Below are 72,089 nucleotides of genomic sequence, written 5' to 3'. Positions count from 1 at the left end.
CAAAATGAGCCTTCTCCACCTTGAAAACTTTGATTTTCAGGAAGAATTCCTTTCAAAAACTACATCAATTGTTACAGAGAAATAATGTGCTAGATGCTGCAGCTTCTAACAGAGATGGCTTTCTTTGGAGAGATGGATGTGTTTAATCATAAGAATTGAATGGTCCTTTAAAAAACGAATTCAATTCTCACAGGGAAACAATGTGCTAGATTCTGCAGCTACGGACATACGTCTTTTCTTTGGAAAGATACATGCGTTTCGTCAACTCAGGTGGGTAGGCATATGTGGGGAAAAAATCGACCATCTCTACCTTGGAACACCTAAGAGGCAGATAATATTCCTTTCCAAAACTAACTCAGTTCTCAAAGAGGAACAATTTGCCAGATTTCCTGCTTCTAATAAAGATCATTTTCTTTTGAGAGAAACATGTGTTCATTCAACTCAGCTGCTTAGGCCTAATTGAAACAAAATGTGCCTGTCTCCTCCTGGAAAACTACGATTTGTAGGATGTGTTCATTTCATAAAGCAACTCCATTCTGACAAGGAAACAATGGGCTAGAGGCTGCAGCTTCTTGCAAGGACGGTTTTCGTTGGAGAGATACATGTGTTTCCTCAACTCAGCTGAAAAAGGCCTATTTGGATCTAAGGGAACCTTTCTCCACCATGAAAATTCAGATTTTCAGGATACATTTCGTTCCAAACGAACTCCACTCTCACAGGGAATCAATGCGCTAGATGCTCCCATCTCTAACCACCGATGGTTTTCTTTGGAGAGATAGATGTGTTTCACAAACCTCGCTGAATGGTCCTATTTGGAGAAACCAGAGCTTACCTCCAGTTGAAAACACCTCAGCTGCAGGGAGTATTCCTTTCAAACATTAACTCAATTCTGACCGGGAATCAATGCACTAGATGCTTCAGGTCCTGAAACAAATGGTTTTCTTTTGAGAGATACATGTTTTTGCTCAACTCAACTGAATAGGCCTATATGGAAAAAGAGGAGGCTGTTTACACCTTGAATACTATGATTTGCAGGAAGTACAATTCTTAAAATTATCCGGATTCTCAACGGGAATCCATTTGATGGGCGCTCCAGCTATTACACTGATGGTTTTCTTTCGAAATCCATCATGTATTTTCAAATGAATCTTCAACGTAGCAGAGTAGGCCAAGATAGAAACAAAATGAGCACTTATCCACCTTGAAAAATGTGATTTGCAGCCAGTATTCCTTTCAAAAACGATGTCAGTTCTCAAGGGAAACAATGTGCTAGATGCTCTTGCTCCTAACGTAGTTTATTTCCAGAGTTCCTTGTGTTTCCTCAACTTGGATGAATACACCAAATTGAACAACATGAGCCTTTCTCCACCTTCAGAACTGTGGTTTGCAGGCATTATTCCTTTCCAAGTCTAACCTCTTTCTCACAGGGAAACATTGACATGGATGCTGTAGCTCAAACTTAGTCAATTTTCTTTGGAGAGAGAAATGTGCTGATTGACCACAGCTGAGTAGGCCTATTTGGAAAAAACAAACCCCATATCCATCTTGAAAAACCCAATTTGCAGAAACGATTCCTTTCAAATACTAACTCAGTTGTTACCTGGAAACGATGTGCTATAGACTTCACCTTCTAAGACACATGGTTTCCTTTTGAGAAATAGACGTGGTTTTTCAACTTAGATTCATAGGCCTATTTGGAACAATAAGAGCCTATCACCACGGTGAAAACTCTGACTTGAAGGAAGTCTTCCCTTCACAAATTAACTCAATGCTCACAGGGAAACAGTGTGCTAGATGCTTCCGCTTCTACCACAAACGGTTTTTTTTCGAGAGATCCATGTGTTTCCTCAATGAAAATGAATAGGCATACATGGAAGAAGATGATCCTTTTTACAACTGAAAACCAGGATTTGCACAAAGTATTATTTTCCAAAGCTAAGTCAATTCTAAGAGGGGAACAATATTCTTGATACTGCAGCTCGTAACACATATGGTTTTCTTTTGAGTAAAACATGTGTATCTTCAACTTAACTGAATAGGCCCATATGAAAACAAAATGAGCATTTATCCACCTTGAAAACTATGATTTGTAGGATATGTGCATTTCAGAAACTAACTCAATTCTCATAGGGAAACAATGGGCTAGATGCTGTAGCTTCTAACAAAGATGGTTTTCTTTTTGAAAGCGAAACGTGTTTCTGCATCTCAGTTTAATTGGCTCATTGGGAACAAATTGAGCATTTCTATATCTGAAAACTAAGACTTGCAGAAAGTATTCCTTACAAAAAACTCACTGAATTCGCACAGAAAAACAAGGTGCTGGATGCTGAATGCTCTATCTTAGATGGTTTTCGTTGGAGATGTACATGTGTTTCTTCATCTCAGCTGAATAGCCCTATTTGGAGCTAACAGAACCAATATACAACTTGAAACACCTAAGTGGCAGGAAATATTCTTTTGACAAAATAACTCAATCTTCAGAGGGAAATAATGTGCTACCTGATCCTGTTTCAAACCAAGATGGTTTTCTCTCAAGAGATACATGCTTTCCTTCAACTGAGGTTGATAGGCCTGTTTGGCGCCAAAGAGCCTAAGTCTACCGGGAAACACCTACGTTCCAGGAAGTTCTTCTTCCAGAAACTAACTCAATTTGCACAGGGACGCACAATTTTACATTGGTGCTGCTTGTAACACAGGTGGACTTGATTCTACATATAAACGTGTTTCTTCCTTTTAGCAGAATAGGCGGATTTGGACCAAAATGTGCCTTTCTGCACCTCGAAAATTCTGATTTGCAGAAAGTAATAATTACAAACACCAACTCAATTTTCACAAAGAAACATTGTACTATCAGTGGAAGCTTCTAACATAGACCGTTCACTTTGGAGAGATTCATGTTTTCTTCAACCCAGGTGAATAGGTGTATTTGTAGAAAATAGAGATTATTTCCACCTTGAAATAACTGACTGGCATGAATTGCTCCTTTCTAAACTAACTCTCTTCTCAAAGGGAAACCATGTTCTAGACTCTCCTGCTTCTAAAACAGTTGGTCTTCTTCCAAGAGATACATGTGTTTCTTCCCCTTAGCTCAATAGGCCTATGTGGACCAAAATGAGCCTTTCTGCACCTTGAGAAGTATGATTTGCAGGAAGTACTCATTTCAAAAACGAAGTCCATTGTCACAGGAAAACAATGCACTAGATACTGCAGCTTCTAACGCACTCATTTTTCTATTGGAGATACATGTGATCCTTCAACTTAGCTAAATAAGCCTATTTGGAACAAAATGAGCCTTCTCCACCTTGAAAACTTTGATTTTCAGGAAGAATTCCTTTCAAAAACTACATCAATTGTCACAGAGAAATAATGTGCTAGATGCTGCAGCTTCTAACAGAGATGGCTTTCTTTGGAGAGATGGATGTGTTTAATCATAAGAATTGAATGGTCCTTTAAAAAACGAATTCAATTCTCACAGGGAAACAATGTGCTAGATTCTGCAGCTACGGACATACGTCTTTTCTTTGGAAAGATACATGCGTTTCTTCAACTCAGGTGGGTAGGCATATGTGGGGAAAAAATCGACCATCTCTACCTTGGAACACCTAAGAGGCAGATAATATTCCTTTCCAAAACTAACTCAGTTCTCAAAGAGGAACAATTTGCCAGATTTCCTGCTTCTAATAAAGATCATTTTCTTTTGAGAGAAACATGTGTTCATTCAACTCAGCTGCTTAGGCCTAATTGAAACAAAATGTGCCTGTCTCCTCCTGGAAAACTACGATTTGTAGGATGTGTTCATTTCATAAAGCAACTCCATTCTGACAAGGAAACAATGGGCTAGAGGCTGCAGCTTCTTGCAAGGACGGTTTTCGTTGGAGAGATACATGTGTTTCCTCAACTCAGCTGAAAAAGGCCTATTTGGATCTAAGGGAACCTTTCTCCACCATGAAAATTCAGATTTTCAGGATACATTTCGTTCCAAACGAACTCCACTCTCACAGGGAATCAATGCGCTAGATGCTCCCATCTCTAACCACCGATGGTTTTCTTTGGAGAGATAGATGTGTTTCACAAACCTCGCTGAATGGTCCTATTTGGAGAAACCAGAGCTTACCTCCAGTTGAAAACACCTCAGCTGCAGGGAGTATTCCTTTCAAACATTAACTCAATTCTGACCGGGAATCAATGCACTAGATGCTTCAGGTCCTGAAACAAATGGTTTTCTTTTGAGAGATACATGTTTTTGCTCAACTCAACTGAATAGGCCTATATGGAAAAAGAGGAGGCTGTTTACACCTTGAATACTATGATTTGCAGGAAGTACAATTCTTAAAATTATCCGGATTCTCAACGGGAATCCATTTGATGGGCGCTCCAGCTATTACACTGATGGTTTTCTTTCGAAATCCATCATGTATTTTCAAATGAATCTTCAACGTAGCAGAGTAGGCCAAGATAGAAACAAAATGAGCACTTATCCACCTTGAAAAATGTGATTTGCAGCCAGTATTCCTTTCAAAAACGATGTCAGTTCTCAAGGGAAACAATGTGCTAGATGCTCTTGCTCCTAACGTAGTTTATTTCCAGAGTTCCTTGTGTTTCCTCAACTTGGATGAATACACCAAATTGAACAACATGAGCCTTTCTCCACCTTCAGAACTGTGGTTTGCAGGCATTATTCCTTTCCAAGTCTAACCTCTTTCTCACAGGGAAACATTGACATGGATGCTGTAGCTCAAACTTAGTCAATTTTCTTTGGAGAGAGAAATGTGCTGATTGACCACAGCTGAGTAGGCCTATTTGGAAAAAACAAACCCCATATCCATCTTGAAAAACCCAATTTGCAGAAACGATTCCTTTCAAATACTAACTCAGTTGTTACCTGGAAACGATGTGCTATAGACTTCACCTTCTAAGACACATGGTTTCCTTTTGAGAAATAGACGTGGTTTTTCAACTTAGATTCATAGGCCTATTTGGAACAATAAGAGCCTATCACCACGGTGAAAACTCTGACTTGAAGGAAGTCTTCCCTTCACAAATTAACTCAATGCTCACAGGGAAACAGTGTGCTAGATGCTTCCGCTTCTACCACAAACGGTTTTTTTTCGAGAGATCCATGTGTTTCCTCAATGAAAATGAATAGGCATACATGGAAGAAGATGATCCTTTTTACAACTGAAAACCAGGATTTGCACAAAGTATTATTTTCCAAAGCTAAGTCAATTCTAAGAGGGGAACAATATTCTTGATACTGCAGCTCGTAACACATATGGTTTTCTTTTGAGTAAAACATGTGTATCTTCAACTTAACTGAATAGGCCCATATGAAAACAAAATGAGCATTTATCCACCTTGAAAACTATGATTTGTAGGATATGTGCATTTCAGAAACTAACTCAATTCTCATAGGGAAACAATGGGCTAGATGCTGTAGCTTCTAACAAAGATGGTTTTCTTTTTGAAAGCGAAACGTGTTTCTGCATCTCAGTTTAATTGGCTCATTGGGAACAAATTGAGCATTTCTATATCTGAAAACTAAGACTTGCAGAAAGTATTCCTTACAAAAAACTCACTGAATTCGCACAGAAAAACAAGGTGCTGGATGCTGAATGCTCTATCTTAGATGGTTTTCGTTGGAGATGTACATGTGTTTCTTCATCTCAGCTGAATAGCCCTATTTGGAGCTAACAGAACCAATATACAACTTGAAACACCTAAGTGGCAGGAAATATTCTTTTGACAAAATAACTCAATCTTCAGAGGGAAATAATGTGCTACCTGATCCTGTTTCAAACCAAGATGGTTTTCTCTCAAGAGATACATGCTTTCCTTCAACTGAGGTTGATAGGCCTGTTTGGCGCCAAAGAGCCTAAGTCTACCGGGAAACACCTACGTTCCAGGAAGTTCTTCTTCCAGAAACTAACTCAATTTGCACAGGGACGCACAATTTTACATTGGTGCTGCTTGTAACACAGGTGGACTTGATTCTACATATAAACGTGTTTCTTCCTTTTAGCAGAATAGGCGGATTTGGACCAAAATGTGCCTTTCTGCACCTCGAAAATTCTGATTTGCAGAAAGTAATAATTACAAACACCAACTCAATTTTCACAAAGAAACATTGTACTATCAGTGGAAGCTTCTAACATAGACCGTTCACTTTGGAGAGATTCATGTTTTCTTCAACCCAGGTGAATAGGTGTATTTGTAGAAAATAGAGATTATTTCCACCTTGAAATAACTGACTGGCATGAATTGCTCCTTTCTAAACTAACTCTCTTCTCAAAGGGAAACCATGTTCTAGACTCTCCTGCTTCTAAAACAGTTGGTCTTCTTCCAAGAGATACATGTGTTTCTTCCCCTTAGCTCAATAGGCCTATGTGGACCAAAATGAGCCTTTCTGCACCTTGAGAAGTATGATTTGCAGGAAGTACTCATTTCAAAAACGAAGTCCATTGTCACAGGAAAACAATGCACTAGATACTGCAGCTTCTAACGCACTCATTTTTCTATTGGAGATACATGTGATCCTTCAACTTAGCTAAATAAGCCTATTTGGAACAAAATGAGCCTTCTCCACCTTGAAAACTTTGATTTTCAGGAAGAATTCCTTTCAAAAACTACATCAATTGTCACAGAGAAATAATGTGCTAGATGCTGCAGCTTCTAACAGAGATGGCTTTCTTTGGAGAGATGGATGTGTTTAATCATAAGAATTGAATGGTCCTTTAAAAAACGAATTCAATTCTCACAGGGAAACAATGTGCTAGATTCTGCAGCTACGGACATACGTCTTTTCTTTGGAAAGATACATGCGTTTCTTCAACTCAGGTGGGTAGGCATATGTGGGGAAAAAATCGACCATCTCTACCTTGGAACACCTAAGAGGCAGATAATATTCCTTTCCAAAACTAACTCAGTTCTCAAAGAGGAACAATTTGCCAGATTTCCTGCTTCTAATAAAGATCATTTTCTTTTGAGAGAAACATGTGTTCATTCAACTCAGCTGCTTAGGCCTAATTGAAACAAAATGTGCCTGTCTCCTCCTGGAAAACTACGATTTGTAGGATGTGTTCATTTCATAAAGCAACTCCATTCTGACAAGGAAACAATGGGCTAGAGGCTGCAGCTTCTTGCAAGGACGGTTTTCGTTGGAGAGATACATGTGTTTCCTCAACTCAGCTGAAAAAGGCCTATTTGGATCTAAGGGAACCTTTCTCCACCATGAAAATTCAGATTTTCAGGATACATTTCGTTCCAAACGAACTCAACTCTCACAGGGAATCAATGCGCTAGATGCTCCCATCTCTAACCACCGATGGTTTTCTTTGGAGAGATAGATGTGTTTCACAAACCTCGCTGAATGGTCCTATTTGGAGAAACCAGAGCTTACCTCCAGTTGAAAACACCTCAGCTGCAGGGAGTATTCCTTTCAAACATTAACTCAATTCTGACCGGGAATCAATGCACTAGATGCTTCAGGTCCTGAAACAAATGGTTTTCTTTTGAGAGATACATGTTTTTGCTCAACTCAACTGAATAGGCCTATATGGAAAAAGAGGAGGCTGTTTACACCTTGAATACTATGATTTGCAGGAAGTACAATTCTTAAAATTATCCGGATTCTCAACGGGAATCCATTTGATGGGCGCTCCAGCTATTACACTGATGGTTTTCTTTCGAAATCCATCATGTATTTTCAAATGAATCTTCAACGTAGCAGAGTAGGCCAAGATAGAAACAAAATGAGCACTTATCCACCTTGAAAAATGTGATTTGCAGCCAGTATTCCTTTCAAAAACGATGTCAGTTCTCAAGGGAAACAATGTGCTAGATGCTCTTGCTCCTAACGTAGATAGTTTATTTCCAGAGTTCCTTGTGTTTCCTCAACTTGGATGAATACACCAAATTGAACAACATGAGCCTTTCTCCACCTTCAGAACTGTGGTTTGCAGGCATTATTCCTTTCCAAGTCTAACCTCTTTCTCACAGGGAAACATTGACATGGATGCTGTAGCTCAAACTTAGTCAATTTTCTTTGGAGAGAGAAATGTGCTGATTGACCACAGCTGAGTAGGCCTATTTGGAAAAAACAAACCCCATATCCATCTTGAAAAACCCAATTTGCAGAAACGATTCCTTTCAAATACTAACTCAGTTGTTACCTGGAAACGATGTGCTATAGACTTCACCTTCTAAGACACATGGTTTCCTTTTGAGAAATAGACGTGGTTTTTCAACTTAGATTCATAGGCCTATTTGGAACAATAAGAGCCTATCACCACGGTGAAAACTCTGACTTGAAGGAAGTCTTCCCTTCACAAATTAACTCAATGCTCAAAGGGAAACAGTGTGCTAGATGCTTCCGCTTCTACCACAAACGGTTTTGTTTCGAGAGATCCATGTGTTTCCTCAATGAAAATGAATAGGCATACATGGAAGAAGATGATCCTTTTTACAACTGAAAACCAGGATTTGCACAAAGTATTATTTTCCAAAGCTAAGTCAATTCTAAGAGGGGAACAATATTCTTGATACTGCAGCTCGTAACACATATGGTTTTCTTTTGAGTAAAACATGTGTATCTTCAACTTAACTGAATAGGCCCATATGAAAACAAAATGAGCATTTATCCACCTTGAAAACTATGATTTGTAGGATATGTGCATTTCAGAAACTAACTCAATTCTCATAGGGAAACAATGGGCTAGATGCTGTAGCTTCTAACAAAGATGGTTTTCTTTTTGAAAGCGAAACGTGTTTCTGCATCTCAGTTTAATTGGCTCATTGGGAACAAATTGAGCATTTCTATATCTGAAAACTAAGACTTGCAGAAAGTATTCCTTACAAAAAACTCACTGAATTCGCACAGAAAAACAAGGTGCTGGATGCTGAATGCTCTATCTTAGATGGTTTTCGTTGGAGATGTACATGTGTTTCTTCATCTCAGCTGAATAGCCCTATTTGGAGCTAACAGAACCAATATACAACTTGAAACACCTAAGTGGCAGGAAATATTCTTTTGACAAAATAACTCAATCTTCAGAGGGAAATAATGTGCTACCTGATCCTGTTTCAAACCAAGATGGTTTTCTCTCAAGAGATACATGCTTTCCTTCAACTGAGGTTGATAGGCCTGTTTGGCGCCAAAGAGCCTAAGTCTACCGGGAAACACCTACGTTCCAGGAAGTTCTTCTTCCAGAAACTAACTCAATTTGCACAGGGACGCACAATTTTACATTGGTGCTGCTTGTAACACAGGTGGACTCGATTCTACATATAAACGTGTTTCTTCCTTTTAGCAGAATAGGCGGATTTGGACCAAAATGTGCCTTTCTGCACCTCGAAAATTCTGATTTGCAGGAAGTAATAATTACAAACACCAACTCAATTTTCACAAAGAAACATTGTACTATCAGTGGAAGCTTCTAACATAGACCGTTCACTTTGGAGAGATTCATGTTTTCTTCAACCCAGGTGAATAGGTGTATTTGTAGAAAATAGAGATTATTTCCACCTTGAAATAACTGACTGGCATGAATTGCTCCTTTCTAAACTAACTCTCTTCTCAAAGGGAAACCATGTTCTAGACTCTCCTGCTTCTAAAACAGTTGGTCTTCTTCCAAGAGATACATGTGTTTCTTCCCCTTAGCTCAATAGGCCTATGTGGACCAAAATGAGCCTTTCTGCACCTTGAGAAGTATGATTTGCAGGAAGTACTCATTTCAAAAACGAAGTCCATTGTCACAGGAAAACAATGCACTAGATACTGCAGCTTCCAACGCACTCATTTTTCTATTGGAGATACATGTGATCCTTCAACTTAGCTAAATAAGCCTATTTGGAACAAAATGAGCCTTCTCCACCTTGAAAACTTTGATTTTCAGGAAGAATTCCTTTCAAAAACTACATCAATTGTCACAGAGAAATAATGTGCTAGATGCTGCAGCTGCTAACAGAGATGGCTTTCTTTGGAGAGATGGATGTGTTTAATCATAAGAATTGAATGGTCCTTTAAAAAACGAATTCAATTCTCACAGGGAAACAATGTGCTAGATTCTGCAGCTACGGACATACGTCTTTTCTTTGGAAAGATACATGCGTTTCTTCAACTCAGGTGGGTAGGCATATGTGGGGAAAAAATCGACCATCTCTACCTTGGAACACCTAAGAGGCAGATAATATTCCTTTCCAAAACTAACTCAGTTCTCAAAGAGGAACAATTTGCCAGATTTCCTGCTTCTAATAAAGATCATTTTCTTTTGAGAGAAACATGTGTTCATTCAACTCAGCTGCTTAGGCCTAATTGAAACAAAATGTGCCTGTCTCCTCCTGGAAAACTACGATTTGTAGGATGTGTTCATTTCATAAAGCAACTCCATTCTGACAAGGAAACAATGGGCTAGAGGCTGCAGCTTCTTGCAAGGACGGTTTTCGTTGGAGAGATACATGTGTTTCCTCAACTCAGCTGAAAAAGGCCTATTTGGATCTAAGGGAACCTTTCTCCACCATGAAAATTCAGATTTTCAGGATACATTTCGTTCCAAACGAACTCAACTCTCACAGGGAATCAATGCGCTAGATGCTCCCATCTCTAACCACCGATGGTTTTCTTTGGAGAGATAGATGTGTTTCACAAACCTCGCTGAATGGTCCTATTTGGAGAAACCAGAGCTTACCTCCAGTTGAAAACACCTCAGCTGCAGGGAGTATTCCTTTCAAACATTAACTCAATTCTGACCGGGAATCAATGCACTAGATGCTTCAGGTCCTGAAACAAATGGTTTTCTTTTGAGAGATACATGTTTTTGCTCAACTCAACTGAATAGGCCTATATGGAAAAAGAGGAGGCTGTTTACACCTTGAATACTATGATTTGCAGGAAGTACAATTCTTAAAATTATCCGGATTCTCAACGGGAATCCATTTGATGGGCGCTCCAGCTATTACACTGATGGTTTTCTTTCGAAATCCATCATGTATTTTCAAATGAATCTTCAACGTAGCAGAGTAGGCCAAGATAGAAACAAAATGAGCACTTATCCACCTTGAAAAATGTGATTTGCAGCCAGTATTCCTTTCAAAAACGATGTCAGTTCTCAAGGGAAACAATGTGCTAGATGCTCTTGCTCCTAACGTAGATAGTTTATTTCCAGAGTTCCTTGTGTTTCCTCAACTTGGATGAATACACCAAATTGAACAACATGAGCCTTTCTCCACCTTCAGAACTGTGGTTTGCAGGCATTATTCCTTTCCAAGTCTAACCTCTTTCTCACAGGGAAACATTGACATGGATGCTGTAGCTCAAACTTAGTCAATTTTCTTTGGAGAGAGAAATGTGCTGATTGACCACAGCTGAGTAGGCCTATTTGGAAAAAACAAACCCCATATCCATCTTGAAAAACCCAATTTGCAGAAACGATTCCTTTCAAATACTAACTCAGTTGTTACCTGGAAACGATGTGCTATAGACTTCACCTTCTAAGACACATGGTTTCCTTTTGAGAAATAGACGTGGTTTTTCAACTTAGATTCATAGGCCTATTTGGAACAATAAGAGCCTATCACCACGGTGAAAACTCTGACTTGAAGGAAGTCTTCCCTTCACAAATTAACTCAATGCTCACAGGGAAACAGTGTGCTAGATGCTTCCGCTTCTACCACAAACGGTTTTGTTTCGAGAGATCCATGTGTTTCCTCAATGAAAATGAATAGGCATACATGGAAGAAGATGATCCTTTTTACAACTGAAAACCAGGATTTGCACAAAGTATTATTTTCCAAAGCTAAGTCAATTCTAAGAGGGGAACAATATTCTTGATACTGCAGCTCGTAACACATATGGTTTTCTTTTGAGTAAAACATGTGTATCTTCAACTTAACTGAATAGGCCCATATGAAAACAAAATGAGCATTTATCCACCTTGAAAACTATGATTTGTAGGATATGTGCATTTCAGAAACTAACTCAATTCTCCTAGGGAAACAATGGGCTAGATGCTGTAGCTTCTAACAAAGATGGTTTTCTTTTTGAAAGCGAAACGTGTTTCTGCATCTCAGTTTAATTGGCTCATTGGGAACAAATTGAGCATTTCTATATCTGAAAACTAAGACTTGCAGAAAGTATTCCTTACAAAAAACTCACTGAATTCGCACAGAAAAACAAGGTGCTGGATGCTGAATGCTCTATCTTAGATGGTTTTCGTTGGAGATGTACATGTGTTTCTTCATCTCAGCTGAATAGCCCTATTTGGAGCTAACAGAACCAATATACAACTTGAAACACCTAAGTGGCAGGAAATATTCTTTTGACAAAATAACTCAATCTTCAGAGGGAAATAATGTGCTACCTGATCCTGTTTCAAACCAAGATGGTTTTCTCTCAAGAGATACATGCTTTCCTTCAACTGAGGTTGATAGGCCTGTTTGGCGCCAAAGAGCCTAAGTCTACCGGGAAACACCTACGTTCCAGGAAGTTCTTCTTCCAGAAACTAACTCAATTTGCACAGGGACGCACAATTTTACATTGGTGCTGCTTGTAACACAGGTGGACTTGATTCTACATATAAACGTGTTTCTTCCTTTTAGCAGAATAGGCGGATTTGGACCAAAATGTGCCTTTCTGCACCTCGAAAATTCTGATTTGCAGGAAGTAATAATTACAAACACCAACTCAATTTTCACAAAGAAACATTGTACTATCAGTGGAAGCTTCTAACATAGACCGTTCACTTTGGAGAGATTCATGTTTTCTTCAACCCAGGTGAATAGGTGTATTTGTAGAAAATAGAGATTATTTCCACCTTGAAATAACTGACTGGCATGAATTGCTCCTTTCTAAACTAACTCTCTTCTCAAAGGGAAACCATGTTCTAGACTCTCCTGCTTCTAAAACAGTTGGTCTTCTTCCAAGAGATACATGTGTTTCTTCCCCTTAGCTCAATAGGCCTATGTGGACCAAAATGAGCCTTTCTGCACCTTGAGAAGTATGATTTGCAGGAAGTACTCATTTCAAAAACGAAGTCCATTGTCACAGGAAAACAATGCACTAGATACTGCAGCTTCCAACGCACTCATTTTTCTATTGGAGATACATGTGATCCTTCAACTTAGCTAAATAAGCCTATTTGGAACAAAATGAGCCTTCTCCACCTTGAAAACTTTGATTTTCAGGAAGAATTCCTTTCAAAAACTACATCAATTGTCACAGAGAAATAATGTGCTAGATGCTGCAGCTGCTAACAGAGATGGCTTTCTTTGGAGAGATGGATGTGTTTAATCATAAGAATTGAATGGTCCTTTAAAAAACGAATTCAATTCTCACAGGGAAACAATGTGCTAGATTCTGCAGCTACGGACATACGTCTTTTCTTTGGAAAGATACATGCGTTTCTTCAACTCAGGTGGGTAGGCATATGTGGGGAAAAAATCGACCATCTCTACCTTGGAACACCTAAGAGGCAGATAATATTCCTTTCCAAAACTAACTCAGTTCTCAAAGAGGAACAATTTGCCAGATTTCCTGCTTCTAATAAAGATCATTTTCTTTTGAGAGAAACATGTGTTCATTCAACTCAGCTGCTTAGGCCTAATTGAAACAAAATGTGCCTGTCTCCTCCTGGAAAACTACGATTTGTAGGATGTGTTCATTTCATAAAGCAACTCCATTCTGACAAGGAAACAATGGGCTAGAGGCTGCAGCTTCTTGCAAGGACGGTTTTCGTTGGAGAGATACATGTGTTTCCTCAACTCAGCTGAAAAAGGCCTATTTGGATCTAAGGGAACCTTTCTCCACCATGAAAATTCAGATTTTCAGGATACATTTCGTTCCAAACGAACTCCACTCTCACAGGGAATCAATGCGCTAGATGCTCCCATCTCTAACCACCGATGGTTTTCTTTGGAGAGATAGATGTGTTTCACAAACCTCGCTGAATGGTCCTATTTGGAGAAACCAGAGCTTACCTCCAGTTGAAAACACCTCAGCTGCAGGGAGTATTCCTTTCAAACATTAACTCAATTCTGACCGGGAATCAATGCACTAGATGCTTCAGGTCCTGAAACAAATGGTTTTCTTTTGAGAGATACATGTTTTTGCTCAACTCAACTGAATAGGCCTATATGGAAAAAGAGGAGGCTGTTTACACCTTGAATACTATGATTTGCAGGAAGTACAATTCTTAAAGTTATCCGGATTCTCAACGGGAATCCATTTGATGGGCGCTCCAGCTATTACACTGATGGTTTTCTTTCGAAATCCATCATGTATTTTCAAATGAATCTTCAACGTAGCAGAGTAGGCCAAGATAGAAACAAAATGAGCACTTATCCACCTTGAAAAATGTGATTTGCAGCCAGTATTCCTTTCAAAAACGATGTCAGTTCTCAAGGGAAACAATGTGCTAGATGCTCTTGCTCCTAACGTAGATAGTTTATTTCCAGAGTTCCTTGTGTTTCCTCAACTTGGATGAATACACCAAATTGAACAACATGAGCCTTTCTCCACCTTCAGAACTGTGGTTTGCAGGCATTATTCCTTTCCAAGTCTAACCTCTTTCTCACAGGGAAACATTGACATGGATGCTGTAGCTCAAACTTAGTCAATTTTCTTTGGAGAGAGAAATGTGCTGATTGACCACAGCTGAGTAGGCCTATTTGGAAAAAACAAACCCCATATCCATCTTGAAAAACCCAATTTGCAGAAACGATTCCTTTCAAATACTAACTCAGTTTTTACCTGGAAACGATGTGCTATAGACTTCACCTTCTAAGACACATGGTTTCCTTTTGAGAAATAGACGTGGTTTTTCAACTTAGATTCATAGGCCTATTTGGAACAATAAGAGCCTATCACCACGGTGAAAACTCTGACTTGAAGGAAGTCTTCCCTTCACAAATTAACTCAATGCTCACAGGGAAACAGTGGGCTAGATGCTTCCGCTTCTACCACAAACGGTTTTCTTTCGAGAGATCCATGTGTTTCCTCAGTGAAAATGAATAGGCGTACATGGAAGAAGATGATCCTTTTTACAACTGAAAACCAGGATTTGCACAAAGTATTATTTTCCAAAGCTAAGTCAATTCTAAGAGGGGAACAATATTCTTGATACTGCAGCTCGTAACACATATGGTTTTCTTTTGAGTAAAACATGTGTATCTTCAACTTAACTGAATAGGCCCATATGAAAACAAAATGAGCATTTATCCACCTTGAAAACTATGATTTGTAGGATATGTGCTTTTCAGAAACTAACTCAATTCTCATAGGGAAACAATGGGCTAGATGCTGTAGCTTCTAACAAAGATGGTTTTCTTTTTGAAAGCGAAACGTGTTTCTGCATCTCAGTTTAATTGGCTCATTGGGAACAAATTGAGCATTTCTATATCTGAAAACTAAGATTTGCAGAAAGTATTCCTTACAAAAAACTCACTGAATTCGCACAGAAAAACAAGGTGCTGGATGCTGGATGCTCTATCTCAGATGGTTTTCGTTGGAGATGTACATGTGTTTCTTCATCTCAGCTGAATAGCCCTATTTGGAGCTAACAGAACCAATATACAACTTGAAACACCTAAGTGGCAGGAAATATTCTTTTGACAAAATAACTCAATCTTCAGAGGGAAATAATGTGCTACCTGATCCTGTTTCAAACCAAGATGGTTTTCTCTCAAGAGATACATGCTTTCCTTCAACTGAGGTTGATAGGCCTGTTTGGCGCCAAAGAGCCTAAGTCTACCTGGAAACACCTACGTTCCAGGAAGTACTTCTTCCAGAAACTAACTCAATTTGCACAGGGCCGCACAATTTTACATTGGTGCTGCTTGTAACACAGGTGGACTTGATTCTACATATAAACGTGTTTCTTCCTTTTAGCAGAATAGGCGGATTTGGACCAAAATGTGCCTTTCTCCACCTCGAAAATTCTGATTTGCAGGAAGTAATAATTACAAACACCAACTCAATTTTCACAAAGAAACATTGTACTATCAGTGGAAGCTTCTAACATAGACCGTTTACTTTGGAGAGATTCATGTTTTCTTCAACCCAGGTGAATAGGTGTATTTGTAGAAAATAGAGATTATTTCCACCTTGAAATAACTGACTGGCATGAATTGCTCCTTTCTAAACTAACTCTCTTCTCAAAGGGAAACCATGTTCTAGACTCTCCTGCTTCTAAAACAGTTGGTCTTCTTCCAAGAGATACATGTGTTTCTTCCCCTTAGCTCAATAGGCCTATGTGGACCAAAATGAGCCTTTCTGCACCTTGAGAAGTATGATTTGCAGGAAGTACTCATTTCAAAAACGAAGTCCATTGTCACAGGAAAACAATGCACTAGATACTGCAGCTTCTAACGCACTCATTTTTCTATTGGAGATACATGTGATCCTTCAACTTAGCTAAGTAAGCCTACTTGGAGCAAAATGAGCCTTCTCCACCTTGAAAACTTTGATTTTCAGGAAGAATTCCTTTCAAAAACTACATCAATTGTCACAGAGAAATAATGTGCTAGATGCTGCAGCTTCTAACAGAGATGGCTTTCTTTGGAGAGATGGATGTGTTTAATCATAAGAATTGAATGGTCCTTTAAAAAACGAATTCAATTCTCACAGGGAAACAATGTGCTAGATTCTGCAGCTACGGACATACGTCTTTTCTTTGGAAAGATACATGCGTTTCTTCAACTCAGGTGGGTAGGCATATGTGGGGAAAACATGGACAATCTCTACCTTGGAACTCCTAAGAGGCAGATAATATTCCTTTCCAAAACTAACTCAGTTCTCAAAGAGGAACAATTTGCCAGATTTCCTGCTTCTAATAAAGATCATTTTCTTTTGAGAGAAACATGTGTTCATTCAACTCAGCTGCATAGGCCTAATTGAAACAAAATGTGCCTGTCTCCTCCTGGAAAACTACGATTTGTAGGATGTGTTCATTTCATAAAGCAACTCCATTCTGACAAGGAAACAATGGGCTAGAGGCTGCAGCTTCTTGCAAGGACGGTTTTCGTTGGAGAGATACATGTGTTTCCTCAACTCAGCTGAAAAAGGCCTATTTGGATCTAAGGGAACCTTTCTCCACCATGAAAATTCAGATTTTCAGGATACATTTCGTTCCAAACGAACTCAACTCTCACAGGGAATCAATGCGCTAGATGCTCCCATCTCTAACCACCGTTGGTTTTCTTTGGAGAGATAGATGTGTTTCACAAACCTCGCTGAATGGTCCTATTTGGAGAAACCAGAGCTTACCTCCAGTTGAAAACACCTCAGCTGCAGGGAGTATTCCTTTCAAACATTAACTCAATTCTGACCGGGAATCAATGCACTAGATGCTTCAGGTCCTGAAACAAATGGTTTTCTTTTGAGAGATACATGTTTTTGCTCAATTCAACTGAATAGGCCTATATGGAAAAAGAGGAGGCTGTTTACACCTTGAATACTATTATTTGCAGGAAGTACAATTCTGAAAATTATCTCGATTCTCAACGGGAATCCATTTGCTGGGCGCTATAGCTATTACACTGATGGTTTTCTTTGGAAAACCATCATGCATTTTCAAATGAATCTTCACCGTTGCAGAGTAGGCCAAGATAGAAACAAAATGAGCACTTATCCACCTTGACAAATGTGATTTGCAGCCAGTATTCCTTTCAAAAACGATGTCAGTTCTCAAGGGAAACAATGTGCTAGATGCTCTTGCTCCTAACGTAGATAGTTTATTTCCAGAGTTCCTTGTGTTTCCTCAACTTGGATGAATACACCAAATTGAACAAAATGAGCCTTTCTCCACCTTCAGAACTGTGGTTTGCAGGCATTATTCCTTTCCAAGTCTAACCTCTTTCTCACAGGGAAAGATTGAGATGGATGCTGTAGCTCAAACTTAGACAATTTTCTTTGGAGAGAGAAATGTGCTGATTCACCACAACTGAGTAGGCCTATTTGGAAAAAACAAATCCCATATCCATCTTGAAAAACCCAATTTGCAGAAACGATTCCTTTCAAATACTAACTCAGTTGTTACCTGGAAACGATGTGCTATAGACTTAACCTTCTAAGACACATGGTTTCCTTTTGAGAAATAGACGTGGTTTTTCAACTTAGATTCATAGGCCTATTTGGAACAATAAGAGCCTATCACCACGGTGAAAACTCTGACTTGAAGGAAGTCTTCCCTTCACAAATTAACTCAATGCTCACAGGGAAACAGTGTGCTAGATGCTTCCGCTTCTACCACAAACGGTTTTCTTTCGAGAGATACATGTGTTTCCTCAATGAAAATGAATAGGCATACATGGAAGAAGATGATCCTTTTTACAACTGAAAACCAGGATTTGCACAAAGTATTATTTTCCAAAGCTAAGTCAATTCTAAGAGGGGAACAATATTCTTGATACTGCAGCTCGTAACACATATGGTTTTCTTTTGAGTAAAACATGTGTATCTTCAACTTAACTGAATAGGCCCATATGAAAACAAAATGAGCATTTATCCACCTTGAAAACTATGATTTGTAGGATATGTGCATTTCAGAAACTAACTCAATTCTCATAGGGAAACAATGGGCTAGATGCTGTAGCTTCTAACAAAGATGGTTTTCTTTTTGAAAGCGAAACGTGTTTCTGCATCTCAGTTTAATTGGCTCATTGGGAACAAATTGAGCATTTCTATATCTGAAAACTAAGATTTGCGGAAAGTATTCCTTTCAAAAAACTCACTCAATTCGCATAGAAAAACAAGGTGCTGGATGCTGAATGCTCTATCTTAGATGGTTTTCGTTGGAGATGTATATGTGTTTCTTCATCTCAGCTGAATAGCCCTATTTGGAGCTAAGAGAACCAATATACAACTTGAAACACCTAAGTGGCAGGAAATATTCTTTTGACAAAATAACTCAATCTTCAGAGGGAAATAATGTGCTACCTGATCCTGTTTCAAACCAAGATGGTTTTCTCTCAAGAGATACATGCTTTCCTTCAACTGAGGTTGATAGGCCTGTTTGGCGCCAAAGAGCCTAAGTCTACCTGGAAACACCTACGTTCCAGGAAGTACTTCTTCCAGAAACTAACTCAATTTGCACAGGGCCGCACAATTTTACATTGGTGCTGCTTGTAACACAGGTGGACTTGATTCTACATATAAACGTGTTTCTTCCTTTTAGCAGAATAGGCGGATTTGGACCAAAATGTGCCTTTCTCCACCTAGAAAATTCTGATTTGCAGGAAGTAATAATTACAAACACCAACTCAATTTTCACAAAGAAACATTGTACTATCAGTGGAAGCTTCTAACATAGACCGTTTACTTTGGAGAGATTCATGTTTTCTTCAACCCAGGTGAATAGGTGTATTTGTAGAAAATAGAGATTATTTCCACCTTGAAATAACTGACTGGCATGAATTGCTCCTTTCTAAACTAACTCTCTTCTCAAAGGGAAACCATGTTCTAGACTCTCCTGCTTCTAAAACAGTTGGTCTTCTTCCAGGAGATACAGGTGTTTCTTCCCCTTAGCTCAATAGGCCTATGTGGACCAAAATGAGCCTTTCTGCACCTTGAGAAGTATGATTTGCAGGAAGTACTCATTTCAAAAACGAAGTCCATTGTCACAGGAAAACAATGCACTAGATACTGCAGCTTCTAACGCACTCATTTTTCTATTGGAGATACATGTGATCCTTCAACTTAGCTAAGTAAGCCTATTTGGAACAAAATGAGCCTTCTCCACCGTGAAAACTTTGATTTTCAGGAAGAATTCCTTTCAAAAACTACATCAATTGTCACAGAGAAATAATGTGCTAGATGCTGCAGCTTCTAACAGAGGTGGCTTTCTTTGGAGAGATGGATGTGTTTAATCATAAGAATTGAATGGTCCTTTAAAAAACTAATTCAATTCTCACAGGGAAACAATGTGCTAGATTCTGCAGCTACGGACATACGTCTTTTCTTTGGAAAGATACATGCGTTTCTTCAACTCAGGTGGGTAGGCATATGTGGGGAAAACATGGACCATCTCTACCTTGGAACACCTAAGAGGGCAGATAATATTCCTTTCCAAAACTAACTCAGTTCTCAAAGAGGAACAATTTGCCAGATTTCCTGCTTCTAATAAAGATCATTTTCTTTTGAGAGAAACATGTGTTCATTCAACTCAGCTGCATAGGCCTAATTGAAACAAAATGTGCTTGTCTCCTCCTGGAAAACTACGATTTGTAGGATGTGTTCATTTCATAAAGCAACTCCATTGTGACAAGGAAACAATGGGCTAGAGGCTGCAGCTTCTTGCAAGCACGGTTTTCGTTGGAGAGATACATGTGTTTCCTCAACTCAGCTGAAAAAGGCCTATTTGGATCTAAGGGAACCTTTCTCCACCATGAAAATTCAGATTTTCAGGATACATTTCGTTCCAAACGAACTCAACTCTCACAGGGAATCAATGCGCTAGATGCTCCCATCTCTAACCACCGATGGTTTTCTTTGGAGAGATAGATGTGTTTCACAAACCTCGCTGAATGGTCCTATTTGGAGAAACCAGAGCTTACCTCCAGTTGAAAACACCTCAGCTGCAGGGAGTATTCCTTTCAAACATTAACTCAATTCTGACCGGGAATCAATGCACTAGATGCTTCAGGTCCTGAAACAAATGGTTTTCTTTTGAGAGATACATGTTTTTGCTCAATTCAACTGAATAGGCCTATATGGAAAAAGAGGAGGCTGTTTACACCTTGAATACTATGATTTGCAGGAAGTACAATTCTGAAAATTATCTCGATTCTCAACGGGAATCCATTTGCTGGGCGCTCCAGCTATTACACTGATGGTTTTCTTTGGAAAACCATCATGCATTTTCAAATGAATCTTCAACGTAGCAGAGTAGGCCAAGATAGAAACAAAATGAGCACTTATCCACCTTGAAAAATGTGATTTGCAGCCAGTATTCCTTTCAAAAACGATGTCAGTTCTCAAGGGAAACAATGTGCTAGATGCTCTTGCTCCTAACGTAGATAGTTTATTTCCAGAGTTCCTTGTGTTTCCTCAACTTGGATGAATACACCAAATTGAACAAAATGAGCCTTTCTCCACCTTCAGAACTGTGGTTTGCAGGCATTATTCCTTTCCAAGTCTAACCTCTTTCTCACAGGGAAAGATTGAGATGGATGCTGTAGCTCAAACTTAGACAATTTTCTTTGGAGAGAGAAATGTGCTGATTCACCACAGCTGAGTAGGCCTATTTGGAAAAAACAAATCCCATATCCATCTTGAAAAACCCAATTTGCAGAAACGATTCCTTTCAAATACTAACTCAGTTGTTACCTGGAAACGATGTGCTATAGACTTCACCTTCTAAGACACATGGTTTCCTTTTGAGAAATAGACGTGGTTTTTCAACTTAGATTCATAGGCCTATTTGGAACAATAAGAGCCTATCACCACGGTGAAAACTCTGACTTGCAGGAAGTCTTCCCTTCACAAATTAACTCAATGCTCACAGGGAAACAGTGTGCTAGATGCTTCCGCTTCTACCAAAAACGGTTTTCTTTCGAGAGATACATGTGTTTCCTCAATGAAAATGAATAGGCATACATGGAAGAAGTTGATCCTTTTTACAACTGAAAACCAGGATTTGCACAAAGTATTATTTTCCAAAGCTAAGTCAATTCTAAGAGGGGAACAATATTCTTGATACTGCAGCTCGTAACACATATGGTTTTCTTTTGAGTAAAACATGTGTATCTTCAACTTAACTGAATAGGCCCATATGAAAACAAAATGAGCATTTATCCACCTTGAAAACTATGATTTGTAGGATATGTGCATTTCAGAAACTAACTCAATTCTCATAGGGAAACAATGGGCTAGATGCTGTAGCTTCTAACAAAGATGGTTTTCTTTTTGAAAGCGAAACGTGTTTCTGCATCTCAGTTTAATTGGCTCATTGGGAACAAATTGAGCATTTCTATATCTGAAAACTAAGATTTGCGGAAAGTATTCCTTTCAAAAAACTCACTCAATTCGCATAGAAAAACAAGGTGCTGGATGCTGAATGCTCTATCTTAGATGGTTTTCGTTGGAGATGTATATGTGTTTCTTCATCTCAGCTGAATAGCCCTATTTGGAGCTAACAGAACCAATATACAACTTGAAACACCTAAGTGGCAGGAAATATTCTTTTGACAAAATAACTCAATCTTCAGAGGGAAATAATGTGCTACCTGATCCTGTTTCAAACCAAGATGGTTTTCTCTCAAGAGATACATGCTTTCCTTCAACTGAGGTTGATAGGCCTGTTTGGCGCCAAAGAGCCTAAGTCTACCTGGAAACACCTACGTTCCAGGAAGTACTTCTTCCAGAAACTAACTCAATTTGCACAGGGACGCACAATTTTACATTGGTGCTGCTTGTAACACAGGTGGACTTGATTCTACATATAAACGTGTTTCTTCCTTTTAGCAGAATAGGCGGATTTGGACCAAAATGTGCCTTTCTCCACCTCGAAAATTCTGATTTGCAGGAAGTAATAATTACAAACACCAACTCAATTTTCACAAAGAAACATTGTACTATCAGTGGAAGCTTCTAACATAGACCGTTTACTTTGGAGAGATTCATGTTTTCTTCAACCCAGGTGAATAGGTGTATTTGTAGAAAATAGAGATTATTTCCACCTTGAAATAACTGACTGGCATGAATTGCTCCTTTCTAAACTAACTCTCTTCTCAAAGGGAAACCATGTTCTAGACTCTCCTGCTTCTAAAACAGTTGGTCTTCTTCCAAGAGATACAGGTGTTTCTTCCACTTAGCTCAATAGGCCTATGTGGACCAAAATGAGCCTTTCTGCACCTTGAGAAGTATGATTTGCAGGAAGTACTCATTTCAAAAACGAAGTCCATTGTCACAGGAAAACAATGCACTAGATACTGCAGCTTCTAACGCACTCATTTTTCTATTGGAGATACATGTGATCCTTCAACTTAGCTAAGTAAGCCTATTTGGAACAAAATGAGCCTTCTCCACCGTGAAAACTTTGATTTTCAGGAAGAATTCCTTTCAAAAACTACATCAATTGTCACAGAGAAATAATGTGCTAGATGCTGCAGCTTCTAACAGAGGTGGCTTTCTTTGGAGAGATGGATGTGTTTAATCATAAGAATTGAATGGTCCTTTAAAAAACGAATTCAATTCTCACAGGGAAACAATGTGCTAGATTCTGCAGCTACGGACATACGTCTTTTCTTTGGAAAGATACATGCGTTTCTTCAACTCAGGTGGGTAGGCATATGTGGGGAAAAAATCGACCATCTCTACCTTGGAACACCTAAGAGGCAGATAATATTCCTTTCCAAAACTAACTCAGTTCTCAAAGAGGAACAATTTGCCAGATTTCCTGCTTCTAATAAAGATCATTTTCTTTTGAGAGAAACATGTGTTCATTCAACTCAGCTGCTTAGGCCTAATTGAAACAAAATGTGCCTGTCTCCTCCTGGAAAACTACGATTTGTAGGATGTGTTCATTTCATAAAGCAACTCCATTCTGACAAGGAAACAATGGGCTAGAGGCTGCAGCTTCTTGCAAGGACGGTTTTCGTTGGAGAGATACATGTGTTTCCTCAACTCAGCTGAAAAAGGCCTATTTGGATCTAAGGGAACCTTTCTCCACCATGAAAATTCAGATTTTCAGGATACATTTCGTTCCAAACGAACTCAACTCTCACAGGGAATCAATGCGCTAGATGCTCCCATCTCTAACCACCGATGGTTTTCTTTGGAGAGATAGATGTGTTTCACAAACCTCGCTGAATGGTCCTATTTGGAGAAACCAGAGCTTACCTCCAGTTGAAAACACCTCAGCTGCAGGGAGTATTCCTTTCAAACATTAACTCAATTCTGACCGGGAATCAATGCACTAGATGCTTCAGGTCCTGAAACAAATGGTTTTCTTTTGAGAGATACATGTTTTTGCTCAACTCAACTGAATAGGCCTATATGGAAAAAGAGGAGGCTGTTTACACCTTGAATACTATGATTTGCAGGAAGTACAATTCTTAAAATTATCCGGATTCTCAACGGGAATCCATTTGATGGGCGCTCCAGCTATTACACTGATGGTTTTCTTTCGAAATCCATCATGTATTTTCAAATGAATCTTCAACGTAGCAGAGTAGGCCAAGATAGAAACAAAATGAGCACTTATCCACCTTGAAAAATGTGATTTGCAGCCAGTATTCCTTTCAAAAACGATGTCAGTTCTCAAGGGAAACAATGTGCTAGATGCTCTTGCTCCTAACGTAGATAGTTTATTTCCAGAGTTCCTTGTGTTTCCTCAACTTGGATGAATACACCAAATTGAACAACATGAGCCTTTCTCCACCTTCAGAACTGTGGTTTGCAGGCATTATTCCTTTCCAAGTCTAACCTCTTTCTCACAGGGAAACATTGACATGGATGCTGTAGCTCAAACTTAGTCAATTTTCTTTGGAGAGAGAAATGTGCTGATTGACCACAGCTGAGTAGGCCTATTTGGAAAAAACAAACCCCATATCCATCTTGAAAAACCCAATTTGCAGAAACGATTCCTTTCAAATACTAACTCAGTTGTTACCTGGAAACGATGTGCTATAGACTTCACCTTCTAAGACACATGGTTTCCTTTTGAGAAATAGACGTGGTTTTTCAACTTAGATTCATAGGCCTATTTGGAACAATAAGAGCCTATCACCACGGTGAAAACTCTGACTTGAAGGAAGTCTTCCCTTCACAAATTAACTCAATGCTCACAGGGAAACAGTGTGCTAGATGCTTCCGCTTCTACCACAAACGGTTTTGTTTCGAGAGATCCATGTGTTTCCTCAATGAAAATGAATAGGCATACATGGAAGAAGATGATCCTTTTTACAACTGAAAACCAGGATTTGCACAAAGTATTATTTTCCAAAGCTAAGTCAATTCTAAGAGGGGAACAATATTCTTGATACTGCAGCTCGTAACACATATGGTTTTCTTTTGAGTAAAACATGTGTATCTTCAACTTAACTGAATAGGCCCATATGAAAACAAAATGAGCATTTATCCACCTTGAAAACTATGATTTGTAGGATATGTGCATTTCAGAAACTAACTCAATTCTCCTAGGGAAACAATGGGCTAGATGCTGTAGCTTCTAACAAAGATGGTTTTCTTTTTGAAAGCGAAACGTGTTTCTGCATCTCAGTTTAATTGGCTCATTGGGAACAAATTGAGCATTTCTATATCTGAAAACTAAGACTTGCAGAAAGTATTCCTTACAAAAAACTCACTGAATTCGCACAGAAAAACAAGGTGCTGGATGCTGAATGCTCTATCTTAGATGGTTTTCGTTGGAGATGTACATGTGTTTCTTCATCTCAGCTGAATAGCCCTATTTGGAGCTAACAGAACCAATATACAACTTGAAACACCTAAGTGGCAGGAAATATTCTTTTGACAAAATAACTCAATCTTCAGAGGGAAATAATGTGCTACCTGATCCTGTTTCAAACCAAGATGGTTTTCTCTCAAGAGATACATGCTTTCCTTCAACTGAGGTTGATAGGCCTGTTTGGCGCCAAAGAGCCTAAGTCTACCGGGAAACACCTACGTTCCAGGAAGTTCTTCTTCCAGAAACTAACTCAATTTGCACAGGGACGCACAATTTTACATTGGTGCTGCTTGTAACACAGGTGGACTTGATTCTACATATAAACGTGTTTCTTCCTTTTAGCAGAATAGGCGGATTTGGACCAAAATGTGCCTTTCTGCACCTCGAAAATTCTGATTTGCAGGAAGTAATAATTACAAACACCAACTCAATTTTCACAAAGAAACATTGTACTATCAGTGGAAGCTTCTAACATAGACCGTTCACTTTGGAGAGATTCATGTTTTCTTCAACCCAGGTGAATAGGTGTATTTGTAGAAAATAGAGATTATTTCCACCTTGAAATAACTGACTGGCATGAATTGCTCCTTTCTAAACTAACTCTCTTCTCAAAGGGAAACCATGTTCTAGACTCTCCTGCTTCTAAAACAGTTGGTCTTCTTCCAAGAGATACATGTGTTTCTTCCCCTTAGCTCAATAGGCCTATGTGGACCAAAATGAGCCTTTCTGCACCTTGAGAAGTATGATTTGCAGGAAGTACTCATTTCAAAAACGAAGTCCATTGTCACAGGAAAACAATGCACTAGATACTGCAGCTTCTAACGCACTCATTTTTCTATTGGAGATACATGTGATCCTTCAACTTAGCTAAATAAGCCTATTTGGAACAAAATGAGCCTTCTCCACCTTGAAAACTTTGATTTTCAGGAAGAATTCCTTTCAAAAACTACATCAATTGTCACAGAGAAATAATGTGCTAGATGCTGCAGCTGCTAACAGAGATGGCTTTCTTTGGAGAGATGGATGTGTTTAATCATAAGAATTGAATGGTCCTTTAAAAAACGAATTCAATTCTCACAGGGAAACAATGTGCTAGATTCTGCAGCTACGGACATACGTCTTTTCTTTGGAAAGATACATGCGTTTCTTCAACTCAGGTGGGTAGGCATATGTGGGGAAAAAATCGACCATCTCTACCTTGGAACACCTAAGAGGCAGATAATATTCCTTTCCAAAACTAACTCAGTTCTCAAAGAGGAACAATTTGCCAGATTTCCTGCTTCTAATAAAGATCATTTTCTTTTGAGAGAAACATGTGTTCATTCAACTCAGCTGCTTAGGCCTAATTGAAACAAAATGTGCCTGTCTCCTCCTGGAAAACTACGATTTGTAGGATGTGTTCATTTCATAAAGCAACTCCATTCTGACAAGGAAACAATGGGCTAGAGGCTGCAGCTTCTTGCAAGGACGGTTTTCGTTGGAGAGATACATGTGTTTCCTCAACTCAGCTGAAAAAGGCCTATTTGGATCTAAGGGAACCTTTCTCCACCATGAAAATTCAGATTTTCAGGATACATTTCGTTCCAAACGAACTCAACTCTCACAGGGAATCAATGCGCTAGATGCTCCCATCTCTAACCACCGATGGTTTTCTTTGGAGAGATAGATGTGTTTCACAAACCTCGCTGAATGGTCCTATTTGGAGAAACCAGAGCTTACCTCCAGTTGAAAACACCTCAGCTGCAGGGAGTATTCCTTTCAAACATTAACTCAATTCTGACCGGGAATCAATGCACTAGATGCTTCAGGTCCTGAAACAAATGGTTTTCTTTTGAGAGATACATGTTTTTGCTCAACTCAACTGAATAGGCCTATATGGAAAAAGAGGAGGCTGTTTACACCTTGAATACTATGATTTGCAGGAAGTACAATTCTTAAAATTATCCGGATTCTCAACGGGAATCCATTTGATGGGCGCTCCAGCTATTACACTGATGGTTTTCTTTCGAAATCCATCATGTATTTTCAAATGAATCTTCAACGTAGCAGAGTAGGCCAAGATAGAAACAAAATGAGCACTTATCCACCTTGAAAAATGTGATTTGCAGCCAGTATTCCTTTCAAAAACGATGTCAGTTCTCAAGGGAAACAATGTGCTAGATGCTCTTGCTCCTAACGTAGATAGTTTATTTCCAGAGTTCCTTGTGTTTCCTCAACTTGGATGAATACACCAAATTGAACAACATGAGCCTTTCTCCACCTTCAGAACTGTGGTTTGCAGGCATTATTCCTTTCCAAGTCTAACCTCTTTCTCACAGGGAAACATTGACATGGATGCTGTAGCTCAAACTTAGTCAATTTTCTTTGGAGAGAGAAATGTGCTGATTGACCACAGCTGAGTAGGCCTATTTGGAAAAAACAAACCCCATATCCATCTTGAAAAACCCAATTTGCAGAAACGATTCCTTTCAAATACTAACTCAGTTGTTACCTGGAAACGATGTGCTATAGACTTCACCTTCTAAGACACATGGTTTCCTTTTGAGAAATAGACGTGGTTTTTCAACTTAGATTCATAGGCCTATTTGGAACAATAAGAGCCTATCACCACGGTGAAAACTCTGACTTGAAGGAAGTCTTCCCTTCACAAATTAACTCAATGCTCACAGGGAAACAGTGTGCTAGATGCTTCCGCTTCTACCACAAACGGTTTTGTTTCGAGAGATCCATGTGTTTCCTCAATGAAAATGAATAGGCATACATGGAAGAAGATGATCCTTTTTACAACTGAAAACCAGGATTTGCACAAAGTATTATTTTCCAAAGCTAAGTCAATTCTAAGAGGGGAACAATATTCTTGATACTGCAGCTCGTAACACATATGGTTTTCTTTTGAGTAAAACATGTGTATCTTCAACTTAACTGAATAGGCCCATATGAAAACAAAATGAGCATTTATCCACCTTGAAAACTATGATTTGTAGGATATGTGCATTTCAGAAACTAACTCAATTCTCCTAGGGAAACAATGGGCTAGATGCTGTAGCTTCTAACAAAGATGGTTTTCTTTTTGAAAGCGAAACGTGTTTCTGCATCTCAGTTTAATTGGCTCATTGGGAACAAATTGAGCATTTCTATATCTGAAAACTAAGACTTGCAGAAAGTATTCCTTACAAAAAACTCACTGAATTCGCACAGAAAAACAAGGTGCTGGATGCTGAATGCTCTATCTTAGATGGTTTTCGTTGGAGATGTACATGTGTTTCTTCATCTCAGCTGAATAGCCCTATTTGGAGCTAACAGAACCAATATACAACTTGAAACACCTAAGTGGCAGGAAATATTCTTTTGACAAAATAACTCAATCTTCAGAGGGAAATAATGTGCTACCTGATCCTGTTTCAAACCAAGATGGTTTTCTCTCAAGAGATACATGCTTTCCTTCAACTGAGGTTGATAGGCCTGTTTGGCGCCAAAGAGCCTAAGTCTACCGGGAAACACCTACGTTCCAGGAAGTTCTTCTTCCAGAAACTAACTCAATTTGCACAGGGACGCACAATTTTACATTGGTGCTGCTTGTAACACAGGTGGACTTGATTCTACATATAAACGTGTTTCTTCCTTTTAGCAGAATAGGCGGATTTGGACCAAAATGTGCCTTTCTGCACCTCGAAAATTCTGATTTGCAGGAAGTAATAATTACAAACACCAACTCAATTTTCACAAAGAAACATTGTACTATCAGTGGAAGCTTCTAACATAGACCGTTCACTTTGGAGAGATTCATGTTTTCTTCAACCCAGGTGAATAGGTGTATTTGTAGAAAATAGAGATTATTTCCACCTTGAAATAACTGACTGGCATGAATTGCTCCTTTCTAAACTAACTCTCTTCTCAAAGGGAAACCATGTTCTAGACTCTCCTGCTTCTAAAACAGTTGGTCTTCTTCCAAGAGATACATGTGTTTCTTCCCCTTAGCTCAATAGGCCTATGTGGACCAAAATGAGCCTTTCTGCACCTTGAGAAGTATGATTTGCAGGAAGTACTCATTTCAAAAACGAAGTCCATTGTCACAGGAAAACAATGCACTAGATACTGCAGCTTCTAACGCACTCATTTTTCTATTGGAGATACATGTGATCCTTCAACTTAGCTAAATAAGCCTATTTGGAACAAAATGAGCCTTCTCCACCTTGAAAACTTTGATTTTCAGGAAGAATTCCTTTCAAAAACTACATCAATTGTCACAGAGAAATAATGTGCTAGATGCTGCAGCTGCTAACAGAGATGGCTTTCTTTGGAGAGATGGATGTGTTTAATCATAAGAATTGAATGGTCCTTTAAAAAACGAATTCAATTCTCACAGGGAAACAATGTGCTAGATTCTGCAGCTACGGACATACGTCTTTTCTTTGGAAAGATACATGCGTTTCTTCAACTCAGGTGGGTAGGCATATGTGGGGAAAAAATCGACCATCTCTACCTTGGAACACCTAAGAGGCAGATAATATTCCTTTCCAAAACTAACTCAGTTCTCAAAGAGGAACAATTTGCCAGATTTCCTGCTTCTAATAAAGATCATTTTCTTTTGAGAGAAACATGTGTTCATTCAACTCAGCTGCTTAGGCCTAATTGAAACAAAATGTGCCTGTCTCCTCCTGGAAAACTACGATTTGTAGGATGTGTTCATTTCATAAAGCAACTCCATTCTGACAAGGAAACAATGGGCTAGAGGCTGCAGCTTCTTGCAAGGACGGTTTTCGTTGGAGAGATACATGTGTTTCCTCAACTCAGCTGAAAAAGGCCTATTTGGATCTAAGGGAACCTTTCTCCACCATGAAAATTCAGATTTTCAGGATACATTTCGTTCCAAACGAACTCAACTCTCACAGGGAATCAATGCGCTAGATGCTCCCATCTCTAACCACCGTTGGTTTTCTTTGGAGAGATAGATGTGTTTCACAAACCTCGCTGAATGGTCCTATTTGGAGAAACCAGAGCTTACCTCCAGTTGAAAACACCTCAGCTGCAGGGAGTATTCCTTTCAAACATTAACTCAATTCTGACCGGGAATCAATGCACTAGATGCTTCAGGTCCTGAAACAAATGGTTTTCTTTTGAGAGATACATGTTTTTGCTCAATTCAACTGAATAGGCCTATATGGAAAAAGAGGAGGCTGTTTACACCTTGAATACTATTATTTGCAGGAAGTACAATTCTGAAAATTATCTCGATTCTCAACGGGAATCCATTTGCTGGGCGCTATAGCTATTACACTGATGGTTTTCTTTGGAAAACCATCATGCATTTTCAAATGAATCTTCACCGTTGCAGAGTAGGCCAAGATAGAAACAAAATGAGCACTTATCCACCTTGACAAATGTGATTTGCAGCCAGTATTCCTTTCAAAAACGATGTCAGTTCTCAAGGGAAACAATGTGCTAGATGCTCTTGCTCCTAACGTAGATAGTTTATTTCCAGAGTTCCTTGTGTTTCCTCAACTTGGATGAATACACCAAATTGAACAAAATGAGCCTTTCTCCACCTTCAGAACTGTGGTTTGCAGGCATTATTCCTTTCCAAGTCTAACCTCTTTCTCACAGGGAAAGATTGAGATGGATGCTGTAGCTCAAACTTAGACAATTTTCTTTGGAGAGAGAAATGTGCTGATTCACCACAACTGAGTAGGCCTATTTGGAAAAAACAAATCCCATATCCATCTTGAAAAACCCAATTTGCAGAAACGATTCCTTTCAAATACTAACTCAGTTGTTACCTGGAAACGATGTGCTATAGACTTAACCTTCTAAGACACATGGTTTCCTTTTGAGAAATAGACGTGGTTTTTCAACTTAGATTCATAGGCCTATTTGGAACAATAAGAGCCTATCACCACGGTGAAAACTCTGACTTGAAGGAAGTCTTCCCTTCACAAATTAACTCAATGCTCACAGGGAAACAGTGTGCTAGATGCTTCCGCTTCTACCACAAACGGTTTTCTTTCGAGAGATACATGTGTTTCCTCAATGAAAATGAATAGGCATACATGGAAGAAGATGATCCTTTTTACAACTGAAAACCAGGATTTGCACAAAGTATTATTTTCCAAAGCTAAGTCAATTCTAAGAGGGGAACAATATTCTTGATACTGCAGCTCGTAACACATATGGTTTTCTTTTGAGTAAAACATGTGTATCTTCAACTTAACTGAATAGGCCCATATGAAAACAAAATGAGCATTTATCCACCTTGAAAACTATGATTTGTAGGATATGTGCATTTCAGAAACTAACTCAATTCTCATAGGGAAACAATGGGCTAGATGCTGTAGCTTCTAACAAAGATGGTTTTCTTTTTGAAAGCGAAACGTGTTTCTGCATCTCAGTTTAATTGGCTCATTGGGAACAAATTGAGCATTTCTATATCTGAAAACTAAGATTTGCGGAAAGTATTCCTTTCAAAAAACTCACTCAATTCGCATAGAAAAACAAGGTGCTGGATGCTGAATGCTCTATCTTAGATGGTTTTCGTTGGAGATGTATATGTGTTTCTTCATCTCAGCTGAATAGCCCTATTTGGAGCTAAGAGAACCAATATACAACTTGAAACACCTAAGTGGCAGGAAATATTCTTTTGACAAAATAACTCAATCTTCAGAGGGAAATAATGTGCTACCTGATCCTGTTTCAAACCAAGATGGTTTTCTCTCAAGAGATACATGCTTTCCTTCAACTGAGGTTGATAGGCCTGTTTGGCGCCAAAGAGCCTAAGTCTACCTGGAAACACCTACGTTCCAGGAAGTACTTCTTCCAGAAACTAACTCAATTTGCACAGGGCCGCACAATTTTACATTGGTGCTGCTTGTAACACAGGTGGACTTGATTCTACATATAAACGTGTTTCTTCCTTTTAGCAGAATAGGCGGATTTGGACCAAAATGTGCCTTTCTCCACCTAGAAAATTCTGATTTGCAGGAAGTAATAATTACAAACACCAACTCAATTTTCACAAAGAAACATTGTACTATCAGTGGAAGCTTCTAACATAGACCGTTTACTTTGGAGAGATTCATGTTTTCTTCAACCCAGGTGAATAGGTGTATTTGTAGAAAATAGAGATTATTTCCACCTTGAAATAACTGACTGGCATGAATTGCTCCTTTCTAAACTAACTCTCTTCTCAAAGGGAAACCATGTTCTAGACTCTCCTGCTTCTAAAACAGTTGGTCTTCTTCCAGGAGATACAGGTGTTTCTTCCCCTTAGCTCAATAGGCCTATGTGGACCAAAATGAGCCTTTCTGCACCTTGAGAAGTATGATTTGCAGGAAGTACTCATTTCAAAAACGAAGTCCATTGTCACAGGAAAACAATGCACTAGATACTGCAGCTTCTAACGCACTCATTTTTCTATTGGAGATACATGTGATCCTTCAACTTAGCTAAGTAAGCCTATTTGGAACAAAATGAGCCTTCTCCACCGTGAAAACTTTGATTTTCAGGAAGAATTCCTTTCAAAAACTACATCAATTGTCACAGAGAAATAATGTGCTAGATGCTGCAGCTTCTAACAGAGGTGGCTTTCTTTGGAGAGATGGATGTGTTTAATCATAAGAATTGAATGGTCCTTTAAAAAACTAATTCAATTCTCACAGGGAAACAATGTGCTAGATTCTGCAGCTACGGACATACGTCTTTTCTTTGGAAAGATACATGCGTTTCTTCAACTCAGGTGGGTAGGCATATGTGGGGAAAACATGGACCATCTCTACCTTGGAACACCTAAGAGGGCAGATAATATTCCTTTCCAAAACTAACTCAGTTCTCAAAGAGGAACAATTTGCCAGATTTCCTGCTTCTAATAAAGATCATTTTCTTTTGAGAGAAACATGTGTTCATTCAACTCAGCTGCATAGGCCTAATTGAAACAAAATGTGCTTGTCTCCTCCTGGAAAACTACGATTTGTAGGATGTGTTCATTTCATAAAGCAACTCCATTGTGACAAGGAAACAATGGGCTAGAGGCTGCAGCTTCTTGCAAGCACGGTTTTCGTTGGAGAGATACATGTGTTTCCTCAACTCAGCTGAAAAAGGCCTATTTGGATCTAAGGGAACCTTTCTCCACCATGAAAATTCAGATTTTCAGGATACATTTCGTTCCAAACGAACTCAACTCTCACAGGGAATCAATGCGCTAGATGCTCCCATCTCTAACCACCGATGGTTTTCTTTGGAGAGATAGATGTGTTTCACAAACCTCGCTGAATGGTCCTATTTGGAGAAACCAGAGCTTACCTCCAGTTGAAAACACCTCAGCTGCAGGGAGTATTCCTTTCAAACATTAACTCAATTCTGACCGGGAATCAATGCACTAGATGCTTCAGGTCCTGAAACAAATGGTTTTCTTTTGAGAGATACATGTTTTTGCTCAATTCAACTGAATAGGCCTATATGGAAAAAGAGGAGGCTGTTTACACCTTGAATACTATGATTTGCAGGAAGTACAATTCTGAAAATTATCTCGATTCTCAACGGGAATCCATTTGCTGGGCGCTCCAGCTATTACACTGATGGTTTTCTTTGGAAAACCATCATGCATTTTCAAATGAATCTTCAACGTAGCAGAGTAGGCCAAGATAGAAACAAAATGAGCACTTATCCACCTTGAAAAATGTGATTTGCAGCCAGTATTCCTTTCAAAAACGATGTCAGTTCTCAAGGGAAACAATGTGCTAGATGCTCTTGCTCCTAACGTAGATAGTTTATTTCCAGAGTTCCTTGTGTTTCCTCAACTTGGATGAATACACCAAATTGAACAAAATGAGCCTTTCTCCACCTTCAGAACTGTGGTTTGCAGGCATTATTCCTTTCCAAGTCTAACCTCTTTCTCACAGGGAAAGATTGAGATGGATGCTGTAGCTCAAACTTAGACAATTTTCTTTGGAGAGAGAAATGTGCTGATTCACCACAGCTGAGTAGGCCTATTTGGAAAAAACAAATCCCATATCCATCTTGAAAAACCCAATTTGCAGAAACGATTCCTTTCAAATACTAACTCAGTTGTTACCTGGAAACGATGTGCTATAGACTTCACCTTCTAAGACACATGGTTTCCTTTTGAGAAATAGACGTGGTTTTTCAACTTAGATTCATAGGCCTATTTGGAACAATAAGAGCCTATCACCACGGTGAAAACTCTGACTTGCAGGAAGTCTTCCCTTCACAAATTAACTCAATGCTCACAGGGAAACAGTGTGCTAGATGCTTCCGCTTCTACCAAAAACGGTTTTCTTTCGAGAGATACATGTGTTTCCTCAATGAAAATGAATAGGCATACATGGAAGAAGTTGATCCTTTTTACAACTGAAAACCAGGATTTGCACAAAGTATTATTTTCCAAAGCTAAGTCAATTCTAAGAGGGGAACAATATTCTTGATACTGCAGCTCGTAACACATATGGTTTTCTTTTGAGTAAAACATGTGTATCTTCAACTTAACTGAATAGGCCCATATGAAAACAAAATGAGCATTTATCCACCTTGAAAACTATGATTTGTAGGATATGTGCATTTCAGAAACTAACTCAATTCTCATAGGGAAACAATGGGCTAGATGCTGTAGCTTCTAACAAAGATGGTTTTCTTTTTGAAAGCGAAACGTGTTTCTGCATCTCAGTTTAATTGGCTCATTGGGAACAAATTGAGCATTTCTATATCTGAAAACTAAGATTTGCGGAAAGTATTCCTTTCAAAAAACTCACTCAATTCGCATAGAAAAACAAGGTGCTGGATGCTGAATGCTCTATCTTAGATGGTTTTCGTTGGAGATGTATATGTGTTTCTTCATCTCAGCTGAATAGCCCTATTTGGAGCTAACAGAACCAATATACAACTTGAAACACCTAAGTGGCAGGAAATATTCTTTTGACAAAATAACTCAATCTTCAGAGGGAAATAATGTGCTACCTGATCCTGTTTCAAACCAAGATGGTTTTCTCTCAAGAGATACATGCTTTCCTTCAACTGAGGTTGATAGGCCTGTTTGGCGCCAAAGAGCCTAAGTCTACCTGGAAACACCTACGTTCCAGGAAGTACTTCTTCCAGAAACTAACTCAATTTGCACAGGGACGCACAATTTTACATTGGTGCTGCTTGTAACACAGGTGGACTTGATTCTACATATAAACGTGTTTCTTCCTTTTAGCAGAATAGGCGGATTTGGACCAAAATGTGCCTTTCTCCACCTCGAAAATTCTGATTTGCAGGAAGTAATAATTACAAACACCAACTCAATTTTCACAAAGAAACATTGTACTATCAGTGGAAGCTTCTAACATAGACCGTTTACTTTGGAGAGATTCATGTTTTCTTCAACCCAGGTGAATAGGTGTATTTGTAGAAAATAGAGATTATTTCCACCTTGAAATAACTGACTGGCATGAATTGCTCCTTTCTAAACTAACTCTCTTCTCAAAGGGAAACCATGTTCTAGACTCTCCTGCTTCTAAAACAGTTGGTCTTCTTCCAAGAGATACAGGTGTTTCTTCCACTTAGCTCAATAGGCCTATGTGGACCAAAATGAGCCTTTCTGCACCTTGAGAAGTATGATTTGCAGGAAGTACTCATTTCAAAAACGAAGTCCATTGTCACAGGAAAACAATGCACTAGATACTGCAGCTTCTAACGCACTCATTTTTCTATTGGAGATACATGTGATCCTTCAACTTAGCTAAGTAAGCCTATTTGGAACAAAATGAGCCTTCTCCACCGTGAAAACTTTGATTTTCAGGAAGAATTCCTTTCAAAAACTACATCAATTGTCACAGAGAAATAATGTGCTAGATGCTGCAGCTTCTAACAGAGGTGGCTTTCTTTGGAGAGATGGATGTGTTTAATCATAAGAATTGAATGGTCCTTTAAAAAACGAATTCAATTCTCACAGGGAAACAATGTGCTAGATTCTGCAGCTACGGACATACGTCTTTTCTTTGGAAAGATACATGCGTTTCTTCAACTCAGGTGGGTAGGCATATGTGGGGAAAAAATCGACCATCTCTACCTTGGAACACCTAAGAGGCAGATAATATTCCTTTCCAAAACTAACTCAGTTCTCAAAGAGGAACAATTTGCCAGATTTCCTGCTTCTAATAAAGATCATTTTCTTTTGAGAGAAACATGTGTTCATTCAACTCAGCTGCTTAGGCCTAATTGAAACAAAATGTGCCTGTCTCCTCCTGGAAAACTACGATTTGTAGGATGTGTTCATTTCATAAAGCAACTCCATTCTGACAAGGAAACAATGGGCTAGAGGCTGCAGCTTCTTGCAAGGACGGTTTTCGTTGGAGAGATACATGTGTTTCCTCAACTCAGCTGAAAAAGGCCTATTTGGATCTAAGGGAACCTTTCTCCACCATGAAAATTCAGATTTTCAGGATACATTTCGTTCCAAACGAACTCAACTCTCACAGGGAATCAATGCGCTAGATGCTCCCATCTCTAACCACCGATGGTTTTCTTTGGAGAGATAGATGTGTTTCACAAACCTCGCTGAATGGTCCTATTTGGAGAAACCAGAGCTTACCTCCAGTTGAAAACACCTCAGCTGCAGGGAGTATTCCTTTCAAACATTAACTCAATTCTGACCGGGAATCAATGCACTAGATGCTTCAGGTCCTGAAACAAATGGTTTTCTTTTGAGAGATACATGTTTTTGCTCAACTCAACTGAATAGGCCTATATGGAAAAAGAGGAGGCTGTTTACACCTTGAATACTATGATTTGCAGGAAGTACAATTCTTAAAATTATCCGGATTCTCAACGGGAATCCATTTGATGGGCGCTCCAGCTATTACACTGATGGTTTTCTTTCGAAATCCATCATGTATTTTCAAATGAATCTTCAACGTAGCAGAGTAGGCCAAGATAGAAACAAAATGAGCACTTATCCACCTTGAAAAATGTGATTTGCAGCCAGTATTCCTTTCAAAAACGATGTCAGTTCTCAAGGGAAACAATGTGCTAGATGCTCTTGCTCCTAACGTAGATAGTTTATTTCCAGAGTTCCTTGTGTTTCCTCAACTTGGATGAATACACCAAATTGAACAACATGAGCCTTTCTCCACCTTCAGAACTGTGGTTTGCAGGCATTATTCCTTTCCAAGTCTAACCTCTTTCTCACAGGGAAACATTGACATGGATGCTGTAGCTCAAACTTAGTCAATTTTCTTTGGAGAGAGAAATGTGCTGATTGACCACAGCTGAGTAGGCCTATTTGGAAAAAACAAACCCCATATCCATCTTGAAAAACCCAATTTGCAGAAACGATTCCTTTCAAATACTAACTCAGTTGTTACCTGGAAACGATGTGCTATAGACTTCACCTTCTAAGACACATGGTTTCCTTTTGAGAAATAGACGTGGTTTTTCAACTTAGATTCATAGGCCTATTTGGAACAATAAGAGCCTATCACCACGGTGAAAACTCTGACTTGAAGGAAGTCTTCCCTTCACAAATTAACTCAATGCTCACAGGGAAACAGTGTGCTAGATGCTTCCGCTTCTACCACAAACGGTTTTGTTTCGAGAGATCCATGTGTTTCCTCAATGAAAATGAATAGGCATACATGGAAGAAGATGATCCTTTTTACAACTGAAAACCAGGATTTGCACAAAGTATTATTTTCCAAAGCTAAGTCAATTCTAAGAGGGGAACAATATTCTTGATACTGCAGCTCGTAACACATATGGTTTTCTTTTGAGTAAAACATGTGTATCTTCAACTTAACTGAATAGGCCCATATGAAAACAAAATGAGCATTTATCCACCTTGAAAACTATGATTTGTAGGATATGTGCATTTCAGAAACTAACTCAATTCTCCTAGGGAAACAATGGGCTAGATGCTGTAGCTTCTAACAAAGATGGTTTTCTTTTTGAAAGCGAAACGTGTTTCTGCATCTCAGTTTAATTGGCTCATTGGGAACAAATTGAGCATTTCTATATCTGAAAACTAAGACTTGCAGAAAGTATTCCTTACAAAAAACTCACTGAATTCGCACAGAAAAACAAGGTGCTGGATGCTGAATGCTCTATCTTAGATGGTTTTCGTTGGAGATGTACATGTGTTTCTTCATCTCAGCTGAATAGCCCTATTTGGAGCTAACAGAACCAATATACAACTTGAAACACCTAAGTGGCAGGAAATATTCTTTTGACAAAATAACTCAATCTTCAGAGGGAAATAATGTGCTACCTGATCCTGTTTCAAACCAAGATGGTTTTCTCTCAAGAGATACATGCTTTCCTTCAACTGAGGTTGATAGGCCTGTTTGGCGCCAAAGAGCCTAAGTCTACCGGGAAACACCTACGTTCCAGGAAGTTCTTCTTCCAGAAACTAACTCAATTTGCACAGGGACGCACAATTTTACATTGGTGCTGCTTGTAACACAGGTGGACTTGATTCTACATATAAACGTGTTTCTTCCTTTTAGCAGAATAGGCGGATTTGGACCAAAATGTGCCTTTCTGCACCTCGAAAATTCTGATTTGCAGGAAGTAATAATTACAAACACCAACTCAATTTTCACAAAGAAACATTGTACTATCAGTGGAAGCTTCTAACATAGACCGTTCACTTTGGAGAGATTCATGTTTTCTTCAACCCAGGTGAATAGGTGTATTTGTAGAAAATAGAGATTATTTCCACCTTGAAATAACTGACTGGCATGAATTGCTCCTTTCTAAACTAACTCTCTTCTCAAAGGGAAACCATGTTCTAGACTCTCCTGCTTCTAAAACAGTTGGTCTTCTTCCAAGAGATACATGTGTTTCTTCCCCTTAGCTCAATAGGCCTATGTGGACCAAAATGAGCCTTTCTGCACCTTGAGAAGTATGATTTGCAGGAAGTACTCATTTCAAAAACGAAGTCCATTGTCACAGGAAAACAATGCACTAGATACTGCAGCTTCTAACGCACTCATTTTTCTATTGGAGATACATGTGATCCTTCAACTTAGCTAAATAAGCCTATTTGGAACAAAATGAGCCTTCTCCACCTTGAAAACTTTGATTTTCAGGAAGAATTCCTTTCAAAAACTACATCAATTGTCACAGAGAAATAATGTGCTAGATGCTGCAGCTGCTAACAGAGATGGCTTTCTTTGGAGAGATGGATGTGTTTAATCATAAGAATTGAATGGTCCTTTAAAAAACGAATTCAATTCTCACAGGGAAACAATGTGCTAGATTCTGCAGCTACGGACATACGTCTTTTCTTTGGAAAGATACATGCGTTTCTTCAACTCAGGTGGGTAGGCATATGTGGGGAAAAAATCGACCATCTCTACCTTGGAACACCTAAGAGGCAGATAATATTCCTTTCCAAAACTAACTCAGTTCTCAAAGAGGAACAATTTGCCAGATTTCCTGCTTCTAATAAAGATCATTTTCTTTTGAGAGAAACATGTGTTCATTCAACTCAGCTGCTTAGGCCTAATTGAAACAAAATGTGCCTGTCTCCTCCTGGAAAACTACGATTTGTAGGATGTGTTCATTTCATAAAGCAACTCCATTCTGACAAGGAAACAATGGGCTAGAGGCTGCAGCTTCTTGCAAGGACGGTTTTCGTTGGAGAGATACATGTGTTTCCTCAACTCAGCTGAAAAAGGCCTATTTGGATCTAAGGGAACCTTTCTCCACCATGAAAATTCAGATTTTCAGGATACATTTCGTTCCAAACGAACTCAACTCTCACAGGGAATCAATGCGCTAGATGCTCCCATCTCTAACCACCGATGGTTTTCTTTGGAGAGATAGATGTGTTTCACAAACCTCGCTGAATGGTCCTATTTGGAGAAACCAGAGCTTACCTCCAGTTGAAAACACCTCAGCTGCAGGGAGTATTCCTTTCAAACATTAACTCAATTCTGACCGGGAATCAATGCACTAGATGCTTCAGGTCCTGAAACAAATGGTTTTCTTTTGAGAGATACATGTTTTTGCTCAACTCAACTGAATAGGCCTATATGGAAAAAGAGGAGGCTGTTTACACCTTGAATACTATGATTTGCAGGAAGTACAATTCTTAAAATTATCCGGATTCTCAACGGGAATCCATTTGATGGGCGCTCCAGCTATTACACTGATGGTTTTCTTTCGAAATCCATCATGTATTTTCAAATGAATCTTCAACGTAGCAGAGTAGGCCAAGATAGAAACAAAATGAGCACTTATCCACCTTGAAAAATGTGATTTGCAGCCAGTATTCCTTTCAAAAACGATGTCAGTTCTCAAGGGAAACAATGTGCTAGATGCTCTTGCTCCTAACGTAGATAGTTTATTTCCAGAGTTCCTTGTGTTTCCTCAACTTGGATGAATACACCAAATTGAACAACATGAGCCTTTCTCCACCTTCAGAACTGTGGTTTGCAGGCATTATTCCTTTCCAAGTCTAACCTCTTTCTCACAGGGAAACATTGACATGGATGCTGTAGCTCAAACTTAGTCAATTTTCTTTGGAGAGAGAAATGTGCTGATTGACCACAGCTGAGTAGGCCTATTTGGAAAAAACAAACCCCATATCCATCTTGAAAAACCCAATTTGCAGAAACGATTCCTTTCAAATACTAACTCAGTTGTTACCTGGAAACGATGTGCTATAGACTTCACCTTCTAAGACACATGGTTTCCTTTTGAGAAATAGACGTGGTTTTTCAACTTAGATTCATAGGCCTATTTGGAACAATAAGAGCCTATCACCACGGTGAAAACTCTGACTTGAAGGAAGTCTTCCCTTCACAAATTAACTCAATGCTCACAGGGAAACAGTGTGCTAGATGCTTCCGCTTCTACCACAAACGGTTTTGTTTCGAGAGATCCATGTGTTTCCTCAATGAAAATGAATAGGCATACATGGAAGAAGATGATCCTTTTTACAACTGAAAACCAGGATTTGCACAAAGTATTATTTTCCAAAGCTAAGTCAATTCTAAGAGGGGAACAATATTCTTGATACTGCAGCTCGTAACACATATGGTTTTCTTTTGAGTAAAACATGTGTATCTTCAACTTAACTGAATAGGCCCATATGAAAACAAAATGAGCATTTATCCACCTTGAAAACTATGATTTGTAGGATATGTGCATTTCAGAAACTAACTCAATTCTCCTAGGGAAACAATGGGCTAGATGCTGTAGCTTCTAACAAAGATGGTTTTCTTTTTGAAAGCGAAACGTGTTTCTGCATCTCAGTTTAATTGGCTCATTGGGAACAAATTGAGCATTTCTATATCTGAAAACTAAGACTTGCAGAAAGTATTCCTTACAAAAAACTCACTGAATTCGCACAGAAAAACAAGGTGCTGGATGCTGAATGCTCTATCTTAGATGGTTTTCGTTGGAGATGTACATGTGTTTCTTCATCTCAGCTGAATAGCCCTATTTGGAGCTAACAGAACCAATATACAACTTGAAACACCTAAGTGGCAGGAAATATTCTTTTGACAAAATAACTCAATCTTCAGAGGGAAATAATGTGCTACCTGATCCTGTTTCAAACCAAGATGGTTTTCTCTCAAGAGATACATGCTTTCCTTCAACTGAGGTTGATAGGCCTGTTTGGCGCCAAAGAGCCTAAGTCTACCGGGAAACACCTACGTTCCAGGAAGTTCTTCTTCCAGAAACTAACTCAATTTGCACAGGGACGCACAATTTTACATTGGTGCTGCTTGTAACACAGGTGGACTTGATTCTACATATAAACGTGTTTCTTCCTTTTAGCAGAATAGGCGGATTTGGACCAAAATGTGCCTTTCTGCACCTCGAAAATTCTGATTTGCAGGAAGTAATAATTACAAACACCAACTCAATTTTCACAAAGAAACATTGTACTATCAGTGGAAGCTTCTAACATAGACCGTTCACTTTGGAGAGATTCATGTTTTCTTCAACCCAGGTGAATAGGTGTATTTGTAGAAAATAGAGATTATTTCCACCTTGAAATAACTGACTGGCATGAATTGCTCCTTTCTAAACTAACTCTCTTCTCAAAGGGAAACCATGTTCTAGACTCTCCTGCTTCTAAAACAGTTGGTCTTCTTCCAAGAGATACATGTGTTTCTTCCCCTTAGCTCAATAGGCCTATGTGGACCAAAATGAGCCTTTCTGCACCTTGAGAAGTATGATTTGCAGGAAGTACTCATTTCAAAAACGAAGTCCATTGTCACAGGAAAACAATGCACTAGATACTGCAGCTTCTAACGCACTCATTTTTCTATTGGAGATACATGTGATCCTTCAACTTAGCTAAATAAGCCTATTTGGAACAAAATGAGCCTTCTCCACCTTGAAAACTTTGATTTTCAGGAAGAATTCCTTTCAAAAACTACATCAATTGTCACAGAGAAATAATGTGCTAGATGCTGCAGCTGCTAACAGAGATGGCTTTCTTTGGAGAGATGGATGTGTTTAATCATAAGAATTGAATGGTCCTTTAAAAAACGAATTCAATTCTCACAGGGAAACAATGTGCTAGATTCTGCAGCTACGGACATACGTCTTTTCTTTGGAAAGATACATGCGTTTCTTCAACTCAGGTGGGTAGGCATATGTGGGGAAAAAATCGACCATCTCTACCTTGGAACACCTAAGAGGCAGATAATATTCCTTTCCAAAACTAACTCAGTTCTCAAAGAGGAACAATTTGCCAGATTTCCTGCTTCTAATAAAGATCATTTTCTTTTGAGAGAAACATGTGTTCATTCAACTCAGCTGCTTAGGCCTAATTGAAACAAAATGTGCCTGTCTCCTCCTGGAAAACTACGATTTGTAGGATGTGTTCATTTCATAAAGCAACTCCATTCTGACAAGGAAACAATGGGCTAGAGGCTGCAGCTTCTTGCAAGGACGGTTTTCGTTGGAGAGATACATGTGTTTCCTCAACTCAGCTGAAAAAGGCCTATTTGGATCTAAGGGAACCTTTCTCCACCATGAAAATTCAGATTTTCAGGATACATTTCGTTCCAAACGAACTCAACTCTCACAGGGAATCAATGCGCTAGATGCTCCCATCTCTAACCACCGATGGTTTTCTTTGGAGAGATAGATGTGTTTCACAAACCTCGCTGAATGGTCCTATTTGGAGAAACCAGAGCTTACCTCCAGTTGAAAACACCTCAGCTGCAGGGAGTATTCCTTTCAAACATTAACTCAATTCTGACCGGGAATCAATGCACTAGATGCTTCAGGTCCTGAAACAAATGGTTTTCTTTTGAGAGATACATGTTTTTGCTCAACTCAACTGAATAGGCCTATATGGAAAAAGAGGAGGCTGTTTACACCTTGAATACTATGATTTGCAGGAAGTACAATTCTTAAAATTATCCGGATTCTCAACGGGAATCCATTTGATGGGCGCTCCAGCTATTACACTGATGGTTTTCTTTCGAAATCCATCATGTATTTTCAAATGAATCTTCAACGTAGCAGAGTAGGCCAAGATAGAAACAAAATGAGCACTTATCCACCTTGAAAAATGTGATTTGCAGCCAGTATTCCTTTCAAAAACGATGTCAGTTCTCAAGGGAAACAATGTGCTAGATGCTCTTGCTCCTAACGTAGATAGTTTATTTCCAGAGTTCCTTGTGTTTCCTCAACTTGGATGAATACACCAAATTGAACAACATGAGCCTTTCTCCACCTTCAGAACTGTGGTTTGCAGGCATTATTCCTTTCCAAGTCTAACCTCTTTCTCACAGGGAAACATTGACATGGATGCTGTAGCTCAAACTTAGTCAATTTTCTTTGGAGAGAGAAATGTGCTGATTGACCACAGCTGAGTAGGCCTATTTGGAAAAAACAAACCCCATATCCATCTTGAAAAACCCAATTTGCAGAAACGATTCCTTTCAAATACTAACTCAGTTGTTACCTGGAAACGATGTGCTATAGACTTCACCTTCTAAGACACATGGTTTCCTTTTGAGAAATAGACGTGGTTTTTCAACTTAGATTCATAGGCCTATTTGGAACAATAAGAGCCTATCACCACGGTGAAAACTCTGACTTGAAGGAAGTCTTCCCTTCACAAATTAACTCAATGCTCACAGGGAAACAGTGTGCTAGATGCTTCCGCTTCTACCACAAACGGTTTTGTTTCGAGAGATCCATGTGTTTCCTCAATGAAAATGAATAGGCATACATGGAAGAAGATGATCCTTTTTACAACTGAAAACCAGGATTTGCACAAAGTATTATTTTCCAAAGCTAAGTCAATTCTAAGAGGGGAACAATATTCTTGATACTGCAGCTCGTAACACATATGGTTTTCTTTTGAGTAAAACATGTGTATCTTCAACTTAACTGAATAGGCCCATATGAAAACAAAATGAGCATTTATCCACCTTGAAAACTATGATTTGTAGGATATGTGCATTTCAGAAACTAACTCAATTCTCCTAGGGAAACAATGGGCTAGATGCTGTAGCTTCTAACAAAGATGGTTTTCTTTTTGAAAGCGAAACGTGTTTCTGCATCTCAGTTTAATTGGCTCATTGGGAACAAATTGAGCATTTCTATATCTGAAAACTAAGACTTGCAGAAAGTATTCCTTACAAAAAACTCACTGAATTCGCACAGAAAAACAAGGTGCTGGATGCTGAATGCTCTATCTTAGATGGTTTTCGTTGGAGATGTACATGTGTTTCTTCATCTCAGCTGAATAGCCCTATTTGGAGCTAACAGAACCAATATACAACTTGAAACACCTAAGTGGCAGGAAATATTCTTTTGACAAAATAACTCAATCTTCAGAGGGAAATAATGTGCTACCTGATCCTGTTTCAAACCAAGATGGTTTTCTCTCAAGAGATACATGCTTTCCTTCAACTGAGGTTGATAGGCCTGTTTGGCGCCAAAGAGCCTAAGTCTACCGGGAAACACCTACGTTCCAGGAAGTTCTTCTTCCAGAAACTAACTCAATTTGCACAGGGACGCACAATTTTACATTGGTGCTGCTTGTAACACAGGTGGACTTGATTCTACATATAAACGTGTTTCTTCCTTTTAGCAGAATAGGCGGATTTGGACCAAAATGTGCCTTTCTGCACCTCGAAAATTCTGATTTGCAGGAAGTAATAATTACAAACACCAACTCAATTTTCACAAAGAAACATTGTACTATCAGTGGAAGCTTCTAACATAGACCGTTCACTTTGGAGAGATTCATGTTTTCTTCAACCCAGGTGAATAGGTGTATTTGTAGAAAATAGAGATTATTTCCACCTTGAAATAACTGACTGGCATGAATTGCTCCTTTCTAAACTAACTCTCTTCTCAAAGGGAAACCATGTTCTAGACTCTCCTGCTTCTAAAACAGTTGGTCTTCTTCCAAGAGATACATGTGTTTCTTCCCCTTAGCTCAATAGGCCTATGTGGACCAAAATGAGCCTTTCTGCACCTTGAGAAGTATGATTTGCAGGAAGTACTCATTTCAAAAACGAAGTCCATTGTCACAGGAAAACAATGCACTAGATACTGCAGCTTCTAACGCACTCATTTTTCTATTGGAGATACATGTGATCCTTCAACTTAGCTAAATAAGCCTATTTGGAACAAAATGAGCCTTCTCCACCTTGAAAACTTTGATTTTCAGGAAGAATTCCTTTCAAAAACTACATCAATTGTCACAGAGAAATAATGTGCTAGATGCTGCAGCTGCTAACAGAGATGGCTTTCTTTGGAGAGATGGATGTGTTTAATCATAAGAATTGAATGGTCCTTTAAAAAACGAATTCAATTCTCACAGGGAAACAATGTGCTAGATTCTGCAGCTACGGACATACGTCTTTTCTTTGGAAAGATACATGCGTTTCTTCAACTCAGGTGGGTAGGCATATGTGGGGAAAAAATCGACCATCTCTACCTTGGAACACCTAAGAGGCAGATAATATTCCTTTCCAAAACTAACTCAGTTCTCAAAGAGGAACAATTTGCCAGATTTCCTGCTTCTAATAAAGATCATTTTCTTTTGAGAGAAACATGTGTTCATTCAACTCAGCTGCTTAGGCCTAATTGAAACAAAATGTGCCTGTCTCCTCCTGGAAAACTACGATTTGTAGGATGTGTTCATTTCATAAAGCAACTCCATTCTGACAAGGAAACAATGGGCTAGAGGCTGCAGCTTCTTGCAAGGACGGTTTTCGTTGGAGAGATACATGTGTTTCCTCAACTCAGCTGAAAAAGGCCTATTTGGATCTAAGGGAACCTTTCTCCACCATGAAAATTCAGATTTTCAGGATACATTTCGTTCCAAACGAACTCCACTCTCACAGGGAATCAATGCGCTAGATGCTCCCATCTCTAACCACCGATGGTTTTCTTTGGAGAGATAGATGTGTTTCACAAACCTCGCTGAATGGTCCTATTTGGAGAAACCAGAGCTTACCTCCAGTTGAAAACACCTCAGCTGCAGGGAGTATTCCTTTCAAACATTAACTCAATTCTGACCGGGAATCAATGCACTAGATGCTTCAGGTCCTGAAACAAATGGTTTTCTTTTGAGAGATACATGTTTTTGCTCAACTCAACTGAATAGGCCTATATGGAAAAAGAGGAGGCTGTTTACACCTTGAATACTATGATTTGCAGGAAGTACAATTCTTAAAGTTATCCGGATTCTCAACGGGAATCCATTTGATGGGCGCTCCAGCTATTACACTGATGGTTTTCTTTCGAAATCCATCATGTATTTTCAAATGAATCTTCAACGTAGCAGAGTAGGCCAAGATAGAAACAAAATGAGCACTTATCCACCTTGAAAAATGTGATTTGCAGCCAGTATTCCTTTCAAAAACGATGTCAGTTCTCAAGGGAAACAATGTGCTAGATGCTCTTGCTCCTAACGTAGATAGTTTATTTCCAGAGTTCCTTGTGTTTCCTCAACTTGGATGAATACACCAAATTGAACAACATGAGCCTTTCTCCACCTTCAGAATTGTGGTTTGCAGGCATTATTCCTTTCCAAGTCTAACCTCTTTCTCACAGGGAAACATTGACATGGATGCTGTAGCTCAAACTTAGTCAATTTTCTTTGGAGAGAGAAATGTGCTGATTCACCACAGCTGAGTAGGCCTATTTGGAAAAAACAAACCCCATATCCATCTTGAAAAACCCAATTTGCAGAAACGATTCCTTTCAAATACTAACTCAGTTGTTACCTGGAAACGATGTGCTATAGACTTCACCTTCTAAGACACATGGTTTCCTTTTGAGAAATAGACGTGGTTTTTCAACTTAGATTCATAGGCCTATTTGGAACAATAAGAGCCTATCACCACGGTGAAAACTCTGACTTGAAGGAAGTCTTCCCTTCACAAATTAACTCAATGCTCACAGGGAAACAGTGTGCTAGATGCTTCCGCTTCTACCACAAACGGTTTTGTTTCGAGAGATCCATGTGTTTCCTCAATGAAAATGAATAGGCATACATGGAAGAAGATGATCCTTTTTACAACTGAAAACCAGGATTTGCACAAAGTATTATTTTCCAAAGCTAAGTCAATTCTAAGAGGGGAACAATATTCTTGATACTGCAGCTCGTAACACATATGGTTTTCTTTTGAGTAAAACATGTGTATCTTCAACTTAACTGAATAGGCCCATATGAAAACAAAATGAGCATTTATCCACCTTGAAAACTATGATTTGTAGGATATGTGCATTTCAGAAACTAACTCAATTCTCCTAGGGAAACAATGGGCTAGATGCTGTAGCTTCTAACAAAGATGGTTTTCTTTTTGAAAGCGAAACGTGTTTCTGCATCTCAGTTTAATTGGCTCATTGGGAACAAATTGAGTATTTCTATATCTGAAAACTAAGACTTGCAGAAAGTATTCCTTACAAAAAACTCACTGAATTCGCACAGAAAAACAAGGTGCTGGATGCTGAATGCTCTATCTTAGATGGTTTTCGTTGGAGATGTACATGTGTTTCTTCATCTCAGCTGAATAGCCCTATTTGGAGCTAACAGAACCAATATACAACTTGAAACACCTAAGTGGCAGGAAATATTCTTTTGACAAAATAACTCAATCTTCAGAGGGAAATAATGTGCTACCTGATCCTGTTTCAAACCAAGATGGTTTTCTCTCAAGAGATACATGCTTTCCTTCAACTGAGGTTGATAGGCCTGTTTGGCGCCAAAGAGCCTAAGTCTACCTGGAAACACCTACGTTCCAGGAAGTTCTTCTTCCAGAAACTAACTCAATTTGCACAGGGACGCACAATTTTACATTGGTGCTGCTTGTAACACAGGTGGACTTGATTCTACATATAAACGTGTTTCTTCCTTTTAGCAGAATAGGCGGATTTGGACCAAAATGTGCCTTTCTGCACCTCGAAAATTCTGATTTGCAGAAAGTAATAATTACAAACACCAACTCAATTTTCACAAAGAAACATTGTACTATCAGTGGAAGCTTCTAACATAGACCGTTCACTTTGGAGAGATTCATGTTTTCTTCAACCCAGGTGAATAGGTGTATTTGTAGAAAATAGAGATTATTTCCACCTTGAAATAACTGACTGGCATGAATTGCTCCTTTATAAACTAACTCTCTTCTCAAAGGGAAACCATGTTCTAGACTCTCCTGCTTCTGAAACAGTTGGTCTTCTTCCAAGAGATACATGTGTTTCTTCCCCTTAGTTCAATAGGCCTATGTGGACCAAAATGAGCCTTTCTGCACCTTGAGAAGTATGATTTGCAGGAAGTACTCATTTCAAAAACGAAGTCCATTGTCACAGGAAAACAATGCACTAGATACTGCAGCTTCTAACGCACTCATTTTTCTATTGGAGATACATGTGATCCTTCAACTTAGCTAAATAAGCCTATTTGGAACAAAATGAGCCTTCTCCACCTTGAAAACTTTGATTTTCAGGAAGAATTCCTTTCAAAAACTACATCAATTGTCACAGAGAAATAATGTGCTAGATGCTGCAGCTGCTAACAGAGATGGCTTTCTTTGGAGAGATGGATGTGTTTAATCATAAGAATTGAATGGTCCTTTAAAAAACGAATTCAATTCTCACAGGGAAACAATGTGCTAGATTCTGCAGCTACGGACATACGTCTTTTCTTTGGAAAGATACATGCGTTTCTTCAACTCAGGTGGGTAGGCATATGTGGGGAAAAAATCGACCATCTCTACCTTGGAACACCTAAGAGGCAGATAATATTCCTTTCCAAAACTAACTCAGTTCTCAAAGAGGAACAATTTGCCAGATTTCCTGCTTCTAATAAAGATCATTTTCTTTTGAGAGAAACATGTGTTCATTCAACTCAGCTGCTTAGGCCTAATTGAAACAAAATGTGCCTGTCTCCTCCTAGAAAACTACGATTTGTAGGATGTGTTCATTTCATAAAGCAACTCCATTCTGACAAGGAAACAATGGGCTAGAGGCTGCAGCTTCTTGCAAGGACGGTTTTCGTTGGAGAGATACATGTGTTTCCTCAACTCAGCTGAAAAAGGCCTATTTGGATCTAAGGGAACCTATCTCCACCATGAAAATTCAGATTTTCATGATACATTTCGTTCCAAACGAACTCCACTCTCACAGGGAATCAATGCGCTAGATGCTCCCATCTCTAACCACCGATGGTTTTCTTTGGAGAGATAGATGTGTTTCACAAACCTCGCTGAATGGTCCTATTTGGAGAAACCAGAGCTTACCTCCAGTTGAAAACACCTCAGCTGCAGGGAGTATTCCTTTCAAACATTAACTCAATTCTGACCGGGAATCAATGCACTAGATGCTTCAGGTCCTGAAACAAATGGTTTTCTTTTGAGAGATACATGTTTTTGCTCAACTCAACTGAATAGGCCTATATGGAAAAAGAGGAGGCTGTTTACACCTTGAATACTATGATTTGCAGGAAGTACAATTCTTAAAATTATCCGGATTCTCAACGGGAATCCATTTGATGGGCGCTCCAGCTACTACACTGATGGTTTTCTTTCGAAATCCATCATGTATTTTCAAATGAATCTTCAACGTAGCAGAGTAGGCCAAGATAGAAACAAAATGAGCACTTATCCACCTTGAAAAATGTGATTTGCAGCCAGTATTCCTTTCAAAAACGATGTCAGTTCTCAAGGGAAACAATGTGCTAGATGCTCTTGCTCCTAACGTAGATAGTTTATTTCCAGAGTTCCTTGTGTTTCCTCAACTTGGATGAATACACCAAATTGAACAAAATGAGCCTTTCTCCACCTTCAGAACTGTGGTTTGCAGGCATTATTCCTTTCCAAGTCTAACCTCTTTCTCACAGGGAAACATTGACATGGATGCTGTAGCTCAAACTTAGTCAATTTTCTTTGGAGAGAGAAATGTGCTGATTCACCACAGCTGAGTAGGCCTATTTGGAAAAAACAAACCCCATATCCATCTTGAAAAACCCAATTTGCAGAAACGATTCCTTTCAAATACTAACTCAGTTGTTACCTGGAAACGATGTGCTATAGACTTCACCTTCTAAGACACATGGTTTCCTTTTGAGAAATAGACGTGGTTTTTCAACTTAGATTCATAGGCCTATTTGGAACAATAAGAGCCTATCACCACGGTGAAAACTCTGACTTGAAGGAAGTCTTCCATTCACAAATTAACTCAATGCTCACAGGGAAACAGTGTGCTAGATGCTTTCGCTTCTACCACAAACGGTTTTCTTTCGAGAGATCCATGTGTTTCCTCAGTGAAAATGAATAGGCGTACATGGAAGAAGATGATCCTTTTTACAACTGAAAACCAGGATTTGCACAAAGTATTATTTTCCAAAGCTAAGTCAATTCTAAGAGGGGAACAATATTCTTGATACTGCAGCTCGTAACACATATGGTTTTCTTTTGAGTAAAACATGTGTATCTTCAACTTAACTGAATAGGCCCATATGAAAACAAAATGAGCATTTATCCACCTTGAAAACTATGATTTGTAGGATATGTGCTTTTCAGAAACTAACTCAATTCTCATAGGGAAACAATGGGCTAGATGCTGTAGCTTCTAACAAAGATGGTTTTCTTTTTGAAAGCGAAACGTGTTTCTGCATCTCAGTTTAATTGGCTCATTGGGAACAAATTGAGCATTTCTATATCTGAAAACTAAGATTTGCAGAAAGTATTCCTTACAAAAAACTCACTGAATTCGCACAGAAAAACAAGGTGCTGGATGCTGGATGCTCTATCTTAGATGGTTTTCGTTGGAGATGTACATGTGTTTCTTCATCTCAGCTGAATAGCCCTATTTGGAGCTAACAGAACCAATATACAACTTGAAACACCTAAGTGGCAGGAAATATTCTTTTGACAAAATAACTCAATCTTCAGAGGGAAATAATGTGCTACCTGATCCTGTTTCAAACCAAGATGGTTTTCTCTCAAGAGATACATGCTTTCCTTCAACTGAGGTTGATAGGCCTGTTTGGCGCCAAAGAGCCTAAGTCTACCTGGAAACACCTACGTTCCAGGAAGTACTTCTTCCAGAAACTAACTCAATTTGCACAGGGCCGCACAATTTTACATTGGTGCTGCTTGTAACACAGGTGGACTTGATTCTACATATAAACGTGTTTCTTCCTTTTAGCAGAATAGGCGGATTTGGACCAAAATGTGCCTTTCTCCACCTCGAAAATTCTGATTTGCAGGAAGTAATAATTACAAACACCAACTCAATTTTCACAAAGAAACATTGTACTATCAGTGGAAGCTTCTAACATAGACCGTTTACTTTGGAGAGATTCATGTTTTCTTCAACCCAGGTGAATAGGTGTATTTGTAGAAAATAGAGATTATTTCCACCTTGAAATAACTGACTGGCATGAATTGCTCCTTTCTAAACTAACTCTCTTCTCAAAGGGAAACCATGTTCTAGACTCTCCTGCTTCTAAAACAGTTGGTCTTCTTCCAAGAGATACATGTGTTTCTTCCCCTTAGCTCAATAGGCCTATGTGGACCAAAATGAGCCTTTCTGCACCTTGAGAAGTATGATTTGCAGGAAGTACTCATTTCAAAAACGAAGTCCATTGTCACAGGAAAACAATGCACTAGATACTGCAGCTTCTAACGCACTCATTTTTCTATTGGAGATACATGTGATCCTTCAAATTAGCTAAGTAAGCCTACTTGGAGCAAAATGAGCCTTCTCCACCTTGAAAAGTTTGATTTTCAGGAAGAATTCCTTTCAAAAACTACATCAATTGTCACAGAGAAATAATGTGCTAGATGCTGCAGCTTCTAACAGAGATGGCTTTCTTTGGAGAGATGGATGTGTTTAATCATAAGAATTGAATGGTCCTTTAAAAAACGAATTCAATTCTCACAGGGAAACAATGTGCTAGATTCTGCAGCTACGGACATACGTCTTTTCTTTGGAAAGATACATGCGTTTCTTCAACTCAGGTGGGTAGGCATATGTGGGGAAAACATGGACCATCTCTACCTTGGAACTCCTAAGAGGCAGATAATATTCCTTTCCAAAACTAACTCAGTTCTCAAAGAGGAACAATTTGCCAGATTTCCTGCTTCTAATAAAGATCATTTTCTTTTGAGAGAAACATGTGTTCATTCAACTCAGCTGCATAGGCCTAATTGAAACAAAATGTGCCTGTCTCCTCCTGGAAAACTACGATTTGTAGGATGTGTTCATTTCATAAAGCAACTCCATTCTGACAAGGAAACAATGGGCTAGAGGCTGCAGCTTCTTGCAAGGACGGTTTTCGTTGGAGAGATACATGTGTTTCCTCAACTCAGCTGAAAAAGGCCTATTTGGATCTAAGGGAACCTTTCTCCACCATGAAAATTCAGATTTTCAGGATACATTTCGTTCCAAACGAACTCAACTCTCACAGGGAATCAATGCGCTAGATGCTCCCATCTCTAACCACCGTTGGTTTTCTTTGGAGAGATAGATGTGTTTCACAAACCTCGCTGAATGGTCCTATTTGGAGAAACCAGAGCTTACCTCCAGTTGAAAACACCTCAGCTGCAGGGAGTATTCCTTTCAAACATTAACTCAATTCTGACCGGGAATCAATGAACTAGATGCTTCAGGTCCTGAAACAAATGGTTTTCTTTTGAGAGATACATGTTTTTGCTCAATTCAACTGAATAGGCCTATATGGAAAAAGAGGAGGCTGTTTACACCTTGAATACTATGATTTGCAGGAAGTACAATTCTGAAAATTATCTCGATTCTCAACGGGAATCCATTTGCTGGGCGCTCCAGCTATTACACTGATGGTTTTCTTTGGAAAACCATCATGCATTTTCAAATGAATCTTCAACGTAGCAGAGTAGGCCAAGATAGAAACAAAATGAGCACTTATCCACCTTGACAAATGTGATTTGCAGCCAGTATTCCTTTCAAAAACGATGTCAGTTCTCAAGGGAAACAATGTGCTAGATGCTCTTGCTCCTAACGTAGATAGTTTATTTCCAGAGTTCCTTGTGTTTCCTCAACTTGGATGAATACACCAAATTGAACAAAATGAGCCTTTCTCCACCTTCAGAACTGTGGTTTGCAGGCATTATTCCTTTCCAAGTCTAACCTCTTTCTCACAGGGAAAGATTGAGATGGATGCTGTAGCTCAAACTTAGACAATTTTCTTTGGAGAGAGAAATGTGCTGATTCACCACAACTGAGTAGGCCTATTTGGAAAAAACAAATCCCATATCCATCTTGAAAAACCCAATTTGCAGAAACGATTCCTTTCAAATACTAACTCAGTTGTTACCTGGAAACGATGTGCTATAGACTTCACCTTCTAAGACACATGGTTTCCTTTTGAGAAATAGACGTGGTTTTTCAACTTAGATTCATAGGCCTATTTGGAACAATAAGAGCCTATCACCACGGTGAAAACTCTGACTTGCAGGAAGTCTTCCCTTCACAAATTAACTCAATGCTCACAGGGAAACAGTGTGCTAGATGCTTCCGCTTCTACCACAAACGGTTTTCTTTCGAGAGATACATGTGTTTCCTCAATGAAAATGAATAGGCATACATGGAAGAAGATGATCCTTTTTACAACTGAAAACCAGGATTTGCACAAAGTATTATTTTCCAAAGCTAAGTCAATTCTAAGAGGGGAACAATATTCTTGATACTGCAGCTCGTAACACATATGGTTTTCTTTTGAGTAAAACATGTGTATCTTCAACTTAACTGAATAGGCCCATATGAAAACAAAATGAGCATTTATCCACCTTGAAAACTATGATTTGTAGGATATGTGCATTTCAGAAACTAACTCAATTCTCATAGGGAAACAATGGGCTAGATGCTGTAGCTTCTAACAAAGATGGTTTTCTTTTTGAAAGCGAAACGTGTTTCTGCATCTCAGTTTAATTGGCTCATTGGGAACAAATTGAGCATTTCTATATCTGAAAACTAAGATTTGCGGAAAGTATTCCTTTCAAAAAACTCACTCAATTCGCACAGAAAAACAAGGTGCTGGATGCTGAATGCTCCATCTTAGATGGTTTTCGTTGGAGATGTACATGTGTTTCTTCATCTCAGCTGAATAGCCCTATTTGGAGCTAACAGAACCAATATACAACTTGAAACACCTAAGTGGCAGGAAATATTCTTTTGACAAAATAACTCAATCTTCAGAGGGAAATAATGTGCTACCTGATCCTGTTTCAAACCAAGATGGTTTTCTCTCAAGAGATACATGCTTTCCTTCAACTGAGGTTGATAGGCCTGTTTGGCGCCAAAGAGCCTAAGTCTACCTGGAAACACCTACGTTCCAGGAAGTACTTCTTCCAGAAACTAACTCAATTTGCACAGGGCCGCACAATTTTACATTGGTGCTGCTTGTAACACAGGTGGACTTGATTCTACATATAAACGTGTTTCTTCCTTTTAGCAGAATAGGCGGATTTGGACCAAAATGTGCCTTTCTCCACCTCGAAAATTCTGATTTGCAGGAAGTAATAATTACAAACACCAACTCAATTTTCACAAAGAAACATTGTACTATCAGTGGAAGCTTCTAACATAGACCGTTTACTTTGGAGAGATTCATGTTTTCTTCAACCCAGGTGAATAGGTGTATTTGTAGAAAATAGAGATTATTTCCACCTTGAAATAACTGACTGGCATGAATTGCTCCTTTCTAAACTAACTCTCTTCTCAAAGGGAAACCATGTTCTAGACTCTCCTGCTTCTAAAACAGTTGGTCTTCTTCCAAGAGATACAGGTGTTTCTTCCCCTTAGCTCAATAGGCCTATGTGGACCAAAATGAGCCTTTCTGCACCTTGAGAAGTATGATTTGCAGGAAGTACTCATTTCAAAAACGAAGTCCATTGTCACAGGAAAACAATGCACTAGATACTGCAGCTTCTAACGCACTCATTTTTCTATTGGAGATACATGTGATCCTTCAACTTAGCTAAGTAAGCCTATTTGGAACAAAATGAGCCTTCTCCACCGTGAAAACTTTGATTTTCAGGAAGAATTCCTTTCAAAAACTACATCAATTGTCACAGAGAAATAATGTGCTAGATGCTGCAGCTTCTAACAGAGGTGGCTTTCTTTGGAGAGATGGATGTGTTTAATCATAAGAATTGAATGGTCCTTTAAAAAACGAATTCAATTCTCACAGGGAAACAATGTGCTAGATTCTGCAGCTACGGACATACGTCTTTTCTTTGGAAAGATACATGCGTTTCTTCAACTCAGGTGGGTAGGCATATGTGGGGAAAACATGGACCATCTCTACCTTGGAACACCTAAGAGGGCAGATAATATTCCTTTCCAAAACTAACTCAGTTCTCAAAGAGGAACAATTTGCCAGATTTCCTGCTTCTAATAAAGATCATTTTCTTTTGAGAGAAACATGTGTTCATTCAACTCAGCTGCATAGGCCTAATTGAAACAAAATGTGCTTGTCTCCTCCTGGAAAACTACGATTTGTAGGATGTGTTCATTTCATAAAGCAACTCCATTGTGACAAGGAAACAATGGGCTAGAGGCTGCAGCTTCTTGCAAGCACGGTTTTCGTTGGAGAGATACATGTGTTTCCTCAACTCAGCTGAAAAAGGCCTATTTGGATCTAAGGGAACCTTTCTCCACCATGAAAATTCAGATTTTCAGGATACATTTCGTTCCAAACGAACTCAACTCTCACAGGGAATCAATGCGCTAGATGCTCCCATCTCTAACCACCGATGGTTTTCTTTGGAGAGATAGATGTGTTTCACAAACCTCGCTGAATGGTCCTATTTGGAGAAACCAGAGCTTACCTCCAGTTGAAAACACCTCAGCTGCAGGGAGTATTCCTTTCAAACATTAACTCAATTCTGACCGGGAATCAATGCACTAGATGCTTCAGGTCCTGAAACAAATGGTTTTCTTTTGAGAGATACATGTTTTTGCTCAATTCAACTGAATAGGCCTATATGGAAAAAGAGGAGGCTGTTTACACCTTGAATACTATGATTTGCAGGAAGTGCAATTCTGAAAATTATCTCGATTCTCAACGGGAATCCATTTGCTGGGCGCTCCAGCTATTACACTGATGGTTTTCTTTCGAAAACCATCATGCATTTTCAAATGAATCTTCAACGTAGCAGAGTAGGCCAAGATAGAAACAAAATGAGCACTTATCCACCTTGAAAAATGTGATTTGCAGCCAGTATTCCTTTCAAAAACGATGTCAGTTCTCAAGGGAAACAATGTGCTAGATGCTCTTGCTCCTAACGTAGATAGTTTATTTCCAGAGTTCCTTGTGTTTCCTCAACTTGGATGAATACACCAAATTTTACAAAATGAGCCTTTCTCCACCTTCAGAACTGTGGTTTGCAGGCATTATTCCTTTCCAAGTCTAACCTCTTTCTCACAGGGAAAGATTGAGATGGATGCTGTAGTTCAAACTTAGACAATTTTCTTTGGAGAGAGAAATGTGCTGATTCACCACAGCTGAGTAGGCCTATTTGGAAAAAACAAATCCCATATCCATCTTGAAAAACCCAATTTGCAGAAACGATTCCTTTCAAATACTAACTCAGTTGTTACCTGGAAACGATGTGCTATAGACTTCACCTTCTAAGACACATGGTTTCCTTTTGAGAAATAGACGTGGTTTTTCAACTTAGATTCATAGGCCTATTTGGAACAATAAGAGCCTATCACCACGGTGAAAACTCTGACTTGCAGGAAGTCTTCCCTTCACAAATTAACTCAATGCTCACAGGGAAACAGTGTGCTAGATGCTTCCGCTTCTACCAAAAACGGTTTTCTTTCGAGAGATACATGTGTTTCCTCAATGAAAATGAATAGGCATACATGGAAGAAGATGATCCTTTTTACAACTGAAAACCAGGATTTGCACAAAGTATTATTTTCCAAAGCTAAGTCAATTCTAAGAGGGGAACAATATTCTTGATACTGCAGCTCGTAACACATATGGTTTTCTTTTGAGTAAAACATGTGTATCTTCAACTTAACTGAATAGGCCCATATGAAAACAAAATGAGCATTTATCCACCTTGAAAACTATGATTTGTAGGATATGTGCATTTCAGAAACTAACTCAATTCTCATAGGGAAACAATGGGCTAGATGCTGTAGCTTCTAACAAAGATGGTTTTCTTTTTGAAAGCGAAACGTGTTTCTGCATCTCAGTTTAATTGGCTCATTGGGAACAAATTGAGCATTTCTATATCTGAAAACTAAGATTTGCGGAAAGTATTCCTTTCAAAAAACTCACTCAATTCGCATAGAAAAACAAGGTGCTGGATGCTGAATGCTCTATCTTAGATGGTTTTCGTTGGAGATGTACATGTGTTTCTTCATCTCAGCTGAATAGCCCTATTTGGAGCTAACAGAACCAATATACAACTTGAAACACCTAAGTGGCAGGAAATATTCTTTTGACAAAATAACTCAATCTTCAGAGGGAAATAATGTGCTACCTGATCCTGTTTCAAACCAAGATGGTTTTCTCTCAAGAGATACATGCTTTCCTTCAACTGAGGTTGATAGGCCTGTTTGGCGCCAAAGAGCCTAAGTCTACCTGGAAACACCTACGTTCCAGGAAGTACTTCTTCCAGAAACTAACTCAATTTGCACAGGGACGCACAATTTTACATTGGTGCTGCTTGTAACACAGGTGGACTTGATTCTACATATAAACGTGTTTCTTCCTTTTAGCAGAATAGGCGGATTTGGACCAAAATGTGCTTTTCTCCACCTCGAAAATTCTGATTTGCAGGAAGTAATAATTACAAACACCAACTCAATTTTCACAAAGAAACATTGTACTATCAGTGGAAGCTTCTAACATAGACCGTTTACTTTGGAGAGATTCATGTTTTCTTCAACCCAGGTGAATAGGTGTATTTGTAGAAAATAGAGATTATTTCCACCTTGAAATAACTGACTGGCATGAATTGCTCCTTTCTAAACTAACTCTCTTCTCAAAGGGAAACCATGTTCTAGACTCTCCTGCTTCTAAAACAGTTGGTCTTCTTCCAAGAGATACATGTGTTTCTTCCCCTTAGCTCAATAGGCCTATGTGGACCAAAATGAGCCTTTCTGCACCTTGAGAAGTATGATTTGCAGGAAGTACTCATTTCAAAAACGAAGTCCATTGTCACAGGAAAACAATGCACTAGATACTGCAGCTTCTAACGCACTCATTTTTCTATTGGAGATACATGTGATCCTTCAACTTAGGTAAGTAAGCCTATTTGAACAAAATGAGCCTTCTCCACCTTGAAAACTTTGATTTTCAGGAAGAATTCCTTTCAAAAACTACATCAATTGTCACAGAGAAATAATGTGCTAGATGCTGCAGCTTCTAATTGAGGTGGCTTTCTTTGGAGAGATGGATGTGTTTAATCATAAGAATTGAATGGTCCTTTAAAAAACGAATTCAATTCTCACAGGGAAACAATGTGCTAGATTCTGCAGCTACGGACATTCGTCTTTTCTTTGGAAAGATACATGCGTTTCTTCAACTCAGGTGGGTAGGCATATGTGGGGAAAACATGGACCATCTCTACCTTGGAACACCTAAGAGGGCAGATAATATTCCTTTCCAAAACTAACTCAGTTCTCAAAGAGGAACAATTTGCCAGATTTCCTGCTTCTAATAAAGATCATTTTCTTTTGAGAGAAACATGTGTTCATTCAACTCAGCTGCATAGGCCTAATTGAAACAAAATGTGCTTGTCTCCTCCTGGAAAACTACGATTTGTAGGATGTGTTCATTTCATAAAGCAACTCCATTGTGACAAGGAAACAATGGGCTAGAGGCTGCAGCTTCTTGCAAGCACGGTTTTCGTTGGAGAGATACATGTGTTTCCTCAACTCAGCTGAAAAAGGCCTATTTGGATCTAAGGGAACCTTTCTCCACCATGAAAATTCAGATTTTCAGGATACATTTCGTTCCAAACGAACTCAACTCTCACAGGGAATCAATGCGCTAGATGCTCCCATCTCTAACCACCGATGGTTTTCTTTGGAGAGATAGATGTGTTTCACAAACCTCGCTGAATGGTCCTATTTGGAGAAACCAGAGCTTACCTCCAGTTGAAAACACCTCAGCTGCAGGGAGTATTCCTTTCAAACATTAACTCAATTCTGACTGGGAATCAATGCACTAGATGCTTCAGGTCCTGAAACAAATGCTTTTCTTTTGAGAGATACATGTTTTTGCTCAATTCAACTGAATAGGCCTATATGGAAAAAGAGGAGGCTGTTTACACCTTGAATACTATGATTTGCAGGAAGTACAATTCTGAAAATTATCTCGATTCTCAACGGGAATCCATTTGCTGGGCGCTCCAGCTATTACACTGATGGTTTTCTTTCGAAAACCATCATGCATTTTCAAATGAATCTTCAACGTAGCAGAGTAGGCCAAGATAGAAACAAAATGAGCACTTATCCACCTTGAAAAATGTGATTTGCAGCCAGTATTCCTTTCAAAAACGATGTCAGTTCTCAAGGGAAACAATGTGCTAGATGCTCTTGCTCCTAACGTAGATAGTTTATTTCCAGAGTTCCTTGTGTTTCCTCAACTTGGATGAATACACCAAATTGAACAAAATGAGCCTTTCTCCACCTTCAGAACTGTGGTTTGCAGGCATTATTCCTTTCCAAGTCTAACCTCTTTCTCACAGGGAAACATTGAGATGGATGCTGTAGCTCAAACTTAGACAATTTTCTTTGCAGACAGAAATGTGCTGATTCACCACAGCTGAGTAGGCCTATTTGGAAAAAACAAAACCCATATCCATCTTGAGAAACCCAATTTGCAGAAACGATTCCTTTCAAATACTAACTCAGATGTTACCTGGAAACGATGTGCTATAGACTTCACCTTCTAAGACACATGGTTTCCTTTTGAGAAATAGACGTGTTTTTTCAACTTAGATTCATAGGCCTATTTGGAACAATAAGAGCCTATCACCACGGTGAAAACTCTGACTTGAAGGAAGTCTTCCCTTCACAAATTAACTCAATGCTCACAGGGAAACAGTGTGCTAGATGCTTCCGCTTCTACCACAAACGGTTTTCTTTCGAGAGATACATGTGTTTCCTCAATGAAAATGAATAGGCGTACATGGAAGAAGATGATCCTTTTTACAACTGGAATCCAGGATTTGCACAAAGTATTATTTTCCAAAGCTAAGTCAATTCTAAGAGGGGAACAATATTCTTGATACTGCAGCTCGTAACACATATGGTTTTCTTTTGAGTAAAACATGTGTATCTTCAACTTAACTGAATAGGCCCATATGAAAACAAAATGAGCATTTATCCACCTTGAAAACTATGATTTGTAGGATATGTGCATTTCAGAAACTAACTCAATTCTCATAGGGAAACAATGGGCTAGATGCTGTAGCTTCTTACAAAGATGGTTTTCTTTTTGAAAGCGAAACGTGTTTCTTCATCTCAGTTTAATTGGCTCATTGGGAACAAATTGAGCATTTCTATATCTGAAAACTAAGATTTGCAGAAAGTATTCCTTTCAAAAAACTCACTCAATTCGCACAGAAAAACAAGGTGCTGGATGCTGGATGCTCTATCTTAGATGGTTTTCGTTGGAGATGTACAAGTGTTTCTTCATCTCACCTGAATAGCCCTATTGGGAGCTAAGAGAACCAATATACAACTTGAAACACCTAAGTGGCAGGAAATATTCTTTTGACAAAATAACTCAATCTTCAGAGGGAAATAATGTGCTACCTGATCCTGTTTCAAACCAAGATGGTTTTCTCTCAAGAGATACATGCTTTCCTTCAACTGAGGTTGATAGGCCTGTTTGGCGCCAAAGAGCCTAAGTCTACCTGGAAACACCTACGTTCCAGGAAGTACTTCTTCCAGAAACTAACTCAATTTGCACAGGGACGCACAATTTTACATTGGTGCTGCTTGTAACACAGGTGGACTTGATTCTACATATAAACGTGTTTCTTCCTTTTAGCAGAATAGGCGGATTTGGACCAAAATGTGCCTTTCTCCACCTCGAAAATTCTGATTTGCAGGAAGTAATAATTACAAACACCAACTCAATTTTCACAAAGAAACATTGTACTATCAGTGGAAGCTTCTAACATAGACCGTTCACTTTGGAGAGATTCATGTTTTCTTCAACCCAGGTGAATAGGTGTATTTGTAGAAAATAGAGATTATTTCCACCTTGAAATAACTGACTGGCATGAATTGCTCCTTTCTAAACTAACTCTCTTCTCAAAGGGAAACCATGTTCTAGACTCTCCTGCTTCTAAAACAGTTGGTCTTCTTCCAAGAGATACATGTGTTTCTTCCCCTTAGCTCAATAGGCCTATGTGGACCAAAATGAGCCTTTCTGCACCTTGAGAAGTATGATTTGCAGGAAGTACTCATTTCAAAAACGAAGTCCATTGTCACAGGAAAACAATGCACTAGATACTGCAGCTTCTAACGCACTCATTTTTCTATTGGAGATACATGTGATCCTTCAACTTAGCTAAATAAGCCTATTTGGAACAAAATGAGCCTTCTCCACCTTGAAAACTTTGATTTTCAGGAAGAATTCCTTTCAAAAACTACATCAATTGTCACAGAGAAATAATGTGCTAGATGCTGCAGCTTCTAACAGAGATGGCTTTCTTTGGAGAGATGGATGTGTTTAATCATAAGAATTGAATGGTCCTTTAAAAAACTAATTCAATTCTCACAGGGAAACAATGTGCTAGATTCTGCAGCTACGGACATACGTCTTTTCTTTGGAAAGATACATGCGTTTCTTCAACTCAGGTGGGTAGGCATATGTGGGGAAAACATGGACCATCTCTACCTTGGAACACCTAAGAGGCAGATAATATTCCTTTCCAAAACTAACTCAGTTCTCAAAGAGGAACAATTTGCCAGATTTCCTGCTTCTAATAAAGATCATTTTCTTTTGAGAGAAACATGTGTTCATTCAACTCAGCTGCATAGGCCTAATTGAAACAAAATGTGCCTGTCTCCTCCTGGAAAACTACGATTTGTAGGATGTGTTCATTTCGTAAAGCAACTCCATTCTGACAAGGAAACAATGGGCTAGAGGCTGCAGCTTCTTGCAAGGACGGTTTTCGTTGGAGAGATACATGTGTTTCCTCAACTCAGCTGAAAAAGGCCTATTTGGATCTAAGGGAACCTTTCTCCACCATGAAAATTCACATTTTCAGGATACATTTCGTTCCAAACGAACTCCACTCTCACAGGGAATCAATGTGCTAGATGCTCCCATCTCTAACCACCGATGGTTTTCTTTGGAGAGACAGATGTGTTTCACAAACCTCGCTGAATGGTCCTATTTGGAGGAACCAGAGCTTACCTCCAGTTGAAAACACCTCAGCTGCAGGGAGTATTCCTTTCAAACATTAACTCAATTCTGACCGGGAATCAATGCACTAGATGCTTCAGGTCCTGAAACAAATGGTTTTCTTTTGAGAGATACATGTTTTTGCTCAACTCAACTGAATAGGCGTATATGGAAAAAGAGGAGGCTGTTCACACCTTGAATACTATGATTTGCAGGAAGTACAATTCTGAAAATTATCTCGATTCTCAACGGGAATCCATTTGCTGGGCGCTCCAGCTAGTACACTGATGGTTTTCTTTCGAAAACCATCATGCATTTTCAAATGAATGTTCAACGTAGCAGAGTAGGCCAAGATAGAAACAAAATGAGCACTTATCCACCTTGAAAAATGTGATTTGCAGCCAGTATTCCTTTCAAAAACTATGTCAGTTCTCAAGGGAAACAATGTGCTAGATGCTCTTGCTCCTAACGTAGATAGTTTATTTCCAGAGTTCCTTGTGTTTCCTCAACTTGGATGAATACACCAAATTGAACAAAATGAGCCTTTCTCCACCTTCAGAACTGTGGTTTGCAGGCATTATTCCTTTCCAAGTCTAACCTCTTTCTCACAGGGAAACATTGAGATGGATGCTGTAGCTCAAACTTAGACAATTTTCTTTGCAGAGAGAAATGTGCTGATTCACCACAGCTGAGTAGGCCTATTTGAAAAAACAAAACCCATATCCATCTTGAGAAACCCAATTTGCAGAAACGATTCCTTTCAAATACTAACTCAGTTGTTACCTGGAAACGATGTGCTATAGACTTCACCTTCTAAGACACATGGTTTCCTTTTGAGAAATAGACGTGTTTATTCAACTTAGATTCATAGGCCTATTTGGAACAATAAGAGCCTATCACCACGGTGAAAACTCTGACTTGAAGGAAGTCTTCCCTTCACAAATTAACTCAATGCTCACAGGGAAACAGTGTGCTAGATGCTTCCGCTTCTACCACAAAGGGTTTTCTTTCGAGAGATACATGTGTTTCCTCAATGAAAATGAATAGGCGTACATGGAAGAAGATGATCCTTTTTACAACTGGAATCCAGGATTTGCACAAAGTATTATTTTCCAAAGCTAAGTCAATTCTAAGAGGGGAACAATATTCTTGATACTGCAGCTCGTAACACATATGGTTTTCTTTTGAGTAAAACATGTGTATCTTCAACTTAACTGAATAGGCCCATATGAAAACAAAATGAGCATTTATCCACCTTGAAAACTATGATTTGTAGGATATGTGCATTTCAGAAACTAACTCAATTCTCATAGGGAAACAATGGGCTAGATGCTGTAGCTTCTTACAAAGATGGTTTTCTTTTTGAAAGCGAAACGTGTTTCTTCATCTCAGTTTAATTGGCTCATTGGGAACAAATTGAGCATTTCTATATCTGAAAACTAAGATTTGCAGAAAGTATTCCTTTCAAAAAACTCACTCAATTCGCACAGAAAAACAAGGTGCTGGATGCTAGATGCTCTATCTTAGATGGTTTTCGTTGGAGATGTACAAGTGTTTCTTCATCTCAGCTGAATAGCCCTATTTGGAGCTAAGAGAACCAATATACAACTTGAAACACCTAAGTGGCAGGAAGTATTCTTTTGACAAAATAACTCAATCTTCAGAGGGAAATAATGTGCTACCTGATCCTGTTTCAAACCAAGATGGTTTTCTCTCAAGAGATACATGCTTTCCTTCAACTGAGGTTGATAGGCCTGTTTGGCGCCAAAGAGCCTAAGTCTACCTGGAAACACCTACGTTCCAGGAAGTACTTCTTCCAGAAACTAACTCAATTTGCACAGGGACGCACAATTTTACATTGGTGCTGCTTGTAACACAGGTGGACTTGATTCTACATATAAACGTGTTTCTTCCTTTTAGCAGAATAGGCGGATTTGGACCAAAATGTGCCTTTCTCCACCTCGAAAATTCTGATTTGCAGGAAGTAATAATTACAAACACCAACTCAATTTTCACAAAGAAACATTGTACTATCAGTGGAAGCTTCTAACATAGACCGTTTACTTTGGAGAGATTCATGTTTTCTTCAACCCAGGTGAATAGGTGTATTTGTAGAAAATAGAGATTATTTCCACCTTGAAATAACTGACTGGCATGAATTGCTCCTTTCTAAACTAACTCTCTTCTCAGAGGGAAACCATGTTCTAGACTCTCCTGCTTCTAAAACAGTTTGTCTTCTTCCAAGAGATACATGTGTTTCTTCCCCTTAGCTCAATAGGCCTATGTGGACCAAAATGAGCCTTTCTGCACCTTGAGAAGTATGATTTGCAGGAAGTACTCATTTCAAAAACGAAGTCCATTGTCACAGGAAAATAATGAACTAGATACTGCAGCTTCTAACGCACTCATTTTTCTATTGGAGATACATGTGATCCTTCAACTTAGCTAAATAAGCCTATTTGGAACAAAATGAGCCTTCTCCACCTTGAAAACTTTGATTTTCAGGAAGAATTCCTTTCAAAAACTACATCAATTGTCACAGAGAAATAATGTGCTAGATGCTGCAGCTTCTAACAGAGATGGCTTTCTTTGGAGAGATGGATGTGTTTAATCATAAGAATTGAATGGTCCTTTAAAAAACTAATTCAATTCTCACAGGGAAACAATGTGCTAGATTCTGCAGCTACGGACATACGTCTTTTCTTTGGAAAGATACATGCGTTTCTTCAACTCAGGTGGGTAGGCATATGTGGGGAAAACATGGACCATCTCTGCCTTGGAACACCTAAGAGGCAGATAATATTCCTTTCCAAAACTAACTCAGTTCTCAAAGAGGAACAATTTGCCAGATTTCCTGCTTCTAATAAAGATCATTTTCTTTTGAGAGAAACATGTGTTCATTCAACTCAGCTGCATAGGCCTAATTGAAACAAAATGTGCCTGTCTCCTCCTGGAAAACTACGATTTGTAGGATGTGTTCATTTCGTAAAGCAACTCCATTCTGACAAGGAAACAATGGGCTAGAGGCTGCAGCTTCTTGCAAGGACGGTTTTCGTTGGAGAGATACATGTGTTTCCTCAACTCAGCTGAAAAAGGCCTATTTGGATCTAAGGGAACCTTTCTCCACCATGAAAATTCAGATTTTCTGGATACATTTCGTTCCAAATGAACTCCACTCTCACAGGGAATCAATGTGCTAGATGCTCCCATCTCTAACCACCGATGGTTTTCTTTGGAGAGATAGATGTGTTTCACAAACCTCGCTGAATGGTCCTATTTGGAGGAACCAGAGCTTACCTCCAGTTGAAAACACCTCAGCTGCAGGGAGTATTCCTTTCAAACATTAACTCAATTCTGACCGGGAATCAATGCACTAGATGCTTCAGGTCCTGAAACAAATGGTTTTCTTTTGAGAGATACATGTTTTTGCTCAACTCAACTGAATAGGCGTATATGGAAAAAGAGGAGGCTGTTCACACCTTGAATACTATGATTTGCAGGAAGTACAATTCTGAAAATTATCTCGATTCTCAACGGGAATCCATTTGCTGGGCGCTCCAGCTAGTACACTGATGGTTTTCTTTCGAAAACCATCATGCATTTTCAAATGAATGTTCAACGTAGCAGAGTAGGCCAAGATAGAAACAAAATGAGCACTTATCCACCTTGAAAAATGTGATTTGCAGCCAGTATTCCTTTCAAAAACTATGTCAGTTCTCAAGGGAAACAATGTGCTAGATGCTCTTGCTCCTAACGTAGATAGTTTATTTCCAGAGTTCCTTGTGTTTCCTCAACTTGGATGAATACACCAAATTGAACAAAATGAGCCTTTCTCCACCTTCAGAACTGTGGTTTGCAGGCATTATTCCTTTCCAAGTCTAACCTCTTTCTCACAGGGAAACATTGAGATGGATGCTGTAGCTCAAACTTAGACAATTTTCTTTGCAGAGAGAAATGTGCTGATTCACCACAGCTGAGTAGGCCTATTTGAAAAAACAAAACCCATATCCATCTTGAGAAACCCAATTTGCAGAAACGATTCCTTTCAAATACTAACTCAGTTGTTACCTGGAAACGATGTGCTACAGACTTCACCTTCTAAGACACATGGTTTCCTTTTGAGAAATAGACGTGTTTTTTCAACTTAGATTCATAGGCCTATTTGGAACAATAAGAGCCTATCACCACGGTGAAAACTCTGACTTGAAGGAAGTCTTCCCTTCTCAAATTAACTCAATGCTCACAGGGAAACAGTGTGCTAGATGCTTCCGCTTCTACCACAAACGGTTTTCTTTCGAGAGATACATGTGTTTCCTCAATGAAAATGAATAGGCGTACATGGAAGAAGATGATCCTTTTTACAACTGGAATCCAGGATTTGCACAAAGTATTATTTTCCAAAGCTAAGTCAATTCTAAGAGGGGAACAATATTCTTGATACTGCAGCTCATAACACATATGGTTTTCTTTTGAGTAAAACATGTGTATCTTCAACTTAACTGAATAGGCCCATATGAAAACAAAATGAGCATTTATCCACCTTGAAAACTATGATTTGTAGGATATGTGCATTTCAGAAACTAACTCAATTCTCATAGGGAAACAATGGGCTAGATGCTGTAGCTTCTTACAAAGATGGTTTTCTTTTTGAAAGCGAAACGTGTTTCTTCATCACAGTTTAATTGGCTCATTGGGAACAAATTGAGCATTTCTATATCTGAAAACTAAGATTTGCAGAAAGTATTCCTTTCAAAAAACTCACTCAATTCGCACAGAAAAACAAGGTGCTGGATGCTGGATGCTCTATCTTAGATGGTTTTCGTTGGAGATGTACAAGTGTTTCTTCATCTCAGCTGAATAGCCCTATTTGGAGCTAAGAGAACCAATATACAACTTGAAACACCTAAGTGGCAGGAAATATTCTTTTGACAAAATAACTCAATCTTCAGAGGGAAATAATGTGCTACCTGATCCTGTTTCAAACCAAGATGGTTTTCTCTCAAGAGATACATGCTTTCCTTCAACTGAGGTTGATAGGCCTGTTTGGCGCCAAAGACCCTAAGGCTACCTGGAAACACCTACGTTCCAGGAAGTACTTCTTCCAGAAACTAACTCAATTTGCACAGGGACGCACAATTTTACATTGGTGCTGCTTGTAACACAGGTGGACTTGATTCTACATATAAACGTGTTTCTTCCTTTTAGCAGAATAGGCGGATTTGGACCAAAATGTGCCTTTCTCCACCTCGAAAATTCTGATTTGCAGGAAGTAATAATTACAAACACCAACTCAATTTTCACAAAGAAACATTGTACTATCAGTGGAAGCTTCTAACATAGACCGTTTACTTTGGAGAGATTCATGTTTTCTTCAACCCAGGTGAATAGGTGTATTTGTAGAAAATAGAGATTATTTCCACCTTGAAATAACTGACTGGCATGAATTGCTCCTTTCTAAACTAACTCTCTTCTCAAAGGGAAACCATGTTCTAGACTCTCCTGCTTCTAAAACAGTTGGTCTTCTTCCAAGAGATACATGTGTTTCTTCCCCTTAGCTCAATAGGCCTATGTGGACCAAAATGAGCCTTTCTGCACCTTGAGAAGTATGATTTGCAGGAAGTACTCATTTCAAAAACGAAGTCCATTGTCACAGGAAAACAATGCACTAGATACTGCAGCTTCTAACGCACTCATTTTTCTATTGGAGATACATGTGATCCTTCAACTTAGCTAAATAAGCCTATTTGGAACAAAATGAGCCTTCTCCACCTTGAAAACTTTGATTTTCAGGAAGAATTCCTTTCAAAAACTACATCAATTGTCACAGAGAAATAATGTGCTAGATGCTGCAGCTTCTAACAGAGATGGCTTTCTTTGGAGAGATGGATGTGTTTAATCATAAGAATTGAATGGTCCTTTAAAAAACTAATTCAATTCTCACAGGGAAACAATGTGCTAGATTCTGCAGCTACGGACATACGTCTTTTCTTTGGAAAGATACATGCGTTTCTTCAACTCAGGTGGGTAGGCATATGTGGGGAAAACATGGACCATCTCTACCTTGGAACACCTAAGAGGCAGATAATATTCCTTTCCAAAACTAACTCAGTTCTCAAAGAGGAACAATTTGCCAGATTTCCTGCTTCTAATAAAGATCATTTTCTTTTGAGAGAAACATGTGTTCATTCAACTCAGCTGCATAGGCCTAATTGAAACAAAATGTGCCTGTCTCCTCCTGGAAAACTACGATTTGTAGGATGTGTTCATTTCGTAAAGCAACTCCATTCTGACAAGAAAACAATGGGCTAGAGGCTGCAGCTTCTTGCAAGGACGGTTTTCGTTGGAGAGATACATGTGTTTCCTCAACTCAGCTGAAAAAGGCCTATTTGGATCTAAGGGAACCTTTCTCCACCATGAAAATTCAGATTTTCTGGATACATTTCGTTCCAAACGAACTCCACTCTCACAGGGAATCAATGTGCTAGATGCTCCCATCTCTAACCACCGATGGTTTTCTTTGGAGAGATAGATGTGTTTCACAAACCTCGCTGAATGGTCCTATTTGGAGAAACCAGAGCTTACCTCCAGTTGAAAACACCTCAGCTGCAGGGAGTATTCCTTTCAAACATTAACTCAATTCTGACCGGGAATCAATGCACTAGATGCTTCAGGTCCTGAAACAAATGGTTTTCTTTTGAGAGATACATGTTTTTCCTCAACTCAACTGAATAGGCGTATATGGAAAAAGAGGAGGCTGTTCACACCTTGAATACTATGATTTGCAGGAAGTACAATTCTGAAAATTATCTCGATTCTCAACGGGAATCCATTTGCTGGGCGCTCCAGCTAGTACACTGATGGTTTTCTTTCGAAAACCATCATGCATTTTCAAATGAATCTTCAACGTAGCAGAGTAGGCCAAGATAGAAACAAAATGAGCACTTATCCACCTTGAAAAATGTGATTTGCAGCCAGTATTCCTTTCAAAAACTATGTCAGTTCTCAAGGGAAACAATGTGCTAGATGCTCTTGCTCCTAACGTAGATAGTTTATTTCCAGAGTTCCTTGTGTTTCCTCAACTTGGATGAATACACCAAATTGAACAAAATGAGCCTTTCTCCACCTTCAGAACTGTGGTTTGCAGGCATTATTCCTTTCCAAGTCTAACCTCTTTCTCACAGGGAAACATTGAGATGGATGCTGTAGCTCAAACTTAGACAATTTTCTTTGCAGAGAGAAATGTGCTGATTCACCACAGCTGAGTAGGCCTATTTGGAAAAAACAAAACCCATATCCATCTTGAGAAACCCAATTTGCAGAAACGATTCCTTTCAAATACTAACTCAGTTGTTACCTGGAAACGATGTGCTATAGACTTCACCTTCTAAGACACATGGTTTCCTTTTGAGAAATAGACGTGTTTTTTCAACTTAGATTCATAGGCCTATTTGGAACAATAAGAGCCTATCACCACGGTGAAAACTCTGACTTGAAGGAAGTCTTCCCTTCACAAATTAACTCAATGCTCACAGGGAAACAGTGTGCTAGATGCTTCCGCTTCTACCACAAATGGTTTTCTTTCGAGAGATACATGTGTTTCCTCAATGAAAATGAATAGGCGTACATGGAAGAAGATGATCCTTTTTACAACTGGAATCCAGGATTTGCACAAAGTATTATTTTCCAAAGCTAAGTCAATTCTAAGAGGGGAACAATATTCTTGATACTGCAGCTCGTAACACATATGGTTTTCTTTTGAGTAAAACATGTGTATCTTCAACTTAACTGAATAGGCCCATATGAAAACAAAATGAGCATTTATCCACCTTGAAAACTATGATTTGTAGGATATGTGCATTTCAGAAACTAACTCAATTCTCATAGGGAAACAATGGGCTAGATGCTGTAGCTTCTTACAAAGATGGTTTTCTTTTTGAAAGCGAAACGTGTTTCTTCATCTCAGTTTAATTGGCTCATTGGGAACAAATTGAGCATTTCTATATCTGAAAACTAAGATTTGCAGAAAGTATTCCTTTCAAAAAACTCACTCAATTCGCACAGAAAAACAAGGTGCTGGATGCTGGATGCTCTATCTTAGATGGTTTTCGTTGGAGATGTACAAGTGTTTCTTCATCTCAGCTGAATAGCCCTATTTGGAGCTAAGAGAACCAATATACAACTTGAAACACCTAAGTGGCAGGAAATATTCTTTTGACAAAATAACTCAATCTTCAGAGGGAAATAATGTGCTACCTGATCCTGTTTCAAACCAAGATGGTTTTCTCTCAAGAGATACATGCTTTCCTTCAACTGAGGTTGATAGGCCTGTTTGGCGCCAAAGACCCTAAGGCTACCTGGAAACACCTACGTTCCAGGAAGTACTTCTTCCAGAAACTAACTCAATTTGCACAGGGACGCACAATTTTACATTGGTGCTGCTTGTAACACAGGTGGACTTGATTCTACATATAAACGTGTTTCTTCCTTTTAGCAGAATAGGCGGATTTGGACCAAAATGTGCCTTTCTCCACCTCGAAAATTCTGATTTGCAGGAAGTAATAATTACAAACACCAACTCAATTTTCACAAAGAAACATTGTACTATCAGTGGAAGCTTCTAACATAGACCGTTTACTTTGGAGAGATTCATGTTTTCTTCAACCCAGGTGAATAGGTGTATTTGTAGAAAATAGAGATTATTTCCACCTTGAAATAACTGACTGGCATGAATTGCTCCTTTCTAAACTAACTCTCTTCTCAAAGGGAAACCATGTTCTAGACTCTCCTGCTTCTAAAACAGTTGGTCTTCTTCCAAGAGATACATGTGTTTCTTCCCCTTA

The sequence above is a fragment of the Castor canadensis genome, chromosome 2 (genome assembly GCF_047511655.1).
Source record: "Castor canadensis chromosome 2, mCasCan1.hap1v2, whole genome shotgun sequence".
NCBI classification, from domain to species: domain Eukaryota; kingdom Metazoa; phylum Chordata; class Mammalia; order Rodentia; family Castoridae; genus Castor; species Castor canadensis.
Note: the sequence above shows the minus strand (reverse complement) of the source record.